The sequence below is a fragment of the Hoplias malabaricus genome, chromosome 4 (genome assembly GCF_029633855.1).
Source record: "Hoplias malabaricus isolate fHopMal1 chromosome 4, fHopMal1.hap1, whole genome shotgun sequence".
NCBI lineage: Eukaryota > Metazoa > Chordata > Actinopteri > Characiformes > Erythrinidae > Hoplias > Hoplias malabaricus.
The window spans coordinates 5267559-5339647 of NC_089803.1; the positions used below are offsets into that span (position 1 = coordinate 5267559).

At 40.2% G+C, this 72089-nt stretch overlaps 6 gene segments (V, D, J or C); 1 reads left to right on the forward strand and 5 right to left on the reverse strand.

The window, feature by feature from the left end:
• Positions 1 to 7692: 7692 nt before the first annotated feature.
• On the reverse strand, positions 7693 to 14130 carry LOC136694170 (immunoglobulin kappa variable 4-1-like). The segment is given in 3 exon segments: positions 7693 to 7793; positions 13465 to 13776; positions 14082 to 14130. Coding segments are annotated over 3 exon segments (462 nt in total).
• Positions 14131 to 17754: 3624 nt separating this feature from the next.
• LOC136694171 (immunoglobulin kappa variable 4-1-like) lies at positions 17755 to 18400 on the reverse strand. The segment is given in 2 exon segments: positions 17755 to 18083; positions 18352 to 18400. Coding segments are annotated over 2 exon segments (378 nt in total).
• A 9166-nt stretch (positions 18401 to 27566) lies between these two features.
• LOC136694172 (immunoglobulin kappa variable 4-1-like) lies at positions 27567 to 28195 on the reverse strand. The segment is given in 2 exon segments: positions 27567 to 27904; positions 28147 to 28195. Coding segments are annotated over 2 exon segments (387 nt in total).
• Positions 28196 to 32382: 4187 nt separating this feature from the next.
• On the reverse strand, positions 32383 to 32926 carry LOC136695659 (Ig kappa chain V region K29-213-like). The segment is given in 2 exon segments: positions 32383 to 32705; positions 32872 to 32926. Coding segments are annotated over 2 exon segments (372 nt in total).
• A 27199-nt stretch (positions 32927 to 60125) lies between these two features.
• On the reverse strand, positions 60126 to 60727 carry LOC136694174 (immunoglobulin kappa variable 4-1-like). The segment is given in 2 exon segments: positions 60126 to 60463; positions 60679 to 60727. Coding segments are annotated over 2 exon segments (387 nt in total).
• Positions 60726 to 62749, forward strand: LOC136694177 (Ig kappa chain b5 variant C region-like). The segment is given in 4 exon segments: positions 60726 to 60743; positions 60985 to 61043; positions 61504 to 61610; positions 62433 to 62749. Coding segments are annotated over 4 exon segments (501 nt in total).
• Positions 62750 to 72089: the final 9340 nt, after the last annotated feature.

Here is a 72089-nt window from a genome sequence, read left to right on the forward strand (position 1 = left end):
ATGTTACGACATTCAAGCAGCTTAAGGAGTTGGTGCTCCTGGAAAATTTTAAAAACAATCTTCTGGATAAACTTGTAGTTTGATGAATGAATCTGTCTGTTGCCGCTACTTTATCTGATGAATTCATTCTCACACACAAAACAAACTTTTTCCCGAGTTCTCAGCGTCACATGTCTCGCCGCACCCCCACTTCACAACCTGGTGTTAGTTCCTCCCAGTCTAATGTTTCTGTTTCTGAAAATAGAGAATGTTTCTATTGCCATGCTGTTGGTCATTTAATTGCTGCTTGTCCCATTTTAAAATGTAAAGAAACCCGCACTTTAGCTCCAAAGAAAGTTAACACTGTTAGTTTGTTGCAGACCCCTGATAGTGACGGTTCGTTTGAACAGCCCTCGGTAGAAACGCTGTTTAAACCGTTTACTTTTTCTGGGTTTGTTTCTTTTAGTGATACGGGAGATAAACAGTCTATTCAGATTTTAAGAGACACTGGTGCTGCACAGCCTCTTATATTAAACTGTGTTTTACCTTTTTCTGGCTCTAGTTATTGTGGTAGGTGGATTGGCGACTCAAAAGTGTCCGTAGGTGTGAGTGAATGTGTGTGTGTCTGTGTAGCCCTGTGAAGGACTGGCGCCCCCTCCAGGGTGTATTCCCGCCTTGCGCCCAATGATTCCAGGTAGGCTCTGGACCCCCCACGACCCTGAACTGGATAAGCGGTTACAGATAATGAATGAATGAATGAATAGTTATTGTGGTAGTGAAGTTTTAAGCAAAGTTTTGTTCGACCTATTGATCCGGACCTTCACAACAGATTCTCATGTGGCCCATTGGGAAGATTAATGGCCCACCCCTGGTCTAGTGTCTTGTATCTCCACTCTGACCTCCTCCAACCTCATTGATTGTGCTGTGAGCGGTGGTTTTATATTCTCAGGTTTAATTTTGCCCTGTAATCAAATGTTTAACTAAACTGCATTAACATACACTGATGGCAATAACAGATTTGTAAAATTACATTGTCCATGAGTTTAGTTTTTCAGTTCAAACTCCCTGTGCCATGCCTTAGGTCAAGTGTCAGTGTACTCATTCTAGCACTAGGATAGGGGTCCTTCCTCATGAACAGACTAACACAGGTTTAGAGACCATCGACCACAGATATCATTGCTAAGTGGAAGTGGTGTGTAAAATGTATGGCCTGAAATATAGTTTCAGAAATAGAAATCATTTGAGATTGCAATTTTGTCAAACTCTATTCACATTGACTGAGATGAACATACACTGAATTACTTCTGTACAGTCATTATAAAGTTTAGTGTCCTTACAATACAAAAGCTGTGTCCTACACAACCCTGAACACACACACACACACTGCAGCTCCACTGCACATTGAAGTCCTGAAGAATAAAATGACTCAAGAATGGATCTAGAGTGTATAAACCACACTGAGCTTTAACAGTAACTATCATGTAAATCTGTTTGTCACACCTTGCTCACTGGTGAGGGTAGTGTGTCTCAACAAGGTTATGGGTTATTAAAATAAATAACTATACATTTATTAATTGACGGCAAACCACAATAGCACCTTCAGTGCAAGGGTGCTTTATTTAGTGAAATGTAAAAAAATACAAATAAAATAAAAAACTAGTTACAAATTACATACAGGGGATTAGAGGCAACTATCTTTTCTCTTCCAATATAAAGACAATTTCTTGGCACAACTAATCAGGCAACTCTCCAACCTTTGCTCCCCCTTCTGTCCTCAAAATGAGTCCTTATATAGACTCCTAGTGGCTTAAATAATTCAGTATGTACCACTCCTCCTCTTCTACAGGGGGAGACAGCTACAATCAAAGGATAATACAAAAAAAAAAAAAAAAAAAAAAAAAACAACATGCAATTGTACTCTGCAAACCCCTTGTTCAAAAAGTGACTACTTGATACTAATCAAACTACAAACACACATCATGAACAAGGTTAAATCTAAAATGAAAATAAAAGAAAAAATATTTCCAATCATACAACCCCCCCACCCAAATGGACCAACCCAACCTGACTCCAACAGGCAGGTCTGAATTTGCTCAGGCATTATTTAAGGACACCTAAAACTCAGTTTGGGTCTTTTTTTGAACAGGAAGGTGCAGTAAGTCCTATGTAAGTACGAAATATCTGTTTTACAACTCAGTAGTATATTTTAACTGAAAGTGTGAGATTGTTTACCAAGCTAGCAATATGGATGTACAATTATAAAAAGTATAATGTATGTGTGGGCTACTGGGAGATAAAACGGGGACAGAAAGGGCTATGAGGAATAACAGGGGAACAAAAATATTTATCTAGTAGTCATGTATTGTCCGTTCTGTCACACTGTTGTTGACAGAAACAAGTATAAACAGGTTTTAGAGCAGATTTGTTATATCACATTGTACATTTCACATTTATTGTTTTTCAGTGTACAGCCACCATCATGGGAAAATGAAGTAGTTGAGGATGTCTGTCCACCACCACTGCGCTTTTTTCCTGCAAGGGAGCCTGGTGTTCAACTGAGGAAAGGGGATTGCTACACACCCCTATCTCTCTTCAAGTTGTTCTTTCCAAAGGATGCTGTGGAAGTCCTCTGCCGGAACACAAACAAGCAAGCTGCAAAGAACATTGCAAGAGGTGCAAAATACAGATGGCTGGACGTTGACGTTGCTGAATTTTACAAGTACATTGGACTCATAATCTACATGTCCATGGTCAATTTGAAGCACATCTCTGACTTCTGGTGTAAAAGCAATATCTTCTCCATCCTTTTCCCATCAAAAGTGATGTCAAGGGACAGGTACCGGTCAATATCCTGGAACGGTTATTCCCAATATCCCCAAAGCTTTTTAAAGACTTGTATGCCTGTAAGTTTGGTGCTTGTGGAACATAGAGAGTCCAGGAAAGACTGCCCTCATACTACTGTCAATGCCCTAACAAAGAAGTCACCAAGAGGAACTTTCCGCTGGATAAGAGATGGTCATCTTCTCTTTGTGAAGTGGATGGACATGCGAGAGGTAGCAATTTGCTCTACCATCCACACAGCTTTTAAAGGGGATACAGTTCAAAGGAGAGTAAAATCCAAACTGGGAATCTGGACCACAGAGTTCTTTCCATGCCCAACACCATTGATTGAATACAACAAGTTCATGGGAGGTGTGGATTTGTCAGACCAGCTGATCCAGTATTACACAACTCAGCACAAATACTAAAGTGGTACAGAAAATTGTTTCTTCACTTCGACATTGCTGCTACCAATGCCTACATTCTCCACAAACAGCTTATGCAGCAGGACAGCCTAACCCACAAGGCATTCATGCAAGAGCTTGTTGAACAGCTGTGTGGTATGGAAAATGAGCCCCCTGCAAAACCAGCCAGTGGTCTTAATTTGCCGATTCCTGGGAGTGATGTCACTAACCAAAGTATGAAAGCTACTGCTGGCCGAAAGACCTGTGCATACTGCAGGAAGCACAGGGAAAAGCAAACAAAAACTCCATGGAAGTGTGAACAGTGTGATGTCTACCTTTGCATGCAGCCAGACAGAAACTGTTTTAGAGACTGGCATCTTTTGTTGAACTGACTCATACATATATACACACAAGGATATGTATCTCAGTATGACTATCTTTAGTATATTATCACTATCTTTACATTTATTTTGCCAGTTATTTATTTATTTTTTTTTTGTTTTTATTGCTTGTTAAGTTTTTTTTTTTTTTTTTTTTTTTTTTTTTTTTTTTTTTTAAATAAACTGTGACCATCTGCCTCTGGTCTCTTCTCTTTTGACAGCTGTGGCGGTGACAGCTAATGGGCCATTCATTAGGCAGTGGGGTGGGGACCTCGCACCTTGGTTTTCGCGCCCATCTTCATGCATATGCAATGTAGGAACCAGTGACTGAGAAAAACTGTGTCACCTCACATTTGTTATGCCCTAAGTATAAAATTACATACAATTTATGAAAAGTAGAATCAGTAGTGTGTTGCCAAGACCCGTGTTCACAAAGTTTTGACCTCAAAGGTCCTGGTGAGAAATGTTTAGAATGTGTTTTTTCACAGTATATCAGCACTTCTGAAAATAGGTTTTTGGAAAGTCTAAGTTTAGAGTAAATTTAATCAAAATATAGATGTATGACACTCTTACTGATTCAACATTGTTGTTGCAGAGATAGTTCTGAAAAATGCATGTGTAACACTTTGAGAAAAAATAATTTCAGATGCGTACAATTTGTAAAACAATCAAGGCATGTCAGACTACACCAGAGTGTCTGAAAACCCCTCAGACTCCAGGGGGTTAATAGCTGCAGAATCCATTAATTTTGTGTTCTAGTTCAGAAATAGTGTGTGTAAAGGCTGTAGAGAGCGGTGTGTTTAGAGCAGGAGGTTTTTGTACAGCTAGTAAACGAGTTTGTATCACTGTGGAGGACTTTTGGTGGAGGAACAAAACTGGATGTTGGAAGTAAGTCCACTTTTACTCTTTATTCAAAAGGAATCTTTAATTAAAATGATTCTGGACAACAGTAGAGATGCACTTGATGATCTGAATAAATGATAATCCAAATGTGAATGTATTTAATTAGAACTGCTCTGATGTGTGGAGAGTGTGGAGCTTTAGGTTTCACCACCAGCTCCTGTTTCTGAACTGGATTTCTTTTCTTTAAAATACAAATATTTCCTAAAGGTTTCCTGTGAAGTGTTCAGTGATGACATTTCTTTTTAAAAAGATCAAATGTAAAGCTGGATTGTAGAGTCAGTGTTGGGTGATTAGAGCCGTTCTGTCTCCATCTGGACGCCACAATGTGGAGGTTATTATGAGCAGTGTTTTCTGTTCTAAAGCTTTGAAGACGTAGTACATGGAGACTGCAGCTTGATTTAGTTATTGATTATTTACTGTTTTGGAGGAAATCAAATCATGTTTTAAACTTTCACATCATGGGATGTGTGTAATGTTACAATTATAATGAATTAAATGAAAGAAATAGTTTTAAAAGTATTCTGAATGAAATGTATCTATTAATGTAATTGTAAATATTAGTTCATATTTGAAGCGGTTCAGTTTAAGGTTATAATTAGAGCGTTATTTTAATGCTTCACTGAACTCAGTTCTGCTCTGTTAGAAAAACAGTTATATGCAAATGTTTGGGGACGCCTGGTGAAATCATAATGTTCTGTAGATGTTTGTAAGTGAAAACTCTGTAATATTTAATGAAACTGAACTCCTCCTCTGAATGTAATTGTAAATATGAGTTTATATGTGAAAGTGGTTGAGTTGAAGGTTGTAATTAGAGTGTGATTTTTACTGCATCACTGAAGTCATTTGTGCTGTGTTAGAAATAAGGGAAATGAAACTGTGTGTGTGTGTGTGTCTTAGCTCCGACCCGCCCCACCCTCACAGTCCTACCCCCCTCCAGTCTGGGGCAGAGGGAGACCACACTGGTGTTTGGCCAACAAGGGCTTCCCCTCAGACTGGAAGCTGAGCTGGAAGGTGGGTGGAAACCCTCTGACCTCTGGGTTTAGTCAGAGTCCTGGGCTTCTGCAGAAGGACTCTGGCCTCTACAGCTGGAGCAGCACCCTGACCCTCCAGGAGGACGAGTGGATGAAGAAGACAGTGACCTGTGAGGCCACCAAAGGAGGCCAGACTACTGTCAGTGAAACACTGAAGATAGATCAGTGCACTGGACAGTGAGGGTCTACACCTGTGTTGGAGCTGATAGAGCTCCTCTTCATCTTCAGTGTGTTCAAACATGTCTCTGATTAATGCTCAGATCTTCACATCAGCTTCTGGAGCAGCTCAGTACAGAGTTACACTCTCTACATATACACTCTTACATTTTGTTGCTTCTTGTTCCTGCTCTAATTTTTTTTAATTTTGAAATTTCTTTTTTATGCTTTTTAATGCTATATTCATTTATAAAAATAAAGCTTTAAAAAGATCTGTGACTGTTCATTTTTGGATCTTTATAAACCTATTATTAACTCAGTGCTTAGTGAAAGTTTAAAGTTCCCAAATGTTCTTTCATTATCCAAAGTTAGAAATATGTTCGATCAGAAACTGATAGTGACATCAATACATTGATTACAGTGAAAATGTATCCGTCTTTTGAAATTCTGTTAAGTGCAGATCTGGGCATTGTACGGCCCCCAGGGCACATCCAGCTCATTGGCTGCACCCCACCATCCCCTCGTGAGGTCAGTGGTAATTCTAATCATAAACAGGGTAAGTCATCCTGTCAGCAACCAGCTACCCTTAACAACAACAGTTACTCACTGAGCCCATCTCATGAGTACCCAAACCATCCACTACATCACTAGCTCTTCACAGGGGTCATCAGGTAGCCACCTCCACCTAGGAATTAAACATAAATAATGGTACATTATGCACAAACTGAACTGCTTTCATTTTGAAGGGTCTGCTTTTTCCAGGTTACATAAAATCATATATTCTTGCACGAGTGAGCGTATACACTCACACATGATAAATAAGAAAGGTTGATACAGAATGTAGGGTTTTTACCAATATATGGAATTCTAAGTATTTTGCTAATGTCAAAGGCAAAACTGTGTGCTTTGTTTGTCGAGAAATGGTCACTGTGCTTAAGGGTTACAACTTGAATCATTATTATGAGACTAAACATGCAGAGAAATACAAGAACTTCACTGATGAAGAGCAAACATGGACACTGGAAGCTCTCTAGCTAAACTGCAAAAGCAACAAGGTTGTTTACCAAGCTTCACACATCCAGGGAAGCAGCTGTCAAAACCAGCTTTGTGATTTCCCACAAAACTGCAAAAAACCATGAGCCTTTCTCTGAAGGGGAATTCTGTACAGAGTGTTTCGTAAACATTGCTCCGCTAATCTGCCCTGGGAAAAAAAAAGCATTTGCGAATGTGTGCCTCTCATGGTGAGCCATAGTGAGAAATTGCAGAAAATCTGGAGCTACAGCTGCAAAAGACAGCAGACAGTTTTGATTTTTCTCTTTGGCTCTGGATGAGAGCTGCGATGTCCATGACACTGTGAAGTTGCTCATCTTTGTACGTGGAATGACAAAAGACTTTGAAATTATGGAGGAGCTGGCAGCAATTTGTTCAATGAAAGGTACAATGACTGAGAGTGATTTGTTCACAGAGGTAATTGCAAGCTTGGACAAACTGGGACTGAAATGGGACAGACTGGCAGGTGTTACAACCAATGGTTCTCCAAATCTGACAGGGAAAAATGTCGGAATTTTGAATAATAATAATACTTTACATTTATATAGTGCTTTTCAAGAACCCAAAGACGCTTACAATAGTTAATACATAGAACACATTCAAAGACATACAAAACAGAGCAAATACAGAATACAAAACATTAACAAACAGTACAAGCTTGAAAAGATTAAATTTGAGGAGTATTATAAGCAAGGGAGAAAATATATTATCTGAGGTTTGATTTGAATATATAGAGAGTTGGAGAATGTTGGACTGAAGGGGGAAGAGAGTTCCAGAGTCGTGGAGCAGATGTAGAGAAAGCGCGATCACCATGACGGTTGGAAGGAGGGACAGTGAGCAGCCCGGCTGAGGAAGACCTGAGTGTTCGCATGGGTCTGTAGGGATGCAGAAGAGCAGACTGGTATGAAGGAGCAAGGTTATTCAGAGCTTTGTATGTGAGAAGAAGTATTTTGAATTGAATACGGTACTTTATGGGAAGCCAGTGAAGATGTTAAAGAACAGGTGTGATGTGTTGGTGAGAGCAAGTGCGAGTGAGAAGGCGGGGAGCAGAATTCTGGACAATCTGAGGTCTGTGGAAAGAGCAAGAGGTGATGCCAAAGAGAAGAGAGTTGCAGTAGTCTAAACGGGTGGAGCTGAAGGCATGAATAAGGATTTCAGCAGCAGATTGAGAAAGAGATGGCCTGATTTTGGCAATAATACACAGATGAAAATAAGATGTTTTGATTATAGAACTGATGTGAGCACCAAGTGAAAGAGTTGAGTCGAGAATGACACCCAGTTTATGAACCAGGAAAGAAGGAGATACACTTGAATTATCAATAGAGAGAGAAAGGGAACCAACTTTTTTGAGGATTGATTTGGAACAGATTAGCAAGAGTTCAGCCTTGTTACTGTTTAACAACGATGTGATTCATCCATTTCCTGATTTCTGATAGACAGGTTTCTAACTGGTCAAGAGGGGGTTATTAATGGATTTAATACGAAAATAAATCTGGATGTCATCTGCATAACAGTGAAAGTTGAGATTAAAATGATGCAAGATATGTCCAAGGGGAAGCATGTATACAATGAAAAGAAGGGGCCCAAGAACTGATCCTTGAGGTACCCCTTGAGTAACAGGAGAAGTGCAAGAAGTGTGAGCAGAAAGGGTAATGAACTGTTTTCTGTCAGTTAGATAGGATGTGAACCAATCCAGTGCGGAACCATCAACGCCCAGCTCTGCAGCCTGGATAGAAGAATGGGGTGGCGTACTGTGCCGAATGCTGCACTCAGATCTAATAGTAATAGGATACAGAGAGAGCCAGAATCTGCCATTAAGGCAGTTTCAGTGCTGTGGAAGGGATGGAATCCGGACTGGAATGGTTCAAAGAGATTGCTAATTTCAAGAGAATGGAAGGTTGACGTTGTTAGATATTCAGCATTGAAGAGTCAGGAGACTGGAGTTCGGCGTTGACTGGAGTTTATTTACACTGTAGCGGCTTAACCTTATTCGAACTCGTTCTGATTAATAATGGTTTGACTAATGATAATAATTGTTATTATTAGGATTGACTTAAATGGCAAAACCTTAACAATTAATTAGAGAGTGAATACTGTCACCGCTACATGAGTTCTTCAGGATTTTCAGACTCTTAATGAACAAACTCCACACACTGTTATTTCAAATAATGGAAATATTTTATGAAGAGAAAAGACAATATTTAATTAATATAGCACAATCTCAAAATTTCATGACATCAATGCAGGTGAAACCGATTCTAATTTAAAGATATGCTAGGCGATAAGGCTTGTGACTAATGTGTTGCTAAATGAGATTTAATTAATGTAAACATTTATCAAGAGACTTAATTAGGCATCAGCTTCTGAAAAATGAGTAATTTATGCTTGCTTACTCTTGTTGCTATTGTAACCAAGCCGCTGGGTCCAATCTCCGTTCTCCAGGTCTTGGCTTCCTGTCCTCCCCGTGTCACTGAAGGTAGGCTTGTTAGGGAAGGTATTCCTTCCAGGATGAGTCAGCCACTCTTGGCCTTAGACGGTGTGACATCGGTCGGGGGATTCCCTTCACAGAGGACCGCTGGCCTGGCTGGATCATCCCCGGAGTGAGGGGGGCGTCGAGAGTAGCTCGCTGTTTCCTCAAGTCCTCAGAAGCGACGCCCTCAGAAGTCAGAGTATAACACTAACATATCAGCTATCAACTAATCTCAGGGGTGGTATCTTATTCTGGCCAAAATAAGTTTCACCTGCTTTGATCAGTCGTAAAATTAAAACTTTGATTGGGCGACAAACATGAACACAAATAAACAAAGAAAAGATTACTGAAAATTTCTTGACGTTACTCTGTATTTTCTGTATCACACTGCAAACTGGCACAAGGCATCCCTTGAGCGTTGAGTGAGGTCCTCTATAAAGTTTGTTGAAGAATCTTGTCAGCGTAATGAAGAAGAAGAGCGTTGCACAAAGAGAAGAGTGAAGAGAGCGACGTGAAGAGCATAAGAGAATGTAGCGGAAAAGAGCGAAGCGAAAAAGAGTAGAACAGAGCGAGCTTAGAGACGGGCACTCCTTTTTCAGATGTGGCGCGGTCATGCCCATTTGGGAGGTCTCCTTTCTTTGATTGGATCCTGGGTCTGAGGCTCACGTGACTTGTTTCACGTTTCAGAGAGGGAAGAGAGTCACGTATACATAGAAAACTGAATAGAGTAAAAAATACTTATACATACTTGTGGTATAGCATAATGAGTGTCCTGGATTATTTTTATCAAATATCTATGTATATATATCTTGGGTATTTTATGATCACATCCCATTACAATATTATGCTAGTTTAGAAACTAATTTGTTTTCCTAATCAGAGACAGAAATTTTCCTTCATGATTGAAACAGTAATACACATCACTTCATTAGTTAGTAGACATTAACTTGAAAATAACAGAGAGTAACATTCATACATATTGCATAAACATGTTTATAAACACTCGATGCGTCCGTTATGGATTTAAAGGGTGGCAGGGCGAAACGTGATTTCGCAAATGTCCACTTGTTGGTCCATGCTATTTGTTTGGTTTGGATCGGGGTTGCAGGAGTTCAGTGCAAGGTCAATTCTGGGGCCACATGTTGATTTTGCATAAGATAAGGAGTCGCCATCTTGACGCCGAGGGCCATAAACGGGTGCTTTTTAATCCTGGTCTTTAACACCTTGTTTGATCTTTGGCTTAAAAGCATCATAAACTGGTTCTGTTTTCTTCACATTCTTGGAGGAGACGGGGGGGTCACTGGAAGGTGTCCTGCTCAGTCTTTGGTGTAGACATATGTGTGTGCATGAGTGTGTGTGTGTGTGTGTGTGGGGGGGGGGGGGGGTGCAGAGTCTCTCAGCACACAAGCATTCTGTGGAATGTGGGATTCTGTTCCAAAAAATCCTTATCAGAGTGGAGAGTCTTTCATTCAGAACTTTTCATTTCTTTATTCGATCCATACTCCACTACAACACATACACAGGATCAAGTACAAACCAGATTCCAAAAAAGATGGACACTAAACAAATTGTGAATAAAAACTGAATTCAATGATGTGGAGGTGCCAACATCTAATATTATATTCAGAATAGAACACAAATCACAGATGAAAAGTTTAAACTGAGAGAATGTATCATTTTAAGGGAAAAATATGTTGTTTTAAAATTTCATGGCATCAAAAATCCCAAAAAAGTTATGACAAGACCATTTTTTACCACTGTGTGGCATCCCCCCTTCTTCTTACAACACTCAACAGATGTCTGGGGACAGAGGAGACCAGTTTCTCAAGTTTAGAAATAGGAATGCTCTCCCATTCATGTCTAATAACTCTAACTCATCTCTAACTGCTCAATCGTCTTGGGCCTTCTTTGTCACACCTTCCTCTTTATGATTGCCCAAATGTTCTCTATAGGTGAAAGATCTGGACTGCAGGCTGGCCATTTCAGTACCCGGATCCTTCTCCTACGTAGCCATGATGTTTTGATTGCTGCAGAATGTGGTCTGGCATTATCTTGTTGAAAAATGCAGGGTCTTCCCTGAAAGAGATGACGTCTAGATGGGAGCATATGTTGTTCTAGAACCTGAACATAGTTCTCTGCATTAATGGTGCCTTTCCAGACATGCAAGCTGCCCATGCCACAAGCACTCATGCAACCCCATACCATCAGTGATGCAGGCTTCTGAACGGAGCGTTGATAATAACTTGGGTTATCCTTGTCCTCTCTGGTCCGGATGACATGGCGTCCCAGTGTTCCATAAAGAACTTCAAATCGTGACTCATCTGACCACAGAACAGTCTTCCATTTTTCCACACTCCATTTTAAAAGACCCCTGGCCCAGTGCACACATCTGAGCTTGTGGAGCTTGCTTAGAAATGGCTTCCTCTTTGTACTGTAGAGTTTCAGCTGGCAACGGCGGATGGCACGGTAGATTGTGTTCACTGACAATGCTTTCTGGAAGTATTCCTGAGTCCATTCTGTTATTTCCTTGACAGTGGCATTCCTGTTTGAGGGGCAGTGATGTTTAAGGGCCCGGAGATCACGAGCATCCAGTAGAGTTTTACGGAGAGTCTCTCCAGCTGACGCCCAGTCTGCTTCATGGTGCGTAATTCATTAGTGTAACAGGGAGAAGAAGAAATAAACGTCACCATTCTAGATTTCACATGGTCTAGGGTATTAAGAATCTTAAAGAGTGTAGAATTTAACAGTGTGGCATGTTCCTCAGGAGAAGGTGGCGTGGGGGGCGGAATCAATAGGAAAATTACTGGTAATAGAATGGTTAATAATAGGACAATCTACAGAATGTATCTTACGAAAGAAAATGCATCTTGAAGCGGATGCAAGATAAATTGGAATTGGTATTTTTGCATTGTATCATACATCAGGAGGTGTTGTGTAATTCAGTGCTATAAATGTACTATGTCACTGATATGTAACTAAAGTAGTTCACTTCATCAGGGCAAGAGCACAGAATCACAGACAGTTTGAAGCAGTTGTGGAGGAGCATGAGACTGAACATGGTGACATAGGCTACCACACAGCTGTCAGATGGCTCTGTCTGGGCAAGGTGATTAAAAGAGTGTGGGACCTGAGAGCAGAGATTCTAGAGTTTATGACAAGAAAGGCAAAGACATCCCAGAGCTCTCAGATGCAGACTGGATGGCAGATCTCGCAATTGACTTCAAAACAATTGAGAGTGAAGTGTATATTTCTTCTCCTTTTACTTGCAGTGTGGATAACACACACATTGATGTTCAGCTTGATCTCATCGATTGTCTGACACACTACTGGCAGAGCACGTCAAGTCAGTATCACTTCTGGATATTTATTCTTCTCCCAAAGTAGTTTTATCAAAATAGAGCTCATGCAGGAAACCCACGCGGACACGGGGAGAACACACATAACTCCTTAAGGACTGTCATCCACAGCGGGGCTCGAACCCATAACCCCAGGACCCTAGAGCTGTGACAGAGACACTACCTGTTGTTTTGGGGGTTTTACCTCTACTGTGATTGTTTACATTTTACATTATCATCATTATGGAGGCACGGTGGAGCAGCAGGAAGTGTCTCTATCACACAGCTTCAGGGTCCTGGAGGTTGTGGGTTCAAGTCCCGCTCTGGGTGACTGTCTGTGAGGAGTGTGGTGTGTTCTCCCTGTGTCTCTGTGGGTTTCCTCCGGGTGACTGTCTGTGAGGAGTGTGGTGTGTTCTCCCTGTGTCTGCGTGGGTTTCCTCCGGGTGACTGTCTGTGAGGAGTGTGGTGTGTTCTCCCTGTGTCTGCGTGGGTTTCCTCCGGGTGACTGACTGTGAGGAGTGTGGTGTGTTCTCCCTGTGTCTGCGTGGGTTTCCTCCGGGTGACTGTCTGTGAGGAGTGTGGTGTGTTCTCCCTGTGTCTGCATGGGTTTCCTCCGGGTGACTGTCTGTGAGGAGTGTGGTGTGTTCTCCCTGTGTCTGCGTGGGTTTCCTCCGGGTGACTGTCTGTGAGGAGCGTGATGTGTTCTCCCCATGTCCGCATGGATTTTCTCTGGGTGCTTCCTACCACGGTCCAAAAACACATGTTGGTTAGTGGATTGGTGGCTCAAAAGTATCCCTAGGTGTGTATTCCTATTGTGTGTATCATCCTCCCCCTCAGCACCTGCAGTAGGGTGCAGCTGCAGCAGTGCAGTCTCTGTGCAGTCTCTGACTGAGGGAGGTTTTTGTACAACTCTATTTCACTGTGTGAACCAGCTACCAGTGATGCTATGGTAACTCTGACAGTAATAATCTCCTGCATCTTCAGTCTGGACGTTACTGATGGTCAGAGTGAAGTCAGATCCAGATCCACTGCTACTGAAACGATCTGAAACACCTGACTGTCTCCTGTTAGCCAAGTAGATCAGGAGTTTAGGAGCTTCTCCAGGTTTCTGCTGATACCAGGCAAGATAGTCACCATTAGAATCAGTGTAGACATTAGAGCTGGTTCTACAGTTGATGGTGACTGATTGTCCTGTAGAAACAGTTTTCACTGGAGGAGTCTGAGTCACAGTCACCTGACCACTGGACCCTAAAGGAAAATTAAATAAAATGTGTAAACAAATTATAATAAAAATAAAACTATTTACAATGGTATAATTAATATTTTTATTTAATTAAAAAGTATATTTTAAATAATACACAAGTTGGGTACTTTAGATGAAGTAGAATTTAATTATTTCATAATCTTTTAAATTATTTATGTTTGAGTTTAATTATTTAATAAATCAAACTGCTATGTTCTAAGGTTTGTTTACTGTAATTTCTAAAGGTAAATACATATACTATTTCTCCTCAGATGTATATATCTCTTGAAAAGGTAACTGAGTGTGTTACCTCTCGTCCAGAGCGCCAGTGTCCAGATGAAGATGGAGACCAAAGTCATGGTTGCTGTGGGTGAAGTTTGTGGGGCAGCAGCTCTCAGTCATGAAGTGTTAAACTCACAGGACTATAAACACTAGCAGAGCACTGAAGCATGGGCTCATGATGCAAAGTGGACCCTCTCTATGGAAATGAATGTATTTCCTCTATTTTAGTGTATCATGAGGGGAATGTTAAAAATATAATTGAATTATAAAAAATAATTTTGTTTACATATAATTTAATATAAGACTATAAAAAATACTATTTTAAATGTGAGTTTTTTTTTTTGTGTGTGTGTGTGTGAGAGTGTGTGTCACCCTGTGAAGGATTGGCACCCCGGCTCTGGGCCCACCACAACCCTGATCTGGATAAGCAGTTACAGATAATGAATTAATTAATTATCATTATTAATAATTAATAAAGAGTCATCACTGATCAGCATCATCACTAAAACAGAACAATGAGACAGAACTAATAACGTTTCGTACAAGAACTAGATCCAAGCCCATAGGTAGTTATTTTAAAATTAATATTTCTGCATGTACTCATGTAGTAAAGCTAAAGAAGACTGAAATACTATAAAAAGAACAAGAGGTTTCCACTGTGATGGAATTCAAAGATGAAATGATATACAAAGTTAGAGCTCTACAATTCAAAGATGAACACTTACAGTGAATAATGATATACATGCTGTCAGCTTTCACACTCACTTTGATCATTAGTTCCCCTCTGTGTTCCAATAGAATATCACACTTATCAAAAAAGACAGCTCTGGACTCTCCACAACCTTCAGGAGAAATCACATGGTTTTTAACAGTCCTAGGTCTGCTGTGGCTAATGGCAAATGGGGCAAAAATAAAATAAATAAAGAATATGTAAATAAATATTTAAATAAGAGTCTCTCCTCCACAGAGTGTGTTATTGTGTGTGAAGGAGTGGGTAACACTTTAAAATACAGCCTGCGTCTTAATGTGTACTTACCCAGAACTTACAGTGTACCTTCACACATTTTATGGTGTACTTTCCCGTGATTTAAAGTGTATTTACTCAGTAGTTACAGTGTACCTTCCCATAGCTTCCTTATATGTGTCAGTACATCTAAAACACTTACCAGCCCGCGTTTTAACGTGTACTTCCCTGGCACTTACAGTGCATCTCCCCGTGTTTTATGGTGTACATCCTGGTATTTTAAAGGGAAATGTACCTCATACGTATAGTGCACCTTCACATCATTTACGGATTGTTTATATGCATCGGTAAATTTAAAATACTTACAGGTTCTTTCTGGTACTTAAATATTGGGGAGTATAAGTGTAATTTCTCTGAATTTATGGTGTACATTCTCTGTGCATGACAGTCATTGTTTATGTGTTTATTCAGAGGGCGAGCTTCACTCACATTCCAGGTATTTATTATGCTTCTAATAAATGATATCTTGTACTTCACTGAGTGGACTATATAATGTAGTTCACTACAGTGAATAAATAAATAAATAAGCTTATTAGAGAAAGCTGTCAAAAGGGGCGGAGTTTCAATAGCCCTACCATGTAGGAAGTAGGCCGTTTCCCCACCTCTCGTTATAACATCGTGTTCAGAGCAGGTTTGGTGCCGCTCCTTAATTTTAGACCTGAAAATATATTATATGTTCTAACTGTCGACATAAATCACCTTAACACACTTATTTCCAACATCTAGGTATATACTGAGTATGTTTTGTGCAATTAAAAGGTGGTTTTATGTGTTTTAAATATGTTTAATCTTACTCGTGATGGAGTCTGAGGTGAGTTAAGGTGTCATTTAAGGTGGAATGTAAATTATCAAGTGAGATTACAGGTACTGATTGTTCATAGAACATTGTTTTGTGGATTTTGTTGAATATAATTATCTTAAATTGATATTTATTGACATTGTTTAACCATCTTTTGTGCACTTTGTGTAGACAAGGAAAATGAATGTTCCACATTACTGATGTGGGGTGTCTTTAATCCATTGGCAGAGCACATCTTGAACACCACAACACAGAAGTAAAGCTCACTCCCTGTTGTTTGTGTGTATTTACAGAGTAAAATGGGATAATAGTTGTCCACTACATAATCCAGCCCACTCCCTGTAGTTTCACTGTAGTTACAATGTAAGAAGCAGGGAAGTGTGAGGAACTACATAATCCAGCCCACTCCCTGTAGTTTCACTGTAGTTACAATGTAAGAAGGAGGGAAATGTGAGGAACTACATAATCCAGCCCACTCCCAATTGTTTCCCTATATTTACAGTGTAAGAAGGAGGGAAATGTGAGGAACTACATAATCCAGCCCACTCCCCATTGTTTCCCTGTATTTACAGTGTAAGAAGGAGGGAAATGTGAGGAACTACATAATCCAGCCCACTCCCCATTGTTTCCCTGTATTTACAGTGTAAGAAGGAGGGAACTGTGAGGAACTACATAATCCAGCCCATTCCCTGTTGTTTCCCTGTATTTACAGTGTAAGAAGGAGGGAAATGTGAGGAACTACATAATCCAGCCCACTCCCCATTGTTTCCCTGTATTTACAATGTAAGAAGCAGAGAACTGTGAGGAACTACATAATCCAGCCCATTCCCCATTGTTTCCCTGTATTTACAATGTAAGAAGGAGGGAACTGTGAGGAACTACATAATCCAGCCCATTCCCTGTTGTTTCCCTGTGCATTCAGTTATTTGTCTTTGGATGACAAGCCTTCCATAGAGGTAACTTCTTTCTACTCGTCCTGTCATAAGCTGCTGCAGGACTGAACCTACAGACCTGGGAGGACATTTCAGTACAAAGCCAATGCTCATCATATTAATCAGAACCATACAATGAAGTACAAGACAATTAGAAGCATAATAAGAACCTGGAATGTGAGTGAAGCTTGCCTGCTGAATAAAAGCATAAAACAAAGTTCCCAATAGTTAAAGTACCAGTAGGAACAGGTAAGTATTTTATACTGATTCATGTCAGTCTTAATCTGTACGTTATGGAAGGTACACTGTAAGTACCAGTTAAAGTCCCCTTTAAAACGCTGAGAAGACACACTGAAGTGTGTGTGTCTCCTCCACAGGGTGTGTTATTGTGTGTGGAGGTGTGTGTTAGTGAGGTGTGTGTCTCTCCTCCACAGAGTGTGTTATTGTGTGTGGAGGTGTGTGTTAGTGAGGTATGTGTCTCTCCTCCACAGAGTGTGTTATTGTGTGTGGAGGTGTGTGTTAGTGAGGTGTGTGTCTCTCCTCCACAGAGTGTGTTATTGTGTGTGTAGGTGTGTGTTAGTGAAGTGTGTGTCTCTCCTCCACAGAGTGTGTTATTGTGTGTGGAGGTGTGTGTTAGTGAGGTGTGTGTCTCTCCTCCACAGAGTGTGTTATTGTGTGTGGAGGTGTGTGTTAGTGAGGTGTGTGTCTCTCCTCCACAGAGTGTGTTATTGTGTGTAGAGGTGTGTGTTAGTGAGGTGTGTGTCTCTCCTCCACAGAGTGTGTTATTGTGTGTGGAGGTGTGTGTTAGTGAGGTGTGTGTCTCTCCTCCACAGAGTGTGTTATTGTGTGTATCATCCTCCCCCTCAGCACCTGCAGTAGGGTGCAGCTGCAGCAGTGCAGTCTCTGTGCAGTCTCTGACTGAGAGAGGTTTTTGTACGACTCTATTTCACTGTGTGAACACTGAGCTACCACTGATGACATGTCCACTCTGACAGTAATAATCTCCTGCATCTTCAGTCTGGACGTTACTGATGGTCAGAGTGAAGTCAGATCCAGATCCACTGCCACTGAAACGATCTGAAATACCTGACTGTCTAGTGTTAGTCCTGTAGATCAGGAGTTTAGGAGCTTCTCCAGGTTTCTGCTGATACCAGGCCACACATGGAGGGGAACATGCTGGTGAAGGGTTGAATTTACAGTTGACGGTGAATGACTGTCCTGTAGAAACTGTGTGTCCTGAAGGACTCTGAGTCACAGTCACCTGACCACTGGATCCTGAGAAACATAAATTAGATAAAAATCACATTGTAAATTGGAAATTTTAAAATATATAAGTTAATGTAAATTATTAAATTATTAATTAAATTATTAAAATATGCTTTTCAATTTAAAAAAATGATTTTCTATAATTAATGGTTTAGATTATTTTTATATTTATTACTTTAGATTTTGCTTGTTTTTTTTTTGTTTTTTTTTTTCAAATTATATGTGAATGTGTTAGTTCAGTTATTTCAGTTTTTTCAGTTTCAGTAAAGTGTGTTACCTCTCGTCCAGAGCGCCAGTGTCCAGATGAAGATGGAGACCAAAGTCATGGTTGCTGTGGGTGAAGTTTGTGGGGCAGCAGCTCTCAGTCATGAAGTGTTAAACTCACAGGACTATAAACACTAGCAGAGCACTGAAGCATGGGCTCATGATGCAAAGTGGACCCTCTCTATGGAAATGAGGAAAACTACCTACATTTTTTTTATTAATATCATGGAATATCTGTGTATCATTAGTTCTTTCCACATTCAACTGAAAAAAAAGAAATTAGAAAAAAAATATTATTATTTTATTGTTCCTTCATTAATCTGGTGTCAAAATCCAATAACCAATATGTGTTTGTGTGAATGTGTGTGTGTGTGTTTGTGTGTGTGTGTGAATGTGTGTGTGTGTGTGTTTGTGTGAATGTGTGTGTGTGTGTGTGTGTGTTAGTGAAAGCCTGTGCTCATTTTCCCATATCTTTTTCTGCATGTTCCTGCTGAGCAGCAGCTCTGAAACCAATCCCCATTTCACAATGAAAATCAAACAGTCAAACAGCCCTGGTCCGTTATTGTGTGACAGAGACTCTACCTGTAGCACTGCTCTGTCTCCCAGCAACAATAATGTAATTTGAGCTGAGGTCTCAGTGGGGAGTGTCGTTGTAAAAGTGGATCCCAAAGAGCTCCAAGACAGAACTGACCACAGAGCTGCTCTCACCTGCTTCTACTGTAGAGTTTAAATTCTCCACAGAGCTGATATTTCTGTCTGTTCTCTGTTCAGTCTCCTGTTGCTGGACCTGAGACTTTACTGCACTGAAATAAAGCTTCATTCTGGACATTGTGTGTGTTCCTGAGTGAGTTTGACTGAATGAAGCTGAACATCTCACTGACTCACTGCTCTCTCTCTCTCTGACTCACTGCTCTCTCTCTCTCTCTCTCTCTCTCTCTCTCTCTCTCTCTCTCTCTCTCTCTCTCTCTCTGACTCACTGCTATCTCTCTCTCTCTCTGCTTGTTTGTGTTCAGTTGGTGGAGGCTCAGTTTCAGTTCTGTCTGTAGAGTTATTAACAGACTGACACAGTGTCATAGTTAATGTGTTTTGTTAATTAATCAATTCTTCACCTAAAACTTTCAGTCTCTTTTGGAAAACAACAACATTTCAGGGTCAACTGATAATCTACAGGATGTGGACACAACTGAATAATGAAGATGATTTCTGCATCTATAGAAATTCCTCAAAATTTAGTTAGAGGAGGAGATGTTTACCTTTCAGAGAGTGCTGCTGGTTTGATAGACACTGATTCGATGTATAGTCAAGGCAGACTGTCCAGTGATAAGTGTTTAATGCAAGTAAAGGACACAGCTACAGTCACTCTCTGTGTGTGTAGGATGACCACTCTCTCCCATCAACACCAGCAGGATGCTGGCCTGCATTTTTCAGCTGGGCAGTCACAGTTCTCCTGCAAGTTTACTGAGCTCTCCAGCAGCTATTTGTAAGCAATAGATCAAAAAGAAACAGTATTTGGCTTATCCTTTTCTCAATGACACATTATTGTTAAGAAGTTTGGCTCCATAAAAACAGCAAATTATATATATATATATATATATTTAAAGTACAAATAAAAATGTTGCAAACTAGAGATTAGTGACAATGTACCTTTTAATAATTTATATATATTTTTCATTATTTGTTTGGAATAGGTTTACATTTCAGAGGAAGCATATCCTGATTTTGTTGTGTTTTGATTTTCATAAATGTTGTATAGCATTTTATTTTATATATTTTTGCTTTTTCAAGAGAGGTCAAAGTTCAGCGATGAGTGAAACAGCAGAGCATAGCAGATTAGAGTTGGAGAGTGAGAATTCAGTCTTGTTGAGTTCAGCCTCCCTGTTATATGTGTGCGGGAATCCTGAAAGCTTTTTGAAAATGTAACTTCAACACCAAACTAGGAAGAATAAAGCTGCAAAAAACAAGTCAGACGTAGAGTCAGGTCTGTTCAAGGGTGCAACAAGAGCTTCCAAGGGATTATGGGCTGTGCCAGAGAGTTGTTTTATGGTGCTGAAGTTACCCTTAGGATAGCTATAGCACCTCCAAGACATGTATGTAGTTTATTTCAAGTTTTACAGTTTTAATGTGATAAATATAGTATAAAGTTGAATTTCATTCATTCATTCATTCATTCATTGTCTGTACCCCTTATCCAGTTCAAGTTGGTGGTGGGACCGAAGCCTACCCCGGCGCAGGGCAGGAACACATCCTGGAGGGTACACCTGTCCTTCACAGGGTGACACACACACACACACACACACACACACATTCACTCACACCTATGGACACTTTTGAGTCACCAATCCACCTACAGATGTGTGTTTTTGGACCGTATGAGGAAACCAACGTGGACACAGGAAGAACACACTCCTCACAGAGCATCACCCAGAGCATGGCTTGAACCCACAACCTCCAGGTCCATTAACCTGTGTTACTGTGACACTACCTGCTGCACCACTGTGCCGCCATAAATTTATATTTGTAAATATAAGTTAATATAAAAAAGAATTATTTTAGGTGAAAATATGAAGCTAAAACAAATGAACTGATTAAGCCAGGTAAACCTGATGTTAATCAGTCTAATGAAGGTGTAGAAGGATTAGAGAGTGGCGGTAAACCTGATGTTAATCAGTCTAATGAAGCTGTAGAAGCATTAGAGAGTGACGGTAAACCTGATGTTAATCAGTCTCATGAAGGTGTAGAAGGATTAGAGAGTGATGGTAAATCTGATGTTAATCAGTCAAATGAAGGTGTAGAAGGATTAGAGAGTGATGGTAAACCTGATGTTAATCAGTCAAATGAAGGTGTAGAAGGATTAGAGAGTGACGGTAAGCCTGATGTTAATCAGTCTAATGAAGGTGTAGAAGGATTAGAGTGTGACGGTAAACCTGATGTTGATCAGTCTAATGAAGGTGTAGAAGGATTAGAGAGTGACGGTAAACCTGATGTTAATCAGTCTAATGAAGGTGTAGAAGGATTAGAAAGTGATGGTAAACCTGATGTTGATCAGTCTAATGAAGGTGTAGAAGGATTTGAGAGTGTTCGTAAACATGATGTTAATCAGTCTAATGAAGGTGTAGAAGGATTAGAGAGTGATGGTAAACCTGATGTTGATCAGTCTAATGAAGGTGTAAAATGATTAGAGTGTGACGGTAAACCTGATGTTAATCAGTCTAATGAAGATGTAGAAGGATTAGAGAGTGATGGTAAACCTGATGTTGATCAGTCTAATGAAGGTGGAGAAGGATTAGAGAGTGATGGTAAACCTGGTGTTAATCGGTCTAATGAAGGTGTAGAAGGATTTGAGAGTGTTCGTAAACATGATGTTAATCAGTCTAATGAAGGTGTAGAAGGATTAGAGAGTGATGGTAAACCTGATGTTGATCAGTCTAATGAAGGTGTAAAATGATTAGAGAGTGATGGTAAACCTGATGTTAATCAGTCTAATGAAGGTGTAGAAGGATTAGACAGTGACGGTAAACCTGATGTTAATCAGTCTAATGAAGGTGTAGAAGAATTAGAGAGTGACAGTAAACCTGATGTTAATCAGTCTAATGAAGGTGTAGAAGGATTAGAGAGTGATGGTAAACCTGATGTTAATCGGTCTAATGAAGGTGTAGAAGGATTAGAGAGTGACAGAAAACCTGATGTTAATCAGTCTAATGAAGGTGTAGAAGGATTAGAGAGTGACGGTAAACCTGAGGTTAATCAGTCTAATGAAGGTGTAGAAGGATTAGAGAGTGACAGTAAACCTAATGTTAATCGGTCTAATGAAGGTGTAGAAGGATTAGAGAGTGACAGTAAACCTAATGTTAATCAGTCTAATGAAGGTGTAGAAGGATTAGAGAATGAAGGTAAACCTGATGTTAATCATTCTAATGAAGGTGTAGAAGGATTAGAAAGTGACAGTAAACCTGATGTTAATCAGTCTAATGAAGGTGTAGAATGATTAGAGAGTGATGGTAAACCTGATGTTAATCAGTCTAATGAAGGTGTAGAAGGATTAGAGAGTGATGGTAAACCTGATGTTAATCAGTGTAATGAAGGTGGAGAAGGATTAGAGAGTGACAGTAAACCTGATGTTAATCAGTCTAATGAAGGTGTAGAATGATTAGAGAGTGACAGTAAACCTGATATTAATCAGTCTAATGAAGGTGTAGAAGGATTAGAGAGTGATGGTAAACCTGATGTTAATCAGTCTAATGAAGGTGTAGAATGATTAGAGAGTGACAGTAAACCTGATGTTAATCAGTCTAATGAAGGTGTAGAAGGATTAGAGAGTGATGGTAAACCTGATGTTAATCAGTCTAATGAAGGTGGAGAAGGATTAGAGAGTGACAGTAAACCTGATGTTAATCAGTCTAATGAAGGTGTAGAATGATTAGAGAGTGACAGTAAACCTGATGTTAATCAGTCTAATGAAGGTGTAGAAGGATTAGAGAGTGACAGTAAACCTGATGTTAATCAGTCTAATGAAGGTGTAGAAGGATTAGAGAGTGATGGTAAACCTGATGTTAATCAGTCTAATGAAGGTGTAGAAGGATTAGAGAGTGACGGTAAACCTGATGTTAATCAGTCTAATGAAGGAGTTCTAGAGAGGATTCCATGCACTGACTCTTTTGTTTTGCTGGGGGACTTTATTGGTAATGACTGGGAAAATTGAAGAGGAGAGATTGGGAGGAACGGCTTGCCCAATCTGAACCTGAGTGGTGTGATGTAATTGGACTTGTTTGCTAGTTATGGTTTGTCTGTAACGAACAACATATTCAAACATAAGTCTGCTCTTAAGTATACTTGGTACCAGAGCACCTTGAGCCAAAGGTCAATGATTGATTTTGTGGTCGTATTTTCTGATCTGGATCCATATGTTTTGGATACTCGGGTAAAGAGAGGGGCTGAGCTGTCAACCGGTCACCCTCTGTTGGTGAGTTGGATCCAATGGCGGGGAAAGATGCCGGACAGACCTAGTAAGCCCAAACGTATGCTGGGAAAAGCTGGCAGAGGACTCTGTCTGGATGGATTTCAACTCTTACCTCAGAGAGAACTTCTCACATGTTCCGGAGAAGGTAGGGGGAATAGAGTCTGAATGGACTCTGTTCCAGACTTCCATTGTGAAAGCAGCTGCATGTAGCTATGTTCATAAGCTTGTCTGTGCCTGTTATGGTGGCAACCCAAGAACCCACTGGTGGACACTGGGGGTGAGGGAAGCTGTCAAGCAGAAGAAGGAGGCTTTTTGGTCTTGGCTGGTTTAGGGAACTTCCGAATCCTCGGATGGGTACCAGCAAGCAAAAAGGGCTGCAGCTGTGGCAGTGGCTAAAGCAAAATCCAGAGCATGGGAGGAGTTTGGAGAGGCCATGGAAGATCACTACCAGGTGGCCTCAAAGAGGTTCTAGATAGCTCAGCCAGCTCAGGAGGTGGAGAGGGGACACTGTCCAAGCGGTGCTCAGTAATGATGGTGAAACTAAACTTGGCTGACAGACATGCCTCCTGTGCAGGAGGTAGGGCCAGAAGTTTCAGATCCCATTTCCTTGGCTGAAGTAACTGAGGTGGTGATGTGATGCAGTGGCAAACCCCCGGAGTGGATGAGATTTGCCCAGAGTCACTGAAGGCACTTGATACTGTGGCGCTGTCTTGGATGACACGCCTCTACAATATTGCATGGACCTCGGGAATGGTGCCTTTGGATTGGCAAACAGGGATAGTAGTTCCTGTTTTTAAAAAAAGTGGACCAGAGAAAGTGTGCCAATTATTGTGGCATCACACTTTTCAGCCTCCTTGGGAAAGTCTATGCCAAGGTGCTGGAAAGGAGAATCCGTACGATAGTCGAACCTAGAATTTTGGAGGAAGAAGGTGTATGACCCTGTTCCCTGAGTGATTCTGAAGGAGGTGCTTTGTGAGTATTGCATGCCAGGGTCGTACTGTCCTTGTATTCTCAGATTTTGAGTTGTGTTCGCATCCTCAGCAGTAAGTCAAACTTGTTCAATGTGGGCACTGAACTCCGTCAGATACAAGTGGCCAAAATGAGCTTTCTCCAACGGGTTGCTGGGCGTACTCTCCGTGATTGGGTAAGTAGCTCAGTGATTAGGGAGGAGCTCGAAATAAAGTCACTGCTCCCTTGCGTTGAGAGGAGTCAGTAGAGGTGGGTCGGGCATCTGATAAAGATTCCACCTGGACGCCTCCCACTGGAGGTATACCAGGCATGTCCAACTGGAAGAAGGCTCAGAAGACTCAGGACACGCTGGAGGGATTACATCTCCCGACTGGCCTGGAAATGCCTGGGGATGCCCCTAGGAGGAGCTGGTGGAAGTTGTGGGGGACAGAGACGTCTGTGCTTTTTTATTCACCCTGTTGCCACCGCGACACTAAAATGGATAAGCGGAAAAGATGATGATGATGATGACTGACAATGTTCTGGATGCTGACATTTGTCTGAAGAAATCATTTAGTCCTTCAGTAATCCACCATAAATAACTAACAGACAGAATTGGACACCTACCTATAGATGTGACGTGTTTAGCACTGAACACTCTACTGAGAATCTGAGGTGATCATCTCAGAGTCCACAGTGTGTTATTGTGTGTGGAGGTGAGCGTAGTTGTGTGGAGGTTTAGTGAGGTGTGTGTTTATCCTTCATAAAGTGTGTTATTGTGTGTATCATCCTCCTCCTCAGCACCTGCAGTAAGGCGCAGCTGCAGCAGTGCAGTCTCTGACTGAGGGAGGTTTTTGTACGCCTCTATTTCACTGTGTGAACACCCAGCTACCACTGGTTGTTTGTGCACTCTGACAGTAATAATCTCCTGCATCTTCAGTCTGGACGTTACTGATGGTCAGAGTGAAGTCAGATCCAGATCCACTGCCACTGAAATGATCTGAAATACCTGACTGTCTAGTGTTAACCCTGTAGATCAGCAGTGTAGGAGCTTCTCCAGGTTTCTGCTGATACCAGGAGATACAAGTACTACAACCTGAAGGTGTTGGGTTGAAATTGCAGTTAATAGAAACTGGTTCTTGGGAAAATCCTGTAGAAACAGTTTTCACTGCAGGAGTCTGTGTCACAGTCACCTGACCACTGGATCCTGGGACAAGACATAAATCAGTATATTTCACATTATACATTATCAGTCTCTTGGTAATTTTCATAATTTTCCAATATGTTTACACTTGAATTTACTATTTGGATTTGACAAGGACAGAATCTATTACATATGAAAATTACCATGAATCATTGGCTCAAAGGCAAATATTAACCCTATTTACAACATATACATCTTAACAAAATTACTTGTGTGTTACCTCTTGTCCAGAGAGCCAGTGTCCAGATGAAGATGAAACAAATGAAACAAATAAGTGATCTGAAGGAAGCCACAAAAACATCAGCGCCTGACCCCTCTGATGTTTATGTGGCTTCCTTCAGATCATCACAGCAGTGATGCAATATTTAGTCAGAAGCGTAGAAAATGTTACAGAATTAAAGGGAGCCAAACATTTGTTTTAAAAAATCTTGGAAGAATACACAATAGTGTATCTCAGCCTAAAATAATCTAAAGCATATAACACACACATTTACACAGATGAAGTATAGTCATTGTTTATGTAGTTGTATTTTTTATTAATGTTTATTAATGTCTTCAAAACATGAACATAATGTTGAAGTGAGGATTTATTTTTTTACTATATTTATCTGTATTTAATGTTACAATAGAATACATTTATGTAACACCTGTAGGGCACAAATGTATCCCCCATCCTCCTGGTTTTGCGATCCGTCTGTATACTGCATGATAAAATCACATTTGGAATGTTCCCTCTCATATTTGATTAATCATTTGGGAGAAAAAATGTGTCTCTGCCACAGAGTGTGTTATTGTGTGTGGAGGTGTGTGTTAGTGAGGTGTGTGTCTCTCCTCCACATAGTGTGTTATTGTGTGTGGAGGTGTGTGTTAGTGAGGTGTGTGTTTCTCCTCCACAGAGTGTGTTATTGTGTGTGGAGGTGTGTGTTAGTGAGGTGTGTGTCTCTCCTCCACAGAGTGTGTTATTGTGTGTGAAGGTGTGTGTAAGTGAGGTGTGTGTCTCTCCTCCACATAGTGTGTTATTGTGTGTGGAGGTGTGTGTTAGTGAGGTGTGTGTGTCTCCTCCACAGAGTGTGTTATTGTGTGTGGAGGTGTGTGTTAGTGAGGTGTGTGTCTCTCCTCCACAGAGTGTGTTATTGTGTGTGGAGGTGTGTGTTAGTGAGGTGTGTGTCTCTCCTCCACAGAGTGTGTTATTGTGTGTGGAGGTGTGTGTTAGTGAGGTGTGTGTCTCCTCCACAGAGTGTGTTATAGTGTGTGGAGGTGTGTGTTAGTGAGGTGTGTGTCTCTCCTCCACAGAGTGTGTTATTGTGTGTGGAGGTGTGTGTTAGTGAGGTGTGTGTCTCTCCTCAACAGAGTGTGTTATTGTGTGTGGAGGTGTGTGTTAGTGAGGTGTGTGTCTCTCCTCCACAGAGTGTGTTATTGTGTGTGAAGGTGTGAGTTAGTGAGGTGTGTGTCTCTCCTCCACAGAGTGTGTTATTGTGTGTGGAGGTGTGTGTCTCTCCTCCACAGAGTGTGTTATTGTGTGTGGAGGTGTGTGTTAGTTAGGTGTGTGTCTCTCCTCCACAGAGTGTGTTATTGTGTGTGGAGGTGTGTGTTAGTGAGGTGTGTGTCCCTCCTCCATAGAGTGTGTTATTGTGTGTGGAGGTGTGTGTTAGTGAGGTGTGTGTCTCTCCTCCACAGAGTGTGTTATTGTGTGTGGAGGTGTGTGTTAGTGAGGTGTGTGTCTCTCCTCCACAGAGTGTGTTATTGTGTGTGGAGGTGTGTGTTAGTGAGGTGTGTGTCTCTCCTCCACAGAGTGTGTTATTGTGTGTGGAGGTGTGTGTTAGTGAGGTGCATGTCTCTCCTCAACAGAGTGTGTTATTGTGTGTGTGGAGGTGTGTGTTAGTGAGGTGTGTGTCTCTCCTCCACAGAGTGTGTTATTGTGTGTGGAGGTGTGTGTTAGTGAGGTGTGTCTCTCCTCCACAGAGTGTGTTATTGTGTGGAGGTGTGTGTTAGTGAGGTGTGTGTCTCTCTTCCACAGAGTGTGTTATTGTGTGTATCATCCTCCCTCTCAGCACCTGCAGTAGGGTGCAGCTGCAGTAGTGCAGTCTCTGACTGAGGGAGGTTTTTGCACGACTCTATTTCACTGTGTGCACACCCAGCTACCACTGATAACATGCCAACTCTGACAGTAATAATCTCCTGCATCTTCAGTCTGGATGTTACTGATGGTCAGAGTGAAGTCAGATCCAGATCCACTGCCACTGAAACGATCTGAAATACCTGACTGTAATTTTTTAACAAATGTAATCATCAGTTTAGGAGCTTCCCCAGGTTTCTGCCGATACCAGAACACATTATCATCCCCATCACTATCCCGATACACTGCAGGGCTGGTTCTACAGTTGATGGTGACTGATTGTCCTGTAGAAACAATTTTCACTGAAGGACTCTGAGTAACAGTCACCTGACCACTGGATCCTAAAAGAAAAGTTAAATATTAGTGACATGAATAAATGATCACAATAAAGATATTACGTACCATTTTTAAAAATATATAATTAAGATAATTAAATTTTTTAAATTATATAAGGTTTAGGATTTCTTTTTAAGTTTAATTACTTGTATTGAAGTTGTTTCATATCAAATCAAAAGACAAATTTAAATTACAACTATTATCCTCATATTAGACATATAATATCTCCATAAAACATGTGTCTCACCTCTCGTCCAGAGCGCCAGTGTCCAGATGAAGATGGAGACCAAAGTCATGGTTGCTGTGAGTGAAGTTTGTGGGGCAGCAGCTCTCAGTCATGAAGTGTTAAACTCACAGGACTATAAACACTAGCAGAGCACTGAAGCATGGGCTCATGATGCAAAGTGGACCCTCTCTATGGAAATGAAGAAAATGACCTACATTTTTTATCATTATCATGGAATTTCCATGTATCATTAGTTCTTTCCACATGCAGTTGACAATTCAAAATCAGAAAATAATAGAAAAAATAACCAATAATTTATTATTTCATTGTTCTTTATGAATATGTCAAAGTGTAACAACAGGTTGTAATATGTATATTTGTCTTTATAATCCAATCAAAATTAGAAAATTAACAGATGTGTCTGTCTTTTGTGGACTTTTCTTTTGACTTGTGCAGTTTTTAATCAAAATCACACTTTTGAAAGAAATCATTATTTTTTTACATTTTAAAAACTACAGTGTTTGGAAATTTGATGAAAAGCTGCAGAGCTTCAGGGAGAGAATGTCCCCATAACGTCAGAATGTTGTTTTTGTTCTGTCATCCTAAGGAGCTTTAGTCCCCACAAACACAATAAAACATTACCATGTACACACACAGGTATATGACCACAGGGTCACACAGCGGCCAGCGAAGATTACTGTGGAGCTCCACTGGTCCTTTACGTCTAGTTCCACGTCTCTGTTAACACGTACAGTTCTGACATCTTAGGACACAGAAATGAACGTCATACATAGAAGTGCCGGTCATTTTGGGGACATCCTCTCCCTGAAACAATGTAGAGGTTTAAATGTAAATAATTAGGATTTATTTATGAAAATCCAACAGTCAAACAGCCCTGGGTCATTATTGTGTGACAGAGACTCTACCTGTAGCACTGCTCTGTCTCCCAGCAACAATTATGTAATTTGAGCTGAGGTCCAAGACAGAACTGAGCACAGAGCTGCTCTCACCTGCTTCTACTGTAGAGTTTAAATTCTCCACAGAGCTGATATTTCTGTCTGTTGTCTGTTCAGTGTCCTGTTGCTGGACCTGAGACTTTACTGCACTGAAATAAAGCTTCATTCTGTACACTGTGTCTATTCCTGAGTGAGCTTGACTGAATGAAACTGAACATCTGGTGAAGATGCTGCTCTATTCTGGGAGAAAGGGGACGACTCAGGAATGTTCATGTAAAACTGAGTTTCACATATCTTCTCTCTCTCTCTCTCTCTCTCTCTCTCTCTCTCTCTCTCTCTTATTTCAACATATGCCTATTCTAATTAACAAAGCATTCTTCAATAAACTTGATAGTGCATTAACTCCCTTCATTTGGTGTAATAAACCTGTGCGTTTAAAAAGGGCATCGCTTCAGCTTCGGAAGTCTGATGGGGGTCTGGCTTTACCTAATTTCCGTCATTATTACTGGGCTTGCAATATTCACAAATTAATTTACTGGAATAAGGACACTTCCTCCTCTGACTGTCCACTGTGGACAAAGCTAGAGCTGTCCTCATCCCAATATTCTCTTAGCTCCATAATTTGTTCCCAGCTCCCTGTCTCTGCTAAATGGTTTCCAGCTAACCCAGTTGTCCGAGACTCCATTAAGATTTGGTTTCAGTTTAGGAAGTGTTAAGGCCTACGCAGTAATGCAATTTGCACTCCTATTCTTCATAATCCTCAATTTCTCCCTTCTACTACTGACTTTGTTTTACGTGTTTGGGCAGAGAAAGGTATTACGGCTGTGGCCGATTTATATGGTGATGGAGTTTTTTTGTCCTTTACAGCATTGAGGGAGAAGTTTGATCTACCCAGCACTCACCTATTTAGTTTTTTCTAAATTAGGCACTTTGTGTCCCGACTATTTCCCCACCTTCCCAACCGCCCACCCGAAACAAAAATAGATAAAGTACTGGCTCTTAACCCATCTCAGGGTAAGTTAATATCTACCATTGTCTGTTCTTCAGATATGGACCCTACTAATAACCTTAAACTCACCTGGGAGCGTGATCTGGCAATATCCATCTCTGATCTGCAGTGGGCTCTCATTCTAGGCAGGGTACATACGTCCTCCATTTGTGCTAGACATAGTCTAATACAGTTTAAAGTGCTACATAGGCTACATCTTACTAATGCTAGATTGTCGAGAATGTTTCGGGGTAGGTCTGATGCCTGTGCCAGATGCGGACAATCACCAGCTGATCATGGTCATATGTTTTGGTCTTGCCATAGGTTGACTCCTTTCTGGTTGGAGGTTTTTAGATCACTTAGCCTTGCACTTAAGCTTTTGTTAGATCCCAACCCTATTACAGCTTTGTTTGGGGTCCCCCTCGACCCTCACACTCCATCAGAGAAACAACGGGTGATTGCTTTTGGCACTTTGCTTGCTAGGCGGGAAGTTCTCCTAAAGTGGAGGCTCCCTTCCCCTCCTACTCATAACCAGATTAGGTTCTTACAGATTAGGTTCCCTACAGCAATTTAAAAAAACTTGGCTACCTGTTATTAATTATGTTGAGGGGTGCAATATAGCACCAGAGTAAGACAAGAGAGGTTAATTGCCTTATTTAATCATTTTGTTTATTATTTATTTATTATTATTTTATTATTCTTGGGTGTTTTTTTTTTTTTTTACTTTTATTTATTTATTTATTTTTTATTATTTTTATTAATTTATTTATCACTTTTGTTTTTGTTTTTTTCTCCCATTTTCTTTATCACGCAGTCATTGGAACACATTTCTCATTTACTAACATTTATGCATATTTTTATATTTCCAAGATTGCCGGTATTTGCATTTATTCATTATTATTACTATTACATATTGCATATTGTGTGCATATTGTTTTCATTCTGATAATATTTTATTTGTATCTATTGTGTATACTCAATCCACATATTGGATTTTTGTTATTATATATTCGTTATTTGGAAGCATGTGTGCACATACCTGTATGTCAGTATTTATATTGTCTTGTGTGGGAAGATTGGTTAGGAGATCAATGGCTTAACTACACGCACGTTTCTAAGGGTATTTGGGGGGAGGGGTGGTTATTTTTCATCTGATCTGGTTCAAATTACTGTGTAGGATGTATTATTTTCTCAATGGAAGGCACGTTTGGTTTCAACTTTTGTATTTCTGTAATAATCAAAATTTTTATAAATAAATGAGTAAAAAAAAAAAAAAAAGATTGTGTTATTGTGTGTGGAGATGTGTGTTAGTGATACGTGGTGGTATGTAGGGGAGGTCAAAGAGCAATGAACAGGGAGGAGGCAATCGCAGGAGACTTTTAATTAACACAAAAAGAGAACTAAACAGAGAGACAAGGGATCTAGACAAAGACTACTAAACTCACTTAGCAAGACTAATTTAACTCATAGAACAAAAACAATACAAAGGTCTTGAAACAAAAACAAAGAACGCTAAACAAGGCTAGACACTAAATAGAAACTAAACACAACAAAGGGACTAATACTAAACAAGACCAAAAACAGAGAAAGTAAACAAGAACAAAACCGAACAGGCTAAACACTTAACAGATGAACACAAAACAGGCTAAACTATAAACAACAAGGCTACACACAAAGCCTAGGACATTATACACAAGAGCTAAACACTGAATACTGGGCTAAACACTAAACAAGAACAAATCTAAAGGGGCAAGACACTAAACCATAAGATAAACATTAAACAAGGCTAAACAATATGGCTAAACAGCAGAACAGAAACTAAACAGAACATCAAAACATAGCATCTTAGAATCTTACACACAGATATGAACCACAAACATACATGCAATCACAATGTCCCACAACCAGGAAACACTGACACGGACTATAAAAAGACTACACAAACAAGAAACACCTGGGACAGATAATGAGGGGGCAGGAACACAAAGGATGCACAAGAGGTAGGAGCAAAGGTGGAGACAAATGAAACAGACAGCAGGAACACACTAGACCGGGCTATACATGACAGTTAGTGAGATGTGTGTCTCTCCTCCACAGAGTGTGTTATTGTGTGTGGAGGTGTGTGTTAGTGAGGTGTGTGTCTCTCCTCCACAGAGTGTGTTATTGTGTGTGGAGGTGTGTGTTAGTGAGGTGTGTGTCTCTCCTCCAAAGAGTGTGTTATTGTGTGTATCATCCTCCCCCTCAGCACCTGCAGTAGGGTGCAGCTGCAGCAGTGCAGTCTCTGACTGAGGGAGGTTTTTGTACGACTCTATTTCACTGTGTGAAGAACCAGATATTGATATGATGTGCACTCTGACAGTAATAATCTCCTGCATCTTCAGTCTGGACATTACTGACGGTCAGAATGAAGTCAGATCCTGATCCACTGCCACTGAAACGATCTGAAATACCTGACTGTCTAGTGGTAGCATAGTAGATCAGGAGTTTAGGAGCTTCTCCAGGTTTCTGCTGATACCAGGCCATATTGTTGCCACTATAAACTCCGCTACTGGTTCTACAGTTGATGGTGACTGATTGTGCTGTAGAAACAGTTTTCACTTCTGGAGTCTGAGTAACAGTCACCTGACCACTGGATCCTAGGCAAACATATAATAAAACAACTGTATTAATTTCTATATTAATTTTTATCTTTTATTATTTGACTATATGTTATACACAAAGTCGATATTATTTAATAAATGTTATTTTTTGCATGAAGCAATACATTATTTTGTCTCTCGAAGTTAATGGAATGTGTGTTACCTCTCGTCCAGAGCGCCAGTGTCCAGATGAAGATGGAGACCAAAGTCATGGTTGCTGTGGGTGAAGTTTGTGGGGCAGCAGCTCTCAGTCATGAAGTGTTAAACTCACAGGACTATAAACACTAGCAGAGCACTGAAGCATGGGCTCATGATGCAAAGTGGACCCTCTCTATGGAAATGCCTTCATCAAACACCTCCATAATAAACACATAGAAATGTTTAGATTGTTTAGAAAACAAGGTTTAGTTCAGAGATAGATCTTCATTTAGAAATGTTAGAGTTTTATGAATAAGTTTTGAGGGTAAAGTGTGTAAACCCCTCACACACAGATTTTACAGTGTTATCACTAACAGTGTGATGAGTGATGTAGGTTTATGGACAATGACTCTTCACTGAAATGTAGCACTGTGTCACACATTCAGTGAAGGAGCAAAACTCAGTCTGAAAATGAAGGGACTTTTATTCTGTTTAAACATGAGACTTATTTAATCTTTCTCATCACTTTAACTGAAAAAGACCCACATACAGTAAATTCAGACTAACACTGTGTTACAATTGTATTTTAAGAGTTTTAAAGTTAAATATAAATAACAAATACAAACTAGAGATATTTTTCTAAACTGAATGTTCATTATTCATTATTATGTTGCGCCTGCTGCTTTAAGCAGCGGCGTAATATATTGTTCTTCTTAGGTCAGTTTATTCTTCTTTTTATTATTATTATTATTATTATTATTATTATTATTATTATTATTGGCATTATTATTATTATTATTATTATTATTATTATTATTATTATTATTCATCCAATTTTTTGTTTTAGTTTGTAATTCAAATAATGTCACATTTATATGAAACATAATGTAAATGAACAGACAGGTTTATTACATATAACAATAAAATTAGTGCTTGTGTCACAATAAGAGTCTGGATTTTATAAACATTGATATTCAGTAATAAACTCCTTTCAAATTCACACTGATTTGTGCTGAGAGAAATATCCCCAGCACTGATTCAGATCATGATGGGCAGCTTGTTTGGGGTCAGTTTGATTCCTTCATATGAATTCATTAAAATGTTTTAATTATAGTTTTAAAACAGTTCTGAAAAGTCCCAAGACGTTCAGTATTGGTCCAGTCTGGCCTGAACTATATTAGTTCATAAAAAGACATTGCCAGACACAGTGGAGAACCATAGAGTCGGACATGTTGGAGAAGTGTTGAGTCGGACAGGTCTGAGGATCCTCAAGTCGGACAAGTTGACTAAATGAAAATCTCTTTACTGGTGTTTATAAAATGCTGTGTTGAGTTCAGCTGTAGTTGGAGCTTGGTTTCAGTTCCGTAGTGATGGTGAGAACTTTCACAGTGTCATAGTCCTAGTGTTTCAGTTGTTAATTCATTGTTCAGCAGGTGATGATAAAATCTTTAATGATTTGACACCACTGTTACAGCATTTTCCAGAATATGTGAAGATTAAAGAAAATCCAGGAGAATAACTTTGTAATTTTAAGTACAATTTAGAAAATAAACTATGAGTTTGAACTCGAACTCTGCATTTTCCGGGGTAAAAAGCAGAACTTATATAATGAGCTTTATAATTCTTGAATGTCTGAATGCGTCTGTGAGCTTCATATACCATTAGAAAGTGCAGATCCTACCATTTCTAAAAAATAATGCTTTAATCGCGGTGCTGTGAAGCCCCTAGGAGTAATCCAGTGTGAAAAATCATTTAAAAATGAAGGCGCTCCTTCAAAATCTATGTGTTATATTTTTGTCATGAAGGATTCTAATCATATTCACTATAATCGTAAATGAGGACTCTACAAAGGGACAAAAAAGACAGTGTTTACTTTCAGGTTTGTTTTGACTCACATGACACTTTTTGTAGATTTCACATCAAATAATATTGCATTAGCCCTAAGAACCCTATTTATATAGCTATTTTGCTATTCCGTTTTTTTTTTTTTTCAGTGCCTCTTTCAGTTGCATTTAAACAGTAATTATGTGACATAGCCATATTCAATATGTTGTTTTATTTTCTAAAGACCCTTTGCTACTCAAATATGTAATCACTTGAGACTTTCATGCTGACCGATAAATCAATTTTTCTAAAAATTTGTCATGTCTTGACCAAAATTTTACCTAGCGCCTGCGTAAAAAAAAAATATATATATATATATATATATTATAATATAAAATATATATATAAAATATATATATATATATATATATATATATATATATATATATTTTTTTTTTTCTCAATGTACAGCCTTAAACTCATACTCCCACATCAGATATATTGACACAGATTGTTAGTGTGAGGTGTCTGTTAGTTGAAAACATAAGCATTTTTATGCTGATTTATTACATGTCATATTACTATGACAAAATAAATTTGTAGCATCAGACGGATATATTTTTCTTTATTCTAAGCTCTGGGATGTATGACTGATAAAGCTCTAATAGTCACAGCAGGCCCAGACTTTCAGGAATTTAGTTCAGGGCAAATATGGACAATATAACAACAAATAAAAATATTTTGGTACTTTGGCATTTTTCTCAGATGCTGATAATAATTACAATTATTATTATTATTATTATTATATTTTTAGTTTATATTTGTTGATCTAATACAGTATTATTTGATGTGAAACCTACAAAAACCTTGAAAAACTATAAATCAATAATAGGAATATGTTTTTGCTGATGACTCATATTTTTCTGCCCAGAGACAGCGTGGGTTGAGGTTATGTGAGTCAAAACGAAACTGAAATTAAACGTCTTTCTTGTCTCTTTGCAGTGTCCTCATTTATTATTATAGTGAATATCATTTGAATCTTTCATGACAAGAACATAACACAAAAATTTTAAAGGAGCGCCTTCATTTTTAGGTGGTTTTTCACACTGGATTACTCCCAGAGGCTTCACAGCACCGCGATGAGAGCACTATTTTTAGAAACGGTAGGATCTGCGCTTTCTAACGGTATACGGAGCTCACAGACGCATTCAGACATTCAAGACTTACAAAGCTGATTATATAAGTTGTTTATTATCCCGCAAAATGCGGGGTTCGGGTTCAGTTTAAAAAAGTTATTTGCCAAGTGTCTGTACAGAATATAACAGTTGTCTATTTTCATTTATGGAATAACATAAGCCATGGGTTAATGTTATTTGTTTTACGTCTGGAACCAGCGTTTAAAACAAGAAATGTATACTACAGGTAGCTATGTATTCTAAATAACTTTTGGCTTTCTAATTGTTAGATGGTGTACCTGAGACGACTGTAACAAGGAGGACAGTGGTTCGGAGGCCATGGACAACAAAGGAGGTTCATGCTGTAATGAGTGCGAAAAATGCAAGAAAGCATTATATCCCATTTTAGAAAGGCGAACCATCCAAAACATTCGTGACTATGTTAGGAACAAAGGATGCAGTTTCCAAAAGCATATTAAGCAATATTAAGGTGGCTAACAAAAGCAGCTCTGCTGTTGTCAGTAATATGCAAATTTATTGTAAGTAATCTAATGCAGTGTAAGTTTCTGTAATCACATGACCCCCTTTCTTGCTGGTCTCCTTACACGTGAACTACTGTGACACCAGAAGATTTTATATGCTACTTTTAAGGGTCATCTCCATTTTTATCTGCTGAAGAGAATTGTTTTAAAAAGTTTTAGATATGCTCTTTAAAGATACCATGTTCTTGTTGAACAACCAAGCCAATAGTTTGTTCATAATAATATGAATGTCTTCCACTATTGCAATGTTTTTAAATTTAGCTGGTTTATTTGACTCATTCAGTGAAGGGCCATATGTAAACTATTATTCAGTGAGAAGAGCTACGTATAGATGGTTATTGTAGATATTAGATATTAGATATTATTCAGTGGGAAGAGCCATGTATATGGTAGTTTTGCACTGCATGGCCTCTGCCTGACTCAGCTCGATGCACTTTTACCTGGTCATTTTTCCACTAGCACAGCTTCCCAACTAAATGGATCCAGTTTTGTTTCAAAAGCTAATCTTTAACGGGAACTGTAGGCTTTGAAATCCACAACAACAGCAGTTATGTTAGGCCTGGTTTACTTGTCGTGTATTCACATGTTGATTTTGTGTTTTGTATGTTTGTTTTTTTTTTAGGTTTTTTGTTTGTTTGTTTGTTTGTTTGTTATTTTCTTTTGGACTAAACACGGCTCCATGCCCTGTTCTCACAGTGGAGTTTTCCTTGTTGAAGTGTCAGGCTCTCGCTGGATTATTTAATTGGCGGCCAACTCAGGACTCAAGCAGAGACTAAAAAAATAGTACTTGGTTCTAGGACCAGGTACCAGATTTGTGCATTTGAAAAGTGCCAAAAGACAGCTATTTAGAAGGAAGAGCCACATGTATATTGTTATTCAGTAGGGTGGGCCATATGTAGACTGTTACTTTAAACAATAGTCTGTTTTTACTCAGTTAATCAGTTTAATTCCCTATAAAGGTTGACTTTGACCTGTTTTTAAAATGAATATCTTTTAGTCCAAGTGTGACAAATAAAATAGTGTTGAACAGTTTCTAAATAAAATTCTCTAATGCTTGGCATTCTCTTATGGTGCTTTCAATTTGTTTTGGAATATTAACTTCACAGTAATTATTAAAAATGCCATTGTATTTAATCGATTCTACAGTATTTTTTATCTCCAAAAATGTTGCACCGGTAAATCCCCAAAGACTTCATAGGTTATTATTTTTTTTCTTAACTTCTCTTATTGCACATAATTTTATCGATAACTTTAAATTTTACAAGGCATAATCTAAGTGGGACTGTGCTCAAATCATTAAACTAAACACTGAGGTCATGTTGTGAGTGAAGAGTTTAATTCACATTACAGTGGTAATGCTGACTTTTAGTGCATGTATCTCACAATAGTACTTTATGTATCTAATGTGTTGTGGGTATGGTGTACATTTAAGCAGTTCTTTAAAAAACTAAATATTTGATTGTTACGTCTGGTGACTTATGTGTTGTTTCTCTACTCTGAGTAAATGCCACAGGTGCTGCTGCTGATTTGCTGCTGGAACTGTGCTCTGGTTGGCTGACAGATTTAAGGTGGAACAGATATAAAGCCCTGCTGGATGACTGAAAGGAGCTCCTCCTCTTCCTCCTTGTCATTGCTTCTTCCTGCCAGACGAAGGCTTGTGTATGTGCATCTGTGAACATGCTATTGTTTGTGATTCAGCTCATGCTATTGTGTGTGAGTCAGCTGTCTAATGTGGTGTTAACCTAATAGTTATCCTACTCATTTGGAAGCTGTAGGGGGTGTAGCCTTATTTCTTTTCATTAAAGGGGTTGAATTGTATTCTGTTTATGTTAGGGAGTTGGGTAATGTTTTTGTATTTTCTTTCTTTATTGATTTGGGTAGGTAAGTTATATATGTTGGGTGGAATGGGATTTGTTTTATTTTAGGCTTAGACCACTCCTGAAGTTTTGCTTCCATTGTCATCTTGGAGTAAATAAAACATTTGGAGACTGAATTCTGGTGAACCTGTGTAGTTTCCTTGGTCTGGTGGGACTGAAGTGTGAGGAGTTGGGGGAGACATATATACTTTTTTTTCCTTTTTACTTTATGTTGCGGCCTACCTAGACAGGCTGTAACATAAATTGGGGGCTCGTCCGGGATGGAATATCTGAAAACAAAGATAAGTGACCCTGAATAAGACTTATGGTAAATCAGCTAAAATCTCTGAATTGGATAAACGTGCAGGCACAAAAGGTACACTACGCAATGTTAACCCATCTTCTTCAGGGTTATATACAAGCGGGATAACAGCAACAGTAGAAGTAGTGGTTTTAGCAGTGGGCAACACTTCACAACTTCCCACAGGACCACGACACACATAGGCCTTTAACATATTGATATGGCAGACGCGACTTTTCCTTTTCCGGTCAGGGGTTTTAACCACATAATCTGTTCCACTAAGTTTGGATTCTATTACGTAGGGACCAGAAAATTTAGCCTGTAAGGCTGAACCAGAGATAGGCAGAAATACTAAAACTTGATCTCCAGGAAGAAATTCACGACACCTTGCTCTTTTGTCAAAACGACGTTTCATTTTAACTTGAGCAGCAGTTAATGAAGCCATAGCTATTTTACAAGCGTTATGCAGACGTTCACGAAACGCACTCACATACTCCAACACATCAGTTTTTCTGACAACTGCTCAGCACTCAATTGCTCATGGAGCATTCTAAGTGGTCCCCGAACTGTATGTGCGAACACCAACTGTGCAGGACTAAATCCAAGAGATGTGTCTCAAAATACGGTCATAAGTCTTAGTAACTCCTAAATGGCCAGAAAATGCATTCTCATGTGCTAGGCTCAAAACAGGACCTCTATAAGCCTCTGGAATGACAATCTGATGGATAGTGTTCCAACCCAAATCAGAGGTTCCTGTAGGTGTCCACTTTCGTTTCAAAATTCCCTCACTCACATAATAAGCAACCGCTGATTTATTTATATCCCCCTCCGGAACAGTTTTAGCAAAACACAAGGCTAAAGATGCATCACCTTGCTGAGCTTCAATCAGCTGCTTTCTCCCAATTTTTAACCCTGTCATAATCACTTCCCCAAAATTTTTTTTGTCACCACTTGCTTTTGTCTCCTTCACTACTGGTGGACCTTGAGATGCCATAAATGTCCCTAAAAGGGGTACCTCTGGAATTTTACGAGCTTGAGCCCTTGTTACCACACAACCAGGGAACAAAGATAAAATTTTTGGATCGATGTCACCAGTTTCAGGCATCACACTCACTTCTGGCAAAGGAAACACTTTTCCTCCAGCCAAATCGTTCCCAAGAATGAGGGAGACACCTGCAACTGGCAACCTATCTCGCACAGCAACCTTTAGAAGACCTTTAACTAACCCAGATTTCAAATAAATCATGTGCAAGGGAACTTGCAGATGACCCATCTCAATACCCCGTACCAAAACAGAGGACCCACAAAACGTCTTTTCGGAGAAGGGCAACACACTTTCTAAAATAAACGACCGAGCAGCCCCTGTATCTCGTAATATTTTAACGGGATGTAAATCATGATCCTGCTCTACAATTGAAACCCACCCATTCAATAAAAAAGGCTTATACCCATCATCCAGGCAAGGTTTGGAACTTTGCAAAGATGACAAGGCATCCGATTGTGCCAGACCCACACTTTTGAGATACTGTTTGTTTCTTTTCTTTTGCCAGGCTTTACACTCAGCAATCAAATGTCCAGGTTTACAACAAAAGAAACAAACACGTGTCTCACCATCATTATGACCCTTTTGAAACACTTTAGGTGGTACCTCACATTTTACTGGAGCAACAAACGCAGCATGTGCTAATGTGCAATCCTTTCTTACCACACGGTCAAACCGTACTGGCGATGTAAAAACAGTTTTATGAGTCAACACAAACTCATCTGCATACACCGCTGCATCTGCCAGAGAAAGAACTTTCTTCTCATTTAGATGAACCACAATATTTTCATGAACAGCATTTTTAAAATCCTCCAATAAAATGAGTTCCTGTAACTGTTCAAAACTGGTAACATTAGAGGCACTACACCACTTTTCAAATAAAGTCCGTTTCTCACGTGCAAACTCCACATATGTCTGGCTGGCGGTTTTCACCTTCATTCTAAAGTTTTGGCGGTAAGCTTCAGGCACAAGCTCATATGCATGTAAAATACTGCTTTTCACTACCTCATAATCCAAACTCTGACTTAAAGATAACGCTGCACATACCTCTTGAGCTTTTCCCTCCAGCTTGCATTGCAACAACAGAGGCCAGACTTCCTTAGGCCAATGCAAAACAGAGGCAATTCGTTCAAAAGCAGGGAAATAAGAATCCACATCTGATTCTCTAAAATGAGGTACTAACTTAATATGCTTACCTACATCAAATGCAGCCACCGGTTCTGGTGATGTCACAGAGGAATGAACAGCAGCTGGCAAAGGAATAAACAGGGTAGAAGGTGTGGAAGCAGGGCCAGAAGGAGTAGAAGTAGGACCAGGAAGAATGGAAACAGGGCCAGAAGCTCTCCTGTCGGTAGTCTCTGAAGAAGCACCCAGCGGTAGTAGCAAAGGGTCACCAGTTGCAGTACCTGCACCTAAAGGCCCAGTCTGCAACTGGTATAACCTCAGAGCCTTCTCAGATTCAATCTCCAGAGCCCTCACCTTCAGTAATTGTATCTCACGCTCCTGCCGTCGTGTTTCCAATTCCAATTCCTTAAGGCGCACTGCTATCAGAGGATCAGATGGTTTTGATCCCGTACTAGGCAATACCCCACTGATAGTGGACTCCTCCACAACCAGTGAGAAAGCACCTGCACCCTCACCTGCAACCTGCGCACTGACTGCCACCTCTCCATCTGGCAACACCTTTAAAGCAACCAATTGCTCAAGTAAAGCAGTTTTAATCTCCTCCCTCTTACCATGACGAGGAACAGACACCTGATAAGCCTCAGCAATCGAGACTAGATCCTTTCTACGGTAAGTATCCAATTTCCCACGAGAAGGAGACCTAACAAAACCAGCCACATCCATACTGAAGCCTCTAATCATAGAAGCTCACCCCCACCAAAAAAAAACCCCAGCCAGACAGACACAGTCCGACAGACCACAACAAGAAAAGCAGAAAGCTCCCCCTGCCAAAAAAAACCCCAAAGAGGACGAGCCCCCAATTTATGTTACAGCCTGTCTAGGTAGGCCGCAACATAAAGTAAAAAGGAAAAAAAAGTATATATGTCTCCCCCAATTCCTCACACTTCAGTCCCACCAGACCAAGGAAACTACACAGGTTCACCAGAATCTCAGACGTCCCTTGTGCATCATGACATAGATGTTGATAATCACAGACCCATTAAACAAAATGCGTATCGGGTTAATCCAGCTAAAAGGAGTTTGATGCAAAAGGAAGTAGAAAATTTGATGGACACAGGGTTTGCTGTTCCCAGCACAAGTTCTTGGAGTTCTCCATGTATAGTGGTGCCAAAACCTGACAGGTCAGTGCGTTTTTGTACAGATTACCGGAGAATTAATTCTATTACTACACCTGATTCGTTTCCACTTCCTAGAATGGAGGACTGTATTGATAGAGTTGGATCTGCAAAATTTGTTACAAAACTAGATTTACTAAAAGGTTACTGGCAAGTGCCATTAACCCAGCGTGCCTCTGACATTTCTGCTTTTGTAACTCCTGATAGTTTTCTACAATATACAGTTCTTCCTTTTGGACTTAGAAATGCTCCTGCTACTTTTCAACGTTTGATGAATCATGTATTAGTTGGTATAACTAATTGTGATGCATATTTGGATGATATTGTCATTTATTCATCTAAATGGGTTGACCATTTGCAAACTCTTTCAGAAGTGTTCAGTCGGTTGCAGAATGCTTCCCTTACATTAAATTTAGCAAAATGTGAATTTGCTAAAGCTGTAGTGACTTACTTGGGTCGTGAGGTTGGCCAAGGTCAAGTCCGGCCTGTACATGCTAAAATTTCTGCCATTTTGGACTTTCCTGCCCCCACTAACCAGCGTGAGTTAAGGAGATTTTTAGGAATGGCTGGGTTTTATCGTGCATTTTGTAGAAACTTTTCTAGTCTAGTGTCTCCTCTTACTGACCTACTTCAGAAGGGACAGCTATTCATGTGGTCTCCAGAGTGTAAATTAGCTTTTGACGCCATCAAAGCTGTTTTGTGTAACTCTCCAGTCCTTACTGCACCAAATGTTTAGATACCTTTTAAGCTTGAAGTAGATGCAAGTGGGACAGGTGCAGGGGCTGTATTGCTACAGGAAGATCACCAAGGCATTGACCATCCTGTTTGTTATTTTTCAAAGAAATTCAACAAACATCAGTTACACTATAGTACTATCGAAAAGGAAACGTTAGCTCTTTTGTTGGCTTTGCAACATTTCGAAGTTTATGTTGGATCAAGTTCGGTGCCGATAGTGGTTTACACTGACCACAACGCACTGGTCTTTCTTAACCAAATGAGCAATCATAATCAACGTCTTTTGAGATGGTCATTGTTGGTACAATCTTTCCCACTAGAGATACATCATAAAAAGGGAAGTGAAAATATAGTTGCTGATGCTTTGTCACGTGTTTAATTTTATACAGTTTCAAACATGTTGTTTGATTCTGTAGGGTGGGGGTGTTACGTCTGGTGACTTATGTGTTGTTTCTCTACTCTGAGTAAATGCCACAGGTGCTGCTGCTGATTTGCTGAGGTTTGTGTCTCTCCTCCACAGAGTGTGTTATTGTGTGTGTGGAGGTGTGTGTTAGTGAGGTGTGTGTCTCTCCTCCACAGAGTGTGTTATTGTGTGTGGAGGTGTGTGTTAGTGAGGTGTGTGTCTCTCCTCCACAGAGTGTGTTATTGTGTGTGGAGGTGTGTGTTAGTTTGGTGTGTGTCTCTCCTCCACAGAGTGTGTTATTGTGTGTGGAGGTGTGTGTTAGTGAGGTGTGTGTTAGTGAGGTGTGTATCTCTCCTCCACAGAGTGTGTTATTGTGTGTGGAGGTGTGTGTAGGTGAGGTGTGTGTCTCTCCTCCACAGAATGTGTTATTGTGTGTGGAGGTGTGTGTTAGTGAGGTGTGTGTCTCTCCTCCACAGAGTGTGTTATTGTGTGTGGAGGTGTGTGTAGGTGAGGTGTGTGTCTCTCCTCCACAGAGTGTGTTATTGTGTGTGGAGGTGTGTGTTAGTGAGGTGTGTGTTAGTGAGGTGTGTATCTCTCCTCCACAGAGTGTGTTATTGTGTGTGGAGGTGTGTGTTAGTGAGGTGTGTATCTCTCCTCCACATAGTGTGTTATTGTGTGTGGAGGTGTGTGTTAGTGAGGTGTGTGTCTCTCCTCCACAGAGTGTGTTATTGTGTGTGGAGGTGTGTGTTAGTTAGGTGTGTGTCTCTCCTCCACAGAGTGTGTTATTGTGTGTGGAGGTGTGTGTTAGTGAGGTGTGTGTCTCTCCTCCACAGAGTGTGTTATTGTGTGTGGAGGTGTGTGTAGGTGAGGTGTGTGTCTCTCCTCCACAGAGTGTGTTATTGTGTGTGGAGGTGTGTGTTAGTGAGGTGTGTGTTAGTGAGGTGTGTATCTCTCCTCCACAGAGTGTGTTATTGTGTGTGGAGGTGTGTGTTAGTGAGGTGTGTATCTCTCCTCCACATAGTGTGTTATTGTGTGTGGAGGTGTGTGTTAGTGAGGTGTGTGTCTCTCCTCCACAGAGTGTGTTATTGTGTGTGGAGGTGTGTGTTAGTTAGGTGTGTGTCTCTCCTCCACAGAGTGTGTTATTGTGTGTGGAGGTGTGTGTTAGTTAGGTGTGTGTCTCTCCTCCACAGAGTGTGTTATTGTGTGTGGAGGTGTGTGTTAGTGAGGTGTGTGTCTCTCCTCCACAGAGTGTGTTATTGTGTGTGGAGGTGTGTGTTAGTTAGGTGTGTGTCTCTCCTCCACAGAGTGTGTTATTGTGTGTGGAGGTGTGTGTTAGTGAGGTGTGTGTTAGTGAGGTGTGTATCTCTCCTCCACAGAGTGTGTTATTGTGTGTGGAGGTGTGTGTTAGTGAGGTGTGTGTCTCTCCTCCACAGAGTGTGTTATTGTGTGTGGAGGTGTGTGTAGGTGAGGTGTGTGTCTCTCCTCCACAGAATGTGTTATTGTGTGTGGAGGTGTGTGTTAGTGAGGTGTGTGTCTCTCCTCCACAGAGTGTGTTATTGTGTGTGGAGGTGTGTGTAGGTGAGGTGTGTGTCTCTCCTCCACAGAATGTGTTATTGTGTGTGGAGGTGTGTGTTAGTGAGGTGTGTGTTAGTGAGGTGTGTATCTCTCCTCCACAGAGTGTGTTATTGTGTGTGGAGGTGTGTGTTAGTTAGGTGTGTGTCTCTCCTCCACAGAGTGTGTTATTGTGTGTGGAGGTGTGTGTTAGTGAGGTGTGTGTCTCTCCTCCACAGAGTGTGTTATTGTGTGTGGAGGTGTGTGTTAGTGAGGTGTGTGTCTCTCCTCCACAGAGTGTGTTATTGTGTGTGGAGGTGTGTGTTAGTGAGGTGTGTGTCTCTCCTCCACAGTTTGTGTTATTGTGTGTGGAGGTGTGTGTTAGTGAGGTGTGTATCTCTCCTCCACAGAGTGTGTTATTGTGTGTGGAGGTGTGTGTTAGTGAGGTGTGTGTCTCTCCTCCACAGAGTGTGTTATTGTGTGTGTTGAGGTGTGTGTTAGTGAGGTGTGTGTCTCTCCTCCACAGAGTGTGTTATTGTGTGTGGAGGTGTGTGTTAGTGAGGTGTGTGTCTCTCCTCCACAGAGTGTGTTATTGTGTGTGGAGGTGTGTGTTAGTGAGGTGTGTGTCTCTCCTCCACAGAGTGTGTTATTGTGTGTAGAGGTGTGTGTTAGTGAGGTGTGTGTCTCTCCTCCACAGAGTGTGTTATTGTGTGTGGAGGTGTGTGTTAGTGAGTTGTGTGTCTCTCCTCCACAGAGTGTGTTAATGTGTGTGGAGGTGTGTGTTAGTGAGGCGTGTGTCTCTCCTCCACAGAGTGTGTTATTGTGTGTGGAGGTGTGTGTTAGTGAGGTGTGTGTTAGTGAGGTGTGTATCTCTCCTCCACAGAGTGTGTTATTGTGTGTGGAGGTGTGTGTTAGTGAGGTGTGTATCTCTCCTCCACATAGTGTGTTATTGTGTGTGGAGGTGTGTGTTAGTTAGGTGTGTGTCTCTCCTCCACAGAGTGTGTTATTGTGTGTGGAGGTGTGTGTTAGTGAGGTGTGTGTTAGTGAGGTGTGTATCTCTCCTCCACAGAGTGTGTTATTGTGTGTGGAGGTGTGTGTTAGTTAGGTGTGTGTCTCTCCTCCACAGAGTGTGTTATTGTGTGTGGAGGTGTGTGTTAGTGAGGTGTGTGTCTCTCCTCCACAGAGTGTGTTATTGTGTGTGGAGGTGTGTGTTAGTGAGGTGTGTGTCTCTCCTCCACAGAGTGTGTTATTGTGTGTGGAGGTGTGTGTTAGTGAGGTGTGTGTCTTTCCTCCACAGAGTGTGTTATTGTGTGTGGAGGTGTGTGTTAGTGAGGTGTGTGTCTCTCCTCCACAGAGTGTGTTATTGTGTGTGGAGGTGTGTGTTAGTGAGTTGTGTGTCTCTCCTCCACAGAGTGTGTTATTGTGTGTGGAGGTGTGTGTTAGTGAGGTGTGTGTCTCTCCTCCACAGAGTGTGTTATTGTGTGTGGAGGTGTGTGTTAGTGAGGTGTGTGTCTCTCCTCCACAGAGTGTGTTATTGTGTGTGGAGGTGTGTGTTAGTGAGTTGTGTGTCTCTCCTCCACAGAGTGTGTTAATGTGTGTGGAGGTGTGTGTTAGTGAGGCGTGTGTCTCTCCTCCACAGAGTGTGTTATTGTGTGTGTTGAGGTGTGTGTTAGTGAGGTGTGTGTCTCTCCTCCACAGAGTGTGTTATTGTGTGTGGAGGTGTGTGTTAGTGAGGTGTGTGTCTCTCCTCCACAGAGTGTGTTATTGTGTGTGGAGGTGTGTGTTAGTGAGGTGTGTGTCTCTCCTCCACAGAGTGTGTTATTGTGTGTAGAGGTGTGTGTTAGTGAGGTGTGTGTCTCTCCTCCACAGAGTGTGTTATTGTGTGTGGAGGTGTGTGTTAGTGAGTTGTGTGTCTCTCCTCCACAGAGTGTGTTAATGTGTGTGGAGGTGTGTGTTAGTGAGGCGTGTGTCTCTCCTCCACAGAGTGTGTTATTGTGTGTGGAGGTGTGTGTTAGTGAGGTGTGTGTTATTGTGTGTGGAGGTGTGTGTTAGTTAGGTGTGTGTCTCTCCTCCACAGAGTGTGTTATTGTGTGTGGAGGTGTGTGTTAGTGAGGTGTGTGTCTCTCCTCCACAGAGTGTGTTATTGTGTGTGGAGGTGTGTGTTAGTGAGGTGTGTGTCTCTCCTCCACAGAGTGTGTTATTGTGTGTGGAGGTGTGTGTTAGTGAGGTGTGTGTCTCTCCTCCACAGAGTGTGTTATTGTGTGTGGAGGTGTGTGTTAGTGAGGTGTGTGTCTCTCCTCCACAGAGTGTGTTATTGTGTGTGGAGGTGTGTGTTAGTGAGTTGTGTGTCTCTCCTCCACAGAGTGTGTTAATGTGTGTGGAGGTGTGTGTTAGTGAGGCGTGTGTCTCTCCTCCACAGAGTGTGTTATTGTGTGTGGAGGTGTGTGTTAGTTAGGTGTGTGTCTCTCCTCCACAGAGTGTGTTATTGTGTGTGGAGGTGTGTGTTAGTGAGGTGTGTGTCTCTCCTCCACAGAGTGTGTTATTGTGTGTGGAGGTGTGTGTTAGTGAGGTGTGTGTTAGTGAGGTGTGTATCTCTCCTCCACAGAGTGTGTTATTGTGTGTGGAGGTGTGTGTTAGTGAGGTGTGTATCTCTCCTCCACAGAGTGTGTTATTGTGTGTGGAGGTGTGTGTTAGTGAGGTGTGTATCTCTCCTCCACATAGTGTGTTATTGTGTGTGTGGAGGTGTGTGTTAGTGAGGTGTGTATCTCTTCTCCACAGAGTGTGTTATTGTGTGTGGAGGTGTGTGTTAGTGAGGTGTGTATCTCTCCTCCACAGAATGTGTTATTGTGTGTGGAGGTGTGTGTTAGTGAGGTGTGTGTCTCTCCTCCACAGAGTGTGTTATTGTGTGTGGAGGTGTGTGTAGGTGAGGTGTGTGTCTCTCCTCCACAGAGTGTGTTATTGTGTGTGGAGGTGTGTGTTAGTGAGGTGTGTATCTCTCCTCCACAGAGTGTGTTATTGTGTGTGGAGGTGTGTGTTAGTGAGGTGTGTATCTCTCCTCCACATAGTGTGTTATTGTGTGTGGAGGTGTGTGTTAGTGAGGTGTGTGTCTCTTCTCCACAGAGTGTGTTATTGTGTGTGGAGGTGTGTGTTAGTTAGGTGTGTGTCTCTCCTCCACAGAGTGTGTTATTGTGTGTGGAGGTGTGTGTTAGTTAGGTGTGTGTCTCTCCTCCACAGAGTGTGTTATTGTGTGTGGAGGTGTGTGTTAGTGAGGTGTGTGTCTCTCCTCCACAGAGTGTGTTATTGTGTGTGGAGGTGTGTGTTAGTTAGGTGTGTGTCTCTCCTCCACAGAGTGTGTTATTGTGTGTGGAGGTGTGTGTTAGTGAGGTGTGTGTTAGTGAGGTGTGTATCTCTCCTCCACAGAGTGTGTTATTGTGTGTGGAGGTGTGTGTTAGTGAGGTGTGTGTCTCTCCTCCACAGAGTGTGTTATTGTGTGTGGAGGTGTGTGTAGGTGAGGTGTGTGTCTCTCCTCCACAGAATGTGTTATTGTGTGTGGAGGTGTGTGTTAGTGAGGTGTGTGTCTCTCCTCCACAGAGTGTGTTATTGTGTGTGGAGGTGTGTGTAGGTGAGGTGTGTGTCTCTCCTCCACAGAATGTGTTATTGTGTGTGGAGGTGTGTGTTAGTGAGGTGTGTGTTAGTGAGGTGTGTATCTCTCCTCCACAGAGTGTGTTATTGTGTGTGGAGGTGTGTGTTAGTTAGGTGTGTGTCTCTCCTCCACAGAGTGTGTTATTGTGTGTGGAGGTGTGTGTTAGTGAGGTGTGTGTCTCTCCTCCACAGAGTGTGTTATTGTGTGTGGAGGTGTGTGTTAGTGAGGTGTGTGTCTCTCCTCCACAGAGTGTGTTATTGTGTGTGGAGGTGTGTGTTAGTGAGGTGTGTGTCTCTCCTCCACAGAGTGTGTTATTGTGTGTAGAGGTGTGTGTTAGTGAGGTGTGTGTCTCTCCTCCACAGAGTGTGTTATTGTGTGTGGAGGTGTGTGTTAGTGAGTTGTGTGTCTCTCCTCCACAGAGTGTGTTAATGTGTGTGGAGGTGTGTGTTAGTGAGGCGTGTGTCTCTCCTCCACAGAGTGTGTTATTGTGTGTGGAGGTGTGTGTTAGTGAGGTGTGTGTTAGTGAGGTGTGTATCTCTCCTCCACAGAGTGTGTTATTGTGTGTGGAGGTGTGTGTTAGTGAGGTGTGTATCTCTCCTCCACATAGTGTGTTATTGTGTGTGGAGGTGTGTGTTAGTTAGGTGTGTGTCTCTCCTCCACAGAGTGTGTTATTGTGTGTGGAGGTGTGTGTTAGTGAGGTGTGTGTTAGTGAGGTGTGTATCTCTCCTCCACAGAGTGTGTTATTGTGTGTGGAGGTGTGTGTTAGTTAGGTGTGTGTCTCTCCTCCACAGAGTGTGTTATTGTGTGTGGAGGTGTGTGTTAGTGAGGTGTGTGTCTCTCCTCCACAGAGTGTGTTATTGTGTGTGGAGGTGTGTGTTAGTGAGGTGTGTGTCTCTCCTCCACAGAGTGTGTTATTGTGTGTGGAGGTGTGTGTTAGTGAGGTGTGTGTCTCTCCTCCACAGAGTGTGTTATTGTGTGTGGAGGTGTGTGTTAGTGAGGTGTGTGTCTCTCCTCCACAGAGTGTGTTATTGTGTGTGGAGGTGTGTGTTAGTGAGTTGTGTGTCTCTCCTCCACAGAGTGTGTTAATGTGTGTGGAGGTGTGTGTTAGTGAGGCGTGTGTCTCTCCTCCACAGAGTGTGTTATTGTGTGTGGAGGTGTGTGTTAGTTAGGTGTGTGTCTCTCCTCCACAGAGTGTGTTATTGTGTGTGGAGGTGTGTGTTAGTGAGGTGTGTGTCTCTCCTCCACAGAGTGTGTTATTGTGTGTGGAGGTGTGTGTTAGTGAGGTGTGTGTTAGTGAGGTGTGTATCTCTCCTCCACAGAGTGTGTTATTGTGTGTTGAGGTGTGTGTTAGTGAGGTGTGTATCTCTCCTCCACAGAGTGTGTTATTGTGTGTGGAGGTGTGTGTTAGTGAGGTGTGTATCTCTCCTCCACATAGTGTGTTATTGTGTGTGTGGAGGTGTGTGTTAGTGAGGTGTGTATCTCTTCTCCACAGAGTGTGTTATTGTGTGTGGAGGTGTGTGTTAGTGAGGTGTGTATCTCTCCTCCACATAGTGTGTTATTGTGTGTGTGGAGGTGTGTGTTAGTGAGGTGTGTATCTCTCCTCCACAGAGTGTGTTATTGTGTGTGGAGGTGTGTGTTAGTGAGGTGTGTGTCTCTCCTCCACAGAGTGTGTTATTGTGTGTGGAGGTGTGTGTTAGTGAGGTGTGTGTTAGTGAGGTGTGTATCTCTCCTCCACAGAGTGTGTTATTGTGTGTGGAGGTGTGTGTTAGTGAGGTGTGTGTCTCTCCTCCACAGAGTGTGTTATTGTGTGTGGAGGTGTGTGTTAGTGAGGTGTGTGTCTCTCCTCCACAGAGTGTGTTATTGTGTGTGGAGGTGTGTGTTAGTGAGGTGTGTGTCTCTCCTCCACAGTTTGTGTTATTGTGTGTGGAGGTGTGTGTTAGTGAGGTGTGTATCTCTCCTCCACAGAGTGTGTTATTGTGTGTGGAGGTGTGTGTTAGTGAGGTGTGTGTCTCTCCTCCACAGAGTGTGTTATTGTGTGTGTTGAGGTGTGTGTTAGTGAGGTGTGTGTCTCTCCTCCACAGAGTGTGTTATTGTGTGTGGAGGTGTGTGTTAGTGAGGTGTGTGTCTCTCCTCCACAGAGTGTGTTATTGTGTGTGGAGGTGTGTGTTAGTGAGGTGTGTGTCTCTCCTCCACAGAGTGTGTTATTGTGTGTGGAGGTGTGTGTTAGTGAGTTGTGTGTCTCTCCTCCACAGAGTGTGTTAATGTGTGTGGAGGTGTGTGTTAGTGAGGCGTGTGTCTCTCCTCCACAGAGTGTGTTATTGTGTGTGGAGGTGTGTGTTAGTGAGGGGTGTGTCTCTCCTCCACAGAGTGTGTTATTGTGTGTGTTAGTGAGGTGTGTGTGTCTCCTCCACAGAGTGTGTTATTGTGTGTGGAGGTGTGTGTTAGTGAGGTGTGTGTGTCTCCTCCACAGAGTGTGTTATTGTGTGTGGAGGTGTGTGTTAGTGAGGTGTGTGTCTCTCCTCCACAGAGTGTGTTATTGTGTGTATCATCCTCCCCCTCAGCACCTGCAGTAGGGTGCAGCTGCAGCAGTGCAGTCTCTGACTGAGGGAGGTTTTTGTACGACTCTATTTCATTGTGTCAACACATAGCCACTGATAACATGAAAACTCTGACAGTAATAATCTCCTGCATCTTCAGTCTGGACGTTACTGATGGTGAGAGTGAAGTCAGATCCAGATCCACTGCCACTGAAACGATCTGAAATACCTGACTGTCTAATGGTAGCGTAGCAGATCAGGAGTTTAGGAGCTTCTCCAGGTTTCTGCTGATACCAGGCCAGAGCAATATCAGCAACAACATCAGAGCTGGTTTTACAGTTGATGGTGACTGATTTTCCTGTAGAAACACTTATTTCTGCTGGACTTTGAGTCACAGTCACCTGGCCACTGAATCCTGAAGGAAAAATTAACATATTGGTTTCTGAGGAATATAATACATAATAATGTGTTTTAACAATTATTTTAACGTGTGTTTTCAGTTGAAATTCTTATATTGCCTACAATTAATGTTTTGTATTTTACATGTGAAAGTATCTTATTAAATATATATCTGCATCTCATAAATCTATAATTACAAATACAATAGTCTTACATCAGACATAAATCTCCTCAAACTAAAGCTGAGTGTGTTACCTCTCGTCCAGAGCGCCAGTGTCCAGATGAAGATGGAGACCAAAGTCATGGTTGCTGTGGGTGAAGTTTGTGGGGCAGCAGCTCTCAGTCATGAAGTGTTAAACTCACAGGACTATAAACACTAGCAGAGCACTGAAGCATGGGCTCATGATGCAAAGTGGACCCTCTCTATGGAAATCATCTTTCTAACAACACTGAGGAAAGATCATCATATTTATTTGATATTGTTTGATCAAACATTTCTGCTCAGTGTGGAGTCTCATGTTTAAAATCCTAAACTCTAACTGTCTCTGCCTTTCATTTGAGGTTTTCTGCAGCTGCTACTGCGGCTCCATCTGTCTGGATCAGGGCTGGAGGACTTTTGGGTGGAGGAAACACAATGATAACAGTAAGAATCTTTTAAACTATTAATGAATGTTGAACAGTTTTCAACAGCAGCTCTAATTTTTACTGATTGAATTATTTATGAACACTTCTGATGAAATTGAACATATAATCACCAACACAGAGAGTGGAGCATGTTTTTATTATTGTCATTAATTGGATCTGGTTTTAATATTAGTTGATATGATTGTATCTGTGATTGTAATTGGAATCTGAGATGAAAACATGTTTCTACATGTAGTTTTATACTTTTATATCAAGTGTTTGTCTGTTGTGGAAATACAAAAGAACAAAGTGTGTCCTGGGTTTAGATATTTTAATGTTTATAAAATAATCCTTGTTGAGAATCTGTAGCTTCTACAGTTTGGGAGTGTTTTCCATTATTAATAGCTGCAGAATCCATTAATATTGTGTTCTAGTTCAGAAATAGTGTGTGTAAAGGCTGAAGAGAGCGGTGTGTTTAGAACAGGAGGTTTTTGTACGGCCAGTAAACGAGTTTGTATCACTGTGGTACACTTTTGGTGGAGGAACAAAACTGGATGTTGGAAGTAAGTCCACTTTTACTCTTTTTTCAAAAGGAATCTTTCATTAAAATGATTCTGGACAACAGTAGAGATGCACTTGATGATCTTCTGAATAAATGATAATCCAAATGTGAATGTATTTAATTAGAACTGCTCTGAAGTGTGGAGAGTGTGGAGCTTTAGGATTCACCACCAGCTCCTGTTTCTGAACTGGATTTCTTTTCTTTAAAATACAAATATTTCCTAAAGGTTTCCTGTGAAGTGTTCAGTGATGACATTTCTTTTTAAAAAGATCAAATGTAAAGCTGGATTGTAGAGTCAGTGTTGGGTGATTAGAGCCGTTCTGTCTCCATCTGGACGCCACAATGTGGAGGTTATTATGAGCAGTGTTTTCTGTTCTAAAGCTTTGAAGACGTAGTACATGGAGACTGCAGCTTGATTTAGTTATTGATTATTCACTGTTTTGGAGGAAATCAAATCATGTTTTAAACTTTCACATCATGGGATGTGTGTAATGTTACAATTATAATGAATTAAATGAAAGAAATAGTTTTAAAAGTATTCTGAATGAAATGTATCTATTAATGTAATTGTAAATATTAGTTCATATTTGAAGCGGTTCAGTTTAAGGTTATAATTAGAGCGTTATTTTAATGCTTCACTGAACTCAGTTCTGCTCTGTTAGAAAAACAGTTATATGCAAATGTTTGGGGACGCCTGGTGAAATCATAATGTTCTGTAGATGTTTGTAAGTGAAAACTCTGTAATATTTAATGAAACTGAAATCCTCCTCTGAATGTAATTGTAAATATGAGTTTATATGTGAAAGTGGTTGAGTTGAAGGTTGTAATTAGAGTGTGATTTTTACTGCATCACTGAAGTCATTTGTGCTGTGTTAGAAATAAGGGAAATGAAACTGTGTGTGTGTGTGTGTGTGTGTGTGTGTGTGTGTCCTAGCTCCGACCCACCCCACCCTCACAGTCCTGCCCTCCTCCAGTCTGGGGCAGGGGACGACCACCTTGGTGTGTTTGGCCAACAAGGGCTTCCCCTCAGACTGGAAGCTGAGCTGGAAGGTGGGTGGAAACCCTCTGACCTCTGGGTTTAGTCAGAGTCCTGGGCTTCTGCAGAAGGACACTGGCCTCTACAGCTGGAGCAGCACCCTGACCCTCCAGGAGGACGAGTGGATGAAGAAGACAGTGACCTGTGAGGCCACCAAAGGAGGCCAGACTACTGTCAGTGAAACACTGAAGAGAGATCAGTGCACTGGACAGTGAGGGTCCACACCTGTGTTGGAGCTGATAGAGCTCCTCTTCATCTTCAGTGTGTTCAAACATGTCTCTGATTAATGCTCAGATCTTCACATCAGCTTCTGGAGCAGCTCAGTACAGAGTTACACTCTCTATATATACACTCTTACACTGTTTGTTGATTATTTGTCTGCCTTAAAGTCTAGTCATTAACTTTCCCTTGTAACACAAATGCTTTATTCTTTGGTGAAAATAAAACTTTTTTATCAACACAATGTTTCACTGCTTTCTGACTCTTCATCAAAAATAAAATCAAATCATACTTCATTTATATAGCACTTTCTATAACTGATTGCAAAGCATCTTTACAGAATTGGGACAGAGCAGATAGTGATCATGTGCATTCAATCTGACATTACAGGAGTAAGATGGGCTATATTTAGAAAGTCAGGAATTAATGGAAATATAGAGTCCCCAGCTGTACTTTTTTATGAAAAATATATATATTTCAGCCTATTTGTTTGGAAGACTGGTGGTCCCTAATAATGTATCAGTAATAAAATGTGACACCCCCCCCACACCACAACCCAGTGTTACTTTGTTGCTTCAGAGCAACAGTGTGCAACAGTTGTACTACAACACCAAGGATTTCTATATGTTTAATATGTGAAATAATATAGAAACATGCAATATATGCATTAGAATGTTTTATTACAACAAGCTTCATCCAGAATCTGTTAATCACCACAAAATAAAACATATACAATTGTAACATTGGAACTCTTTATTTACTGTAGGTATTGTGTGTGTGTGTGTGTGTGTGTTGGAATGTGTTTTTTGTGTGGGGCATTGTTTGAGGAAATGTTCTTCTATATTTTTGAGGAAATTTTAGCTAACTGTGAATTCCTATTCTGTGTGGAACTTCAGGAAACTTTTGGTGTGCCTGTGCAGCCTGGTACTTTACATGTCCCCTTCTTGTCTGACACAATCATCCAGTGCACTATGGTGTCCAGACGCACATCTGGGACTGGAATTCTTGCCGTGGGTCCTCTTTCCTTCTGTGCCATATATTCACTGGCAATCGTTGAGCTTGAACGGCCTCTTTTGTGCTTGAGACATTTTCCACTTTTGCAAAGGCCTTCAGTAATGTAAGACTTAAATGTGTGAAGCCTCAATTGCTCCTCCTTTTTCATGCCTGTGGCATCACAACCTCTTCTGTACAGCAGCCATGCAGTCACAGATATTGTATACAAGAAATGGAATACCAGTCGGTGGTACCACTTCGTTGGTACAGTACGATCCACCCCACCCATATGCTTATTATACTCCTTCACCACAGCAGAACAGGGGACCTTGAGCTTTTGCTTGCCGTCCCACCTTTCAGCCTCAGTGACTGGGTATGGTCCAATATAATCACTAAGCAGGGTCACAGAGCAATTATCATACCACTTCACAACACGTAAGTTAGTTTCTCCAACCATGGCTGTGTTCTCTTGAAAAGACCCTTGTCCTGTTTTCTTCTGTTCTTTATCACCCATTACATTGCTGCCTGCTAATCTGTTGCTACGGACAGTACCAATACAATGAATCCCCTGTTGAGCGAGGGGGAGTTCAAGAGGGACAATGGTAAATCAGTTGTCAAAGAAAAGCTTGTGGTTCTTGTGCTTTAGTACAGGTTTAGCCAGCCGGAGGACAACATTGCCGCTTGCTCCTACTTCTGCTAATTCAGGGGGTTGTACAACTCTCCCCGTATAAATCCCAAAGTTGTGTGGGACACCATCAGAGCTGGCCAAGAGAAGTACCTTGTATCCCCATTTCCTTGGTTTTGCTGGCAGGTATTGCTTCAGTCTGTTTCTTCCCTTGAATGTAATCATCTGCTCATCTACAGCCAACTTCTCACCCATTGGAATTATGTTCAGTTTTGAGGGCGGATGAGTAACTAGTGGACGGATCTTATTCAGTGGATCAAATATTTCCTCTGTTCTATCTTGATGCAGGAATTTTTTCATGGCCTTGCACCCAATGATTCCAGGTATGCTCTGGACACACCTTGACCCTGAGCTCAATAAGCGGTTACAGATAATGTTTGCATGAATGAATGAACATTACAGTACCCAGAAACTGCTCCAGGTCTTTGACAGTGAGATTCAGGGGCTTGTTGAAATCACATTGCATAACGTACATTTGACTGCTCTACAATGACTTGCAAAATGTCTTCAGAAAAAAATACCTTGATGTATGTCAGGTGGGACTGGTTATCATCTGATATTGGAAGGTTGCCCTGCCATTCTGGGTAATCAATAAAGTTCCCACCATGTTGGGTTCTTTGTCAGAAACATAATCAACATCATTTTCTCCATCTTCAACCTCAGGCTCAGGGTCATTATCAACAGGGATAAATTAGATCTTACGTATCTCACACATATCTTATTTGTATAATTTCATTCCCATACTGGAAGCATAGCACATGTTACATTTTACTAACTGACTTCTGACTTCTTAACTTCTTCCCAAACCTGATTTTGGGGTTCATTCTTCCTCCCTGTCACTTGTCTCAAGTTCACTTTCCTCACTGACGGAAAGGAATGACCCTAACTGCTCAATCAGGTTCCTGTCGGTCATAAAATGTCTGTGTGTCCATTTTCTGTGAGAACTGATAGATAGGACAGCAAAAACATTGAATGAGACCATTATTTTGTACCCCTCGCACATATCCAAACATTCTGCATTGCATATAGCTCTAAAATGTATTCTAATTGCACAGTGTTGCCTTGAGGCAACAAATAAAAACATGCAGTTTTAGCATATAAATAAATGATTTATTTAAACAATAAAATGTAGTTTATTAAATATTTATGTACATATAGATATTTTGTGTGAATGTATGTTTATTTAAAAACATAAAAAAACAATGCTTTTTCTTACACTTTGCTAGCACTGTGTCCTATGCAGCACTGCTTGCTGAAAGACAGAAAATGACACACACATCAGCACCCCATGTTAATGATCACTGACATATCATGTGACATTGGAATTATTTAAATATTTATTTTTATTTAGAGATAAGATTTTAGGGACAAAAAGGTAGTTTGTTGCCTGAGGACAACACTATGACATAGAGGGTTAAGAAATAATGTCAACAGCCTTTGATCAGAAAATGATACTGATATAAACTGATGTCAGGTTAAAAGTTAAAACTTTCACCTTCTTTTTAAACCATACTTCAAGGGACTTCTCTTTATGGCAGGATCCATCAACACTTCAATTGTAGCTTTTTAACTGATGGTAGGAGGCTTTGGTCTAAATGCTCTTAATCAATTTCTAGTGTGTTTACATGTTCCTTACTGGCTTTCTTCTTACTGTGATGTGTTTAGAAATGAGAAATGGAATTATGAAGGCTTTTCCCTTGAAGAATCCAGATCTGTGTCACTGTGCTTCACTGTAGAGAATATGTGGATTTTCCTGCTGAAGAAATAAGTTTTACTTGTTCAGTGTAATTTCACACGACATTACTGTCTCCAGTTAAAATCTCAAAGAACTGTTCTACAATCGTGAGAACTCTGTTTGTATATATATCTCTGGAACACACCCTGGAAGGGGCGCTAGTCCTTCACAGGGCAACACACACACAAACTCACACCTATGAACACTTTGGGTCGCCAATCCACCTACCAACATATGTTTTTGGACGTGTGGGTGGAAACCAGAGCATGTGGAGGAAACCCACGTGGAAACGAGGAGAACACACCAAACTCCTCACAGACACTTGGGACTTGAACCCACAACTTCCATGTCCCTGGAACTGTGTGAATTTGACACTACCTGCTGCACCACCATGCCTCCCTTAAGAAAAACAAATATATACATTTATTATAACTTTTGGTCTTCAAGAGGCACCAAACACATTTCAGTATGTGATGGATTTGGTACATTTTTTGTACACATTGTAACCCCTTTCAGTACCACATTGCAGTGTCAATGTTTAGTGCTGGAACAGACAAGAGAATACTAGTTGACTGGACATCAATCTGCAGAAAGTGGTCAAGTAAGATAATGAAGGTCAGACAACAGAACTAATCTGATATCTGCTGAAAAGGAGTTAAAGAACGCACTGATGTTTATGAATTTGGGTAAAACTGAGAGGAGACTCATACAGGAAGGTGTTAAGTGGACGTTCAGTCCTCCAGCCAGTGCCCATCATGGAGGCATTTGGGAGCACATTATTCAAATGGTGAAGAACATTTTATCGTCATGATGAGGGTCTAATCACAGAGATGTGGGAGGTTGAATGACACCAATGAGTTGGAACCAGTAACACCCAATCACCTACTGCAACTTAAGGTCCAACCCATACCCCCAGGAATATTTAGAAGGGAAGATCTATATGCCAGAGGCAATGGCGACGAATGCAATATATTGCTGATGTTTTCTGTATGTGCTGGATACAGGACTATGTTCCACTCATGTAAGAATGACCTAAATGGTCCCGCATCAGGCCCAATTTCTGTGTGGGAGTCATTGCTGTGGTGGCTGATCCTACAGAACCATGAGGCTCAAGGGTGATGGCAAGACTCATTGAAGCTATAACAGATTCAAAGGGTCTCTGTCGTACTGTAAGACTTTAAACTAAATCCGACAAGGTCTACCTCCTGGTAAAAGCTGAAAGCACAGATTGAACTGAGACTCATGAAAAGTGCACATGCTTCCTTTCGCATTACATTCATATTTTTGTTTTGTAATATAAAGGCTCCCTATAAAATTGGCTCCCTTTGTGTATAGACACACGCAGTTGCTACAAGGGGCCGGACATGTTGGAGCCTAATACAGTTAAAATTAGCTTTTTGGTTTAGACTCTTTCTTTGATTGCTGGCCTTCAGCCTGGAACTTTATTGTGATATAGCCTTAGGCCACATGTTCAGGTAAAAGATGACATCTTCCACATGTGATCGGTCTCAAGTGATGTGTATCTCTCCTCCACAGAGTGTGTTATTGTGTGTGGTGTGTGTTAGTGAGTTGTGTGTCTCTCCTCCACAGAGTGTGTTACTGTGTGTGGAGGTGTGTGTTAGTGAGGTGTGTGTCTCCTCCACAGAGTGTGTTATTGTGTGTGGAGGTGTGTGTTAGTGAGGTGTGTGTCTCTCCTCCACAGAGTGTGTTATTGTGTGTGGAGGTGTGTGTTAGTGAGGTGTGTGTCTCTCCTCCACAGAGTGTGTTATTGTGTGTGTGGAGGTGTGTGTTAGTGAGGTGTGTGTCTCTCCTCCACAGAGTGTGTTATTGTGTGTGGAGGTGTGTGTTAGTGAGGTGTGTGTCTCTCCTCCACAGAGTATGTTATTGTGTGTGGAGGTGTGTGTTAGTGAGGTGTGTGTCTCTCCTCCACAGAGTGTGTTATTGTGTGTGGAGGTGTGTGTTAGTGAGGTGTGTGTCTCTCCTCCACAGAGTGTGTTATTGTGTGTGTGGAGGTGTGTGTTAGTGAGGTGTGTGTCTCTCCTCCACAGAGTGTATTATTGTGTGTGGAAGTGTGTGTTGAGGTGTGTGTTTCTCCTCCACAGAGTGTGTTATTGTGTGTGGAGGTGTGTGTTAGTGAGGTGTGTGTCTCTCCTCCACAGGGTGTGCTATTGTGTGTGGAGGTGTGTGTTAGTGAGGGGTGTGTCTCTCCTCCACAGAGTGTGTTATTGTGTGTGTTAGTGAGGTGTGTGTGTCTCCTCCACAGAGTGTGTTATTGTGTGTGGAGGTGTGTGTTAGTGAGGTGTGTGTGTCTCCTCCACAGAGTGTGTTATTGTGTGTGGAGGTGTGTGTTAGTGAGGTGTGTGTCTCTCCTCCACAGAGTGTGTTATTGTGTGTATCATCCTCCCCCTCAGCACCTGCAGTAGGGTGCAGCTGCAGCAGTGCAGTCTCTGACTGAGGGAGGTTTTTGTACGACTCTATTTCATTGTGTCAACACATAGCCACTGAGGTGGCTGATCCTACATGAGGCTCATGGGAGATGGCAAGAGTCATTGAAGCAATAACAGATTCAAAGGGTCTCTGTCGTACTGTAAGACTTTAAACTAAATCCGGCAAGGTCTACCTCCTGGTAAAAGCTGAAAGCACAGATTGAACTGAGACTCATGAAAAGTGCACATGCTTCCTTTCACATTACATTCATATTTTTGTTTAGTAATATAAAGGATAAAGTGGCTCCCTTTGTGTATAGACACACACAGTTGCTACAAGGGGTCGGATATGTTGGAGCCTAATACAGTTAAAATTAGCTTTTTGGTTTAGACTCTTTCTTTGATTGCTGGCCTTCAGCCTGGAACTTTATTTTGATATAGCCTTAGGCCACATGTTCAGGTAAAAGATGGCATCTTCCACATGTGATCGGTCTAAAGTGATGTGTATCTCTCCTCCACAGAGTGTGTTATTGTGTGTGGAGGTGTGTGTTAGTGAGGTGTGTGTCTCTCCTCCACAGAGTGTGTTATTGTGTGTATCATCCTCCCCCTCAGCACCTGCAGTAGGGTGCAGCTGCAGCAGTGCAGTCTCTGTGCAGTCTCTGACTGAGGGAGGTTTTTGTACGACTCTATTTCACTGTGTGCACACCCAGCTACCACTGATCTCATGAAAACTCTGACAGTAATAATCTCCTGCATCTTCAGTCTGGACGTTACTGATGGTCAGAGTGAAGTCAGATCCAGATCCACTGCCACTGAGACGATCTGAAATACCTGACTGTCTAGTGTTAGCCCTGTAGATCAGGAGTTTAGGAGCTTCACCAGGTTTCTGCTGATACCAATGTAATTCTTCTTTTCCATTACTCCAGCGATACACTGCAGGGCTGGTTCTACAGTTGATGGTGACTGATTGTCCTGTAGAAACAGTTTTCACTGAAGGAGTCTGAGTCACAGTCACCTGACCACTGGATCCTAAAGGAAAGAGTAAATAAAATGCGTAAACAAATTATAATAATATGTACAATTCAACTTTGAAAACATTTTTTTTAATTATTAAAATATGGTTGTCAATTTAAAAAAGTTTACATTATTTTTATATTTATAACTTTATATTTATTCTTGTTTTTTTTTTTTTTTTTTTTTTTTTTTTCAAATTATATGTGAATGTGTTAGTTCAGTTGTGTTACCTCTCGTCCAGAGCGCCAGTGTCCAGATGAAGATGGAGACCAAAGTCATGGTTGCTGTGGGTGAAGTTTGTGGGGCAGCAGCTCTCAGTCATGAAGTGTTAAACTCACAGGACTATAAACACTAGCAGAGCACTGAAGCATGGGCTCATGATGCAAAGTGGACCCTCTCTATGGAAATCATCTTTCTAACAACACTGAGGAAAGATCATCATATTTATTTGATATTGTTTGATCAAACATTTCTGCTCAGTGTGGAGTCTCATGTTTAAAATCCTAAACTCTAACTGTCTCTGCCTTTCATTTGAGGTTTTCTGCAGCTGCTACTGCGGCTCCATCTGTCTGGATCAGGGCTGGAGGACTTTTGGGTGGAGGAAACACAATGATAACAGTAAGAATCTTTTAAACTATTAATGAATGTTGAACAGTTTTCAACAGCAGCTCTAATTTTTACTGATTGAATTATTTATGAACACTTCTGATGAAAGTGAACATATAATCACCAACACAGAGAGTGGAGCATGTTTTTATTATTGTCATTAATTGGATCTGGTTTTAATATTAGTTGATATGATTGTATCTGTGGTTGTAATTGGAATCTGAGATGAAAACATGTTTCTACATGTAGTTTTATACTTTTATATCAAGTGTTTGTCTGTTGTGGAAATACAAAAGAACAAAGTGTGTCCTGGGTTTAGATATTTTAATGTTTATAAAATAATCCTTGTTGAGAATCTGTAGCTTCTACAGTTTGGGAGTGTTTTCCATTATTAATAGCTGCAGAATCCATTAATATTGTGTTCTAGTTCAGAAATGGTGTGTGTAAAGGCTGAAGAGAGGGGTGTGTTTAGAGCAGGAGGTTTTTGTACGGCCAGTAAACGAGTTTGTATCACTGTGGTACACTTTTGGTGGAGGAACAAAACTGGATGTTGGAAGTAAGTCCACTTTTACTCTTTATTCAAAAGGAATCTTTAATTAAAATGATTCTGGACAACAGTAGAGATGCACTTGATGATCTTCTGAATAAATGATAATCCAAATGTGAATGTATTTAATTAGAACTGCTCTGAAGTGTGGAGAGTGTGGAGCTTTAGGTTTCACCACCAGCTCCTGTTTCTGAACTGGATTTCTTTTCTTTAAAATACAAATATTTCCTAAAGGTTTCCTGTGAAGTGTTCAGTGATGACATTTCTTTTTAAAAAGATCAAATGTAAAGCTGGATTGTAGAGTCAGTGTTGGGTGATTAGAGCCGTTCTGTCTCCATCTGGACGCCACAATGTGGAGGTTATTATGAGCAGTGTTTTCTGTTCTAAAGCTTTGAAGACGTAGTACATGGAGACTGCAGCTTGATTTAGTTATTGATTATTTACTGTTTTGGAGGAAATCAAATCATGTTTTAAACTTTCACATCATGGGATGTGTGTAATGTTACAATTATAATGAATTAAATGAAAGAAATAGTTTTAAAAGTATTCTGAATGAAATGTATCTATTAATGTAATTGTAAATATTAGTTCATATTTGAAGCGGTTCATATATGAATCATAATGCTCTGTAGATGTTTGTAAGTGAAAACTCTGTAATATTTAATGAAACTGAAATCCTCCTCTGAATGTAATTGTAAATATGAGTTTATATGTGAAAGTGGTTGAGTTGAAGGTTGTAATTAGAGTGTGATTTTTACTGCATCACTGAAGTCATTTGTGCTGTGTTAGAAATAAGGGAAATGAAACTTTGCGTGTGTGTGTGTGTCCTAGCTCCGACCCGCCCCACCCTCACAGTCCTGCCCTCCTCCAGTCTGGGGCAGAAGGAGACCACACTGGTGTGTTTGGCCAACAAGGGCTTCCCCTCAGACTGGAAGCTGAGCTGGAAGGTGGATGGAAACCCTCTGACCTCTGGGTTTAGTCAGAGTCCTGGGCTTCTGCAGAAGGACACTGGCCTCTACAGCTGGAGCAGCACCCTGACCCTCCAGGAGGACGAGTGGATGAAGAAGACAGTGACCTGTGAGGCCACCAAAGGAGGCCAGACTACTGTCAGTGAAACACTGAAGAGAGATCAGTGCACTGGACAGTGAGGGTCCACACCTGTGTTGGAGCTGATAGAGCTCCTCTTCATCTTCAGTGTGTTCAAACATGTCTCTGATTAATGCTCAGATCTTCACATCAGCTTCTGGAGCAGCTCAGTACAGAGTTACACTCTCTATATATACACTCTTACACTGTTTGTTGATGATTTGTCTGTCTTTACCTGCAATCATTAATTTTTCTTTTAAACAAAACAATGCTTCATACATTTGTAAAAAAAAATAAAGCATTTCAATCGAAAATGTTTGATTTTTCATTTTTAACTCCTCTTTAAACTTTTACTGAAACAGGTGAGTGTTAATGTCCACTTTGAACTGACAGAAGGGGGAGACTGATAAAGTTATTTCAATAAGTCACTAATTAATGAAAGTTCAGAATTCCTGAATGTTCCTTAACCATCAAAAGTCAGAAATATGATCAAAAGCCTAAGACCAGAAAATAATAGTGATATAAATGAACAGATATTAGTTCAAAAGTCTGCTTCCCTCTGTTCTGAAATACATTTACTACCAGAGCCACAGGCTGTGCATTTACACAAATCTGTCTGCACACAGCTACCAGTCCTACAGCAACTACACCTTCTCACGTCAATCACAAACAGAGACTGAGTCGACTCCAAGAGTTCAGATTTTCTGAATGATTCACCAAGATTTGATCCTGACTGAAGAGTTGACTCCAGACATTTAAGAGCAGAATCTCCTCACACTCCTAAAATAAAACCCTGTTTCTTCCCCATAATCCTTCAACACACTGGGGCTGGGTCTTTGTGCTGTGTGTAAAATGATTTCAGACTGTGACTCTAGAGCTTTAACCCAAATAATTCAGATATGTTTACACCGTGCTTCACTGTGGAGATATGGACCTACATTTCATTTCCCTGTTTGCTGTTCTACTTCAGTTAAAACCTTGTCTATTCTAATCCATCTGATTTCATTCTTTTTAGCACTGGCATTAATTTCAGACGCACATTTATACTTATTCAGGTTTAATAATTTCATTGTTTATCAGAGGGATTTTGATGTTTAGAGCTAATGTTTAAAGATAAATTTTGACTGAAACTGAGGTAAAGTTTTATGAAACTGTTAAAATTAGGATTACACAGTGAGGTGTGTGCATTGTTCCATGGTGATGTTAATTGAGAATTGACTTGATCCGGATCATTGTCTGAGATCCAGTGTATTATCTGTATCTTATCAGTTCAATATCTGATACATCATCTACATGAGAACAATATACACAGTCTGATCAGAATAGTACGACCACCTCCTTGTTTCTACACTCACTGTCCATTCTCTCAGCTCCACTGACCACACAGGAGCACTTTGTAGTTCTACAATTACAGACTGTCCTCCAACTGTTGCTCTGCATACTTTGTTAGCCCCCTTTCACCCTGCTCTTCAGTGGTCAGGACCCCCTGATCATTGTTTGTTCATATAGTGACATCACATAGAAACACAGTATTATTGTGTAGTTAAAAGCTCAATAATCTGAACTGTGCTTTAATCTTGAGCAGTGTCTTGGTGAGCAATAAAATCTCAGTGATTCTTCATCATACAGTTCACTAAAAAGTACAATCTCTGTTGTTAAAATTGGGAGTAGCTGTAGATTCAGTGCGGTGCTGAGTGATGTGCTTGAGTGTGACTGACTGAAACAAGCTGAACATTTTTGGACAGATGCAGAATCATCATGAACCTCAGACAGACGGCTTTAAGGATGGACAGATTAAGAATATTTAACTAGAAGTACTGACATAATGTTAATCCAGAGCAAAGGTCACTGTAGGTCAGTGGTGTAACATCATTACATTATTTGTTTGAATTAATCTTAACATTTAATTTAGAAACTTTACATGCGTTGGTAGGTGGATTAGCGAATTAAAATGTGTCCATAGGTGTGTGTATAAATGAATGTGTAAGTGTATGAGTCGAACATGTTGGAGAAGTGTTGAGTTGGACAGGTCTGAGAACGTTGGACAAGTTGACTAAATGAAGCTGAACATCTGGTGAAGGTGCTGCTCTATTCTGGGAGAAAGAGGATGACTCAGGACTGTTCATGTAAATCTGAGTTTCACCTCACTGCTCTCTCGCTCTCTCTCTCTCTCTCTCTCTCTCTCTCTCTCTCTCTCTCTCTCTCTCTCTCTCTTTACTGATGTGTGTAAAATGCTGTGTTCAGTTCAGTTGTTTGGAGTTGTTTGGAACTGTCATAGTGTCATACTCCTAGTGTTTCATTTGTTATTTAATTGCTAAATCAAGTCTTTCATGGGTGACACCATCTTGTAACATAAATTATCCAGAACACGTGAAGCCTTGAGAATCCAGGATTCCAATGGGTTTGATCGAGTTTGTCCAACACAGAAATGATGTGAGTTCACAGGGTATATATAGAGCTGAGGGGAGGAGTTCACATTTTATGTTTTCTTTAAATTATGTTATTATATAGCTTCAATTATAGCAGTTATATCCCACCTTCAGGTTAAATATTAACTACAACATAGGAGTCTCTCCCTGGAAATTATGTAACAACCAAGTGATCTGACCTCTCTGATTTTTATGTGGCTTCTTTCACATCACCACAGTAGTGATGCAATATTTAGTTAGAAGCAGAATATCTGTTATAGAATTAAAGGGAGCCAAACATTTGTATTAAAAAGTTATTAACACTTTTTAATTCAGAAGTAATCTTGGGAGAACACACAGTAGTGTATCTCAGCCTAAAATAAGCACATAACAAACACATTTACACAGATGAAGTATAGTCATTGTTGATGTAGTTATATTTTATTAATGTTTAGGTAATGTCTTCAAAACATGAGCATAGTGTTGAAGGGAGGATTTCTTTTTTTTTTACTATAGTTATCTGTTTAATGTTACAGTAGAATACATCTGGGTGGAGTTTCCATGTTCTCCCCGTGTCTGCGTGGGTTTCCTCCGGGGTCTCCGGTTTCCTCTCACAGTCCAAAAACATGGAGGGTAGGTGAATTGGCTTCTGTAATAACTGTCCTGGTTTATGAGTTAATGAGTGTGTGCCCAGATATGGATTGGCGCTCTATCCTGGGTGAAATCCTAGTGCCCGATGCAGTCCTCCAGGTGGACGGTCGTTTCTGCTTGAGAGCATTCTGAGCAGTGTGGATTGTAAAGCGTCCTTGGGTATCTAGAAAGGCGCTATATAAGTGTAACGATAACTAACTAACTAACTAACTAACATTTATGTAACACCTGTAGGACACACATGTATCCCCCATCCCCTGGGTTTTGCAATCAGTCTGTATACTGCATGATAAAATGACATGTTAGAATGTTCTCTCTCATATTTTCTTAATCACTTGTGAGAGAAAATATGTCTGTCCAGTGGCTTTTCTCTAAAATAAAAGTTTATTTAATCATACAAAAAGATTTTTTTATAGATTCAAAAATGCCAGGAAGAATCAGGCCACTTCATTATGCCATCCATCCATCATGTGACCACAAAGACCAAGATAACTAGTCAGCTAGAGCAGAAGTACATTGATTGTAAGGGTGGGTACATAGGGTCTAAGTGCACTTTTGTTATGGTAGATCCTAAAAAAAGAATAATGAACATAATTCTCATCTGTCATTTACATCGCTCCACTGAGATTTGCCTAAAGAATTCCACACCCTGAATGCTGTCAAAAGTAAATAAGTCAGTGTAGATGTCCTGAACAACTTGGTATCACTATAGATTATTAACATGGAATATGTAGAGAGCAAAGATATTTTTAAGTTTTAATGACCATAGTGTAAGTGTTTGTACATTTGACTTCAATTATAATAACAATAATAGCATTTCACATTGTTTTATGCCTTGCGCCTAGTTATTCTGTGCAGGCTCCTGATTCACTGAGAACCTGAATTGGATAAAGCAGTTACTGAATATGAAAAAATGAATGATACATATTGTTTAAGCATTGAAACGTGTTCAAGTAAATTATCTTCTGAAGCAACAAAAAGGGTTCACACGTGTAAGATAGACTGTGCTAACCATTTGCACTAACACATATTGTTTTATTACAATTAGTAATAAAAAATCAGAAAACAGATGCTTTACACTGTGCTATATAATGTATTAATAATTAATGTATTCAATAATTGACAGGTCACGGTGTCTTCTCCTTAAGTTCAATTTCAAAGGGTGATTTTGTGGTGGAATATAGAGGAGAAAAGTTGGAATACAGTGAATCTCAAAGGAGAATAAATAATTACCACAGTCTCTATTCATGTTTGAAATTTGAAATGTAAGAGCAAAATGTGGTGGTAAGCTGAGCAGGAGGATCTGTTCTAAATCAGGGATATAGCCATAAATAAATTATTTATTGAGCCTTTTGTCTTCACATTCCATTGGGCATTATTTTCCATATGGAACCTGTAGTCAGTGGTCAGCAGTGTTGGGTGTAATGTGTTACAGAGTAATGTCTTATATTAATGTAATTTAGTTTTTCCTACAATTATACATTTTCACACATAGATTAAATTTGACATTTCTAACAACATTGTCTACATTAGGAATATTAATTACAAATATAACATTGTTGTTTGTCTATGTACGTAATGCACATCTGTGGGAGTAACATAAAAATAACAAGTAGGGGATTATAAATCATTAATTCGGGTTTTAGAATACTAATAATTAATATTTGTGTTGTGTTTTATTTCTTCCTTTTATTTTATAAAGTATCGATACTGCAAATGAAGACTGGTGTCATTAGGAAGACTAGTGAATGATGACCACAAGAGCCCCAACTGTAGAATGAAGAAGATTGAAGTCAGTGGAAGCCCTCTGCTTGTTTACAATAACATCAAAAAAACAAATAACATAACAAATAAAAAACATCAAAAAAGGATATGAAATTGCATATGGTTTTGGAGGAAATTATTGGCCATGGAAATGAATGGTATGTAAATAATCACTGAGATTTCCCAGATGCCAAATAACACTAGCATAACTAATGTTAGCTGCTTCACATGTAAATCTGTTTTCTCAAATAAATGCATCACACTTTAGCATCCTGAAAGTGCAAGTCAGAATACCATAGTTGTGGAGCTAGCGAGCCGGTCGCTACACCATGCATTTCGTTCTAAATAATTAGTGTCTCAGTTAATACAGTCCTGTACTGTTTATTACTTTTTAAATTTTTTCAGCTGTATTAATTTCACTATTAAGTGTTCATTATTTCAAATAAGTTGCCCTGTGAAGGACTGGAGCCCCCTCCAGGGTGTATTCCTGCGCCCAATGATTCCAGGTAGGCTCTGGACCCACCGCGACCCTGAACTGGATAAGCGGTTACAGATAATGAATGAATGAATGAATGAATGAATGAATGAATTTCAAATAAATTTTTGATGTGTACTCAAAATAAAGCAATTTTATCAATAACCAGCCATTTTTGTTCATTAATTCCTTGACTGTCTTTGTCTAGACATGAAGCAAAGAATTTATTGTTATGGTAAATCTTGAAAATGAACCATAATAAACAATGATACAGAATGTAGGGTTTTTATACAGAGCCCCCTAAAGGGACTTGAAAAAAAAAAACTATTAATTTTGCATTCCCTCGCAAATCGTTTTGCGTTCCCTCGCAAACACAATTGCGTTCCCTCGCAAACACAATTGCGTTCCCTCGCAAATCGTTTTGCGTTCCCTCACAAATGATACACAATTGTCTTTGGGGCTCAGTCAACACATCAGGACAATGCAGTTTCCAAGTAAATCCAGCCACTTGAAACAGATATATGTATTTATTTATCTCTACTAACACAGTTAGTTAAGCTAAATAAATTCCCAGTGCGACTTGTTCATACATCTGTAAGGATCTGCCTAACATCAGAGGAAGTTGTGAACAACAAGTTTTTATACGTTCGGTAGCGTCCTGAAAGTGCAAGTCAGAATGCCGTAGTTGTGGAGCTAGCGAGCCGGTCGCTACACCATGCATTTCGTTTTATCTGGGAATTCAGTTTTTTTTTTTTTTTTGGGATTTGTAAAAACAGGATACAATTGTCTGCCAGAACAGACCTTTACACACATACACACGTTACTCCAATACACTACCAATAGCTAAACATTTATTTAGGTGTTCACTCTCCATTCTCTCCCATTGTTTAGAAACGGTTTATTGTCTGTATCTCTGAACTGTTCACGTAACCTTTGTCCATGCGCTTGCACTTTAAATTATCTCATCCTCATTACATAGCAATTAACAAATCCATCCAACGCTGTATTCACAGCTGTATTTGTATTGTCTAATGGTAGGGTCTAGCAAGGTATCTGTAAATGTAATCTTGTACTTGGGCTATAACATAGATGTTCTAGTCTATTAATCAGCACAAGGGCAGTGTATATAGGTGATTCAATCATTTACTTTTTGATTTGCTTTTGCATGTAGCTAAATGTCTGAATTGTATAGGCTTTGATTGAGAGCTGAGAAACAATCACTGGAATGGAATAAACCTGAAACTGATGATTCTGATTTTAATCTTATGACCTAGAAATGGAGGAGGACCTTGAAACTTTCCTGAGGTCAAGAGGAATGTCAGAGGAGGATGTGGATAAAATGAAAAGGGACAAGGTACAGTCATCACATTCCTAAGAAATTCTGTGTTGGATTTCTTCAAATGAAACCAGACATATATCGTCACTGTCCAATCAAATATAATTGCACTCCACAAGGTATGGTGCCAGCATAAGCCCACATGTGTTAAACCACAGACAGAAGCACGTTTACAACACTGTGTATTGATTATTCATTTTAATTATTTTATAGCTGATGTTTTTGGTAATGTTAGATCTGAAAGATTTTGGCATTAAACCAAACCCAACACAAAGAATAACAATGTTTAATGTAAAAATACTATAATTTAATAATGATGACAAAGCTGGTTCTCTCTGAGACTGTTAACTGTGTGCTCTGTGAGGCCAGAGAAAGCTTATTAGTGACACTGAAGAAGCCCGTGTAGTTCAGCAGATTTCTGATAAACATTACACATTACATTACACACATTTATGTGAACAAAGGCTCTTACAAAACTGAATCTTATTATAAAAGCACCTGTGGATCCAAAGGCAGGGGCCTTAGACAGTAATCAATTTGATTTATTAGCACACAGGGCAACTGTGAGGGAGGACCAGCTCAGGGTCTAAGACCTGAATCCTGAGGTTGTTATTTGGTAAAACTTGGCTGGAAAATGATGAAAGCTGTTAATAATATAAGAAATGATTATTATTCAGCAACATAAAAAATCATATCATTTGGAAATAATAATTACGTGTTTTAGTTTATATTTGTTGATCTAATGCAATATTATTTGATGTGAAATCTACAAAAACCTTGAAAAACTATGAATCAATAATAGAAATATGTTTTTGCTGATGACTCATATTTTTCTGCCCAGAGACAGCGTGGGTTGACGTCATGTGAGTCAAAACAAAACTGAAAGTAAACAAGTCGTTCTTGTCCCTTTGCAGAGTCCTTATTTATTATTATAGTGAATATGATTAGAATCCTTCATGACAAGAACATAACACATATTGAAGGAGCACCTTGTTTTTTAGGTGGTTTTTCACACTGGATTACTCCCAGAGGCTTCAAAGCACTGTGATGAGAGTGTTATTTATAGAAATGGTAGGATCTGTGGTTTCTAATGGTATGCGGAGCACACAGACACATTCAGACATTCAAGAATAATAACGCTGACAATTTAAGTTGTTCTTTTTACCCCGTAATATGAGTTGGAGTTCGTGTCCAAGTTAAAGGAGAAAGCCTTTTTGACCTGAAACAGTGTAACACAGGTCCAAAGAAAAGAGGCCACCTTTTGTTGTGTAGTATGAGTGGTCTACACTTTACACTCTAACGTCTGTAGATTTCTTATAACGAGATACCTGGTGTATCTCTGTAAAAATCATTAAATGAAATGTGAAGCTCTGTAGCAGCTGCACATGAGTTTGAGTTCAACATTGTCAATGCCAAAGGTGGAGAACAATGTAAAAAAAATAAATAAATCATAAAAAACGGTCAAATGACTGGCAGCAATGGCTGCCAAACTAAAACCATAAAATTAAAGTCAAATATCCTATTTTAAATTCTGTGGAAATCAATAAATTTACAGAAAATGTATATAGGAAAATACCGTTATACAGAGTTTTCCTGAATTATTACGATAAAAATATTTCAATATATTGATGTCACTACAAGTTCCACAAAGAAATACCATTATTTTAGAGATTTTTCCTGAATTATTATGAAAAAACACTTTCAATATAGTGATGGCACTAAAAGTTCTGCAAGAAATACCTTTATTTTACAGATTTTTCCAGAAATAATATGACTAAACACTTTCAATAAAATAATAATGCTGCAAGGTCAGCAGAGAAATATTGTTAATGTACAGCAACACTCAGAAAACATTCACATATTATTGTTACCTTCACATTCATCCTAACTCCTAACTAACAGATGAACAGAATTAAATTGAAATTAAATTGAAATTGAATTTCTAATGTGTTGATCAGAAATTAGAAATCAACTCAAATAAGCACTAAATTAAGCAGATAAAGTTAACAGTTTATGCACAAATGTTGTCAAGAACTGTTCAGGTTTTAAATATAAACAGCTGTAGACTGGCTGTTTACAATCAAAAACAACAGGTTCTCAGACATTCATGACAAGAAAATTAGGCAATATAACTATATACCTCCATCATGTAATTGGTTTTATTATCCTAATACTAATATCTCCTCCTTTCCTGACCCCAGTCAAGACTCAAAACAAGACTAAAAACACAAATTCTATTTCAAAAATCAACATGTACGCAATTATCATTTCCAAAAACAACATGAGCATAAAGACTGAACTCTGACAACATTTGTCAGACTCTGGCAAAATTTGTGTTCATTATATGCATTCAAATTATTCAGGATTTCCAGGACCAAGTCAAATGTACATTCAAATTGTCAGGAACACAGAGATCAAGGGAATAAATGAGTTCAAAAATCATTATGAATGCAAAAATTTTGAGCACCTAAATGTCCTCTATAATAATGACAAAGTCCTGTGGCTCAGCATCATATTCATTATAATTACTTTGAATCGTGTAAATCCCCATGACTCTTCACTCAGTGTCTTTCTCCACTTCACCAATAGCAGCAGCCTGAACACAAATACAAACACACAACACTGATGTGAAACAAAACTTACGCTAAGATTATCAATGACACCTCAGAAAAGTGGATGTTTGCTGATGTTAATCATGTGCCTATAACTCTAGCAATATTACAGTGCTTATATACTGAAGTAATTACTATGATTTGATATAACTGATC